Raw genomic sequence first — 70,880 nt, forward strand, 5'->3', positions numbered from 1 at the left:
CCCACTTTGCCTTTACAACTGACTAGGTATCCCCCTTTACAACTGACTAGGTATCCCCCTTTACAACTGACTAGGTATCCCACTTTCCCTTTACAACTGACTAGGCACCACCCTTTACAGCTGACTAGGTATCCCACTTTACAACTGAGTAGGTATCCCTTTACAACTGACTAGGTATCCACCTTTACAACTGACTAGGTATCCCACTTTACAACTGACTAGGTATCCCACTTTACAACTGACTAGGTATCCCCCTTTCCAAATGACTAGGTATCCCCCTTTACAACTGACTAGTTATCCCCCTTTCCCAACTGACTAGGTATCCCACTTTACAACTGACTAGGTATCCCTTTACAACTGACTAGGTATCCACCTTTACAACTGACCAGGTGTCCCACTTTACAACTGACTAGGTATCCCACTTTACAACTGACTAGGTATCCCACTTTACAACTGACTAGGTACCCCCTTTACAACTGACTAGGTATCCCACTTTACAACTGACTAGGTATCCCCTTTAACAACTGACTAGGTTTCCCCCTTTACAAAGGACTAGGTGTCCCCCTTTACAACAGACTAGGTATCCTTTTACAACTGACTAGGTATCCCCATTCACCCTTTTCAACTGACTAGGTATCCCCCTTCCCCCTTTCCAACTGACTAGGTATCCCCATTTCCCAACTGACTAGATATCCCTCTTTCCAACTGACTAGGTATCCCCATTCCGTCTTTCCAACTGACTAGTTATCCCCCTTCCCCATTTCCAACTGACTAGGTATCCCCATTTCACCTTTCCAAATGACTAGGTATCCCCCTTTACAACTGACTAGGTATCCACCTTTCCAACTGACTAGGTATCCCTCTTTACAACTGACTAGGTATCCCACTTTACCTCTGACTAGGTATCCCCCTTTACAAATGACTAGGTATCCCCCTTTACAACTGACTAGGTATCCCCCTTTACAACTGACTAGGTATTCCCCTTTACAACTGACTAGGTATCCCTTTACAACTGACTAGGTATCCCACTTTACTACTGACTAGGTATCCCCCTTTACAACTGACTAGGTATCCCCCTTTACAACTGAATAGGTATCCCCCTTTCCCAACTGACTAGGTATCCCCCTTTACAACTGACTAGGTATCCCCCTTTACAACTGACTAGGTATCCCCCTTTACAACTGACTAGGTACCCCCTTTACAACTGACTAGGTATCCCTTTACAACTGACTAGGTATCCCCTTTTACAACTGACTAGGTATCCCCCTTTACAAAGGACTAGGTGTCCCCCTTTACAACAGACTAGGTATCCTTTTACAACTGACTAGGTATCCCCATTCACCCTTTTCAACTGACTAGGTATCCCCCTTCCCCCTTTCCAACTGACTAGGTATCCCCATTTCCCAACTGACTAGATATCCCTCTTTCCAACTGACTAGGTATCCCCATTCCGTCTTTCCAACTGACTAGTTATCCCCCTTCCCCCTTTCCCAACTGACTAGGTATCCCCCTTTACAACTGACTAGGTATCCCCCTTTACAACAGACTAGGTATCCCCTTTACAACGGACTAGGTATCCCCCTTTACAACTGACTAGGTATCCCCCTTTACAACTGACTAGGTATCCCCCTTTACAACTGACTAGGTATCCCCCTTTACAACTGACTAGGTATCCCCCTTTACAACTGACTAGGTATCCCTTTACAACAGACTAGGTATCCCTTTACAACAGACTAGGTATACCATATTACAACTGACTACGTATCCCCCTTTACAAAGGACTAGGTATCCCCCTTTACAACAGACTAGGTATCCCTTTCCAACTGACTAGGTATCCCCATTTCCCCTTTCCAACTGACTAGGTATCCCTCTTCCCCCTTTCCAACTGACTAGGTATCCCCCTTTCCAACTGACTAGGTATCCCCCTTTCCAACTGACTAGGTATCCACCTTTCCAACTTACTAGGTATCCCTTTACAACTGACTAGGTATCCCACTTTACAACTGACTAGGTATCCCACTTTACAACTGACTAGGTATCCCCCTTTACAACTGACTAGGTATCCCCTTTTACAACTGACTAGGTATCCCCCTTTACAAATGACTAGGTATCCACCTTTCCAACTTACTAGGTATCCCTTTACAACTGACTAGGTATCCCCTTTTCCAACTGACTAGGTATCCCCCTTTCCAACTGACTAGGTATCCCCCTTTACAACTGACTAGGTATCCCCCTTTACAACTGACTAGGTATCCCTTTACAACAGACTAGGTATCCCTTTACAACAGACTAGGTATACCATATTACAACTGACTACGTATCCCCCTTTACAAAGGACTAGGTATCCCCCTTTACAACAGACTGGGTATCCCTTTACAACTGACTAGGTATCCCCATTCCCCTTTTCCAACTGACTAGGTATCCCTCTTCCCCCTTTCCAACTGACTAGGTATCCCCCTTTCCGAACTGACTAGGTATCCCCATTTCCCAACTGACTAGGTATCCCCCTTTCCAACTGACTAGGTATCCCCCTTTCCAACTGACTAGGTATCCCACTTTACAACTGACTAGGTATCCCACTTTACAACTGACTAGGTATCCCCCTTTACAACTGACTAGGTATCCCCTTTTACAACTGACTAGGTATCCCCCTTTACAAATGACTAGGCATCCACCTTTCCAACTTACTAGGTATCCCTTTACAACTGACTAGGTATCCCCTTTTCCAACTGACTAGGTATCCCCCTTTCCAACTGACTAGGTATCCCCCTTTCCAACTGACTAGGTATCCACCTTTCCAACTTACTAGGTATCCCTTTACAACTGACTAGATATCCCACTTTACAACTGACTAGGTATCCCACTTTACAACTGACTAGGTATCCCACTTTACAACTGACTAGGTATCCCCCTTTCCAACTGACTAGGTATCCACCTTTCCAACTGACTAGGTATCCCCTTTTCCAACTGACTAGGTATCCCCCTTTCCAACTGACTAGGTATCCACCTTTCCAACTTACCAGGTATCCCTTTACAACTGACTAGGTATCCCACTTTCCAACTGACTAGGTATCCCCCTTTCCAACTGACTAGGTATCCCCCTTTCCAACTGACTAGGTATCCCTCTTTACAACTGACTAGGTATCCCCCTTTCCCAACTGACTAGGTATCCCCCTTTACAACTTACTAGGTATCCCCCTTTCCCAACTGACTAGGTATCCCCCTTTCCAACTGACTAGGTATCCCCCTTTCCAAATGACTAGGTATCCCCCTTTACAACTGACTAGGTATCCCCCTTTCCCAACTGGCTAGGTATCCCCCTTTCCAACTGACTAGGTATCCCCCTTTCCAACTAACTAGGTATCCACCTTTCCAACTGACTAGGTATCCACCTTTCCAACTTACTAGGTATCCCTTTACAACTGACTAGATATCCCACTTTACAACTGACTAGGTATCCCACTTTACAACTGACTAGGTATCCCACTTTACAACTGACTAGGTATCCCCCTTTCCAACTGACTAGGTATCCACCTTTCCAACTGACTAGGTATCCCCTTTTCCAACTGACTAGGTATCCCCCTTTCCAACTGACTAGGTATCCACCTTTCCAACTTACCAGGTATCCCTTTACAACTGACTAGGTATCCCACTTTCCAACTGACTAGGTATCCCCCTTTCCAACTGACTAGGTATCCCCCTTTCCAACTGACTAGGTATCCCTCTTTACAACTGACTAGGTATCCCCCTTTCCCAACTGACTAGGTATCCCCCTTTACAACTTACTAGGTATCCCCCTTTCCCAACTGACTAGGTATCCCCCTTTCCAACTGACTAGGTATCCCCCTTTCCAAATGACTAGGTATCCCCCTTTACAACTGACTAGGTATCCCCCTTTCCCAACTGGCTAGGTATCCCCCTTTCCAACTGACTAGGTATCCCCCTTTCCAACTAACTAGGTATCCACCTTTCCAACTGACTAGGTATCCCTTTCCAACTGACTAGGTATCCCACTTTACAACTGACTAGGTATCCCACTTTCCAACTGACTAGGTATCCACCTTTCCAACTTACTAGGTATCCCCCTTTACAACTGACTAGGTATCCCCCTTTCCAACTGACTAGGTATCCCCCTTTCCAACTGACTAGGTATTCACCTTTCCAACTGACTAGGTATCCCCATTCCGTCTTTCCAACTGACTAGGTATCCCCCTTCCCCCTTTCCAACTGACTAGGTATCCCCATTTCACCTTTCCAAATGACTAGGTATCCCCCTTTACAACTGACTTGGCATCCCCTTTTACAATTGACTAGGTATCCCCCTTTACAACTGACTAGGTATCCCACTTTGCCTTTACAACTGACTAGGTATCGCCCTTTACAAATGACTAGGTATCCCCCTTTACAACTGACTAGGTATCCCCCTTTACAACTGACTAGGTATCCCACTTTCCCTTTACAACTGACTAGGCACCACCCTTTACAGCTGACTAGGTATCCCACTTTACAACTGACTAGGTATCCCTTTACAACTGACTAGGTATCCACCTTTACAACTGACTAGGTATCCCACTTTACAACTGACTAGGTATCCCCCTTTACAACTGACTAGGTATCCCCTTTTACAACTGACTAGGTATCCCACTTTACAAATGACTAGGCATCCACCTTTCCAACTTACTAGGTATCCCTTTACAACTGACTAGGTATCCCCTTTTCCAACTGACTAGGTATCCCCCTTTCCAACTGACTAGGTATCCCCCTTTCCAACTGACTAGGTATCCACCTTTCCAACTTACTAGGTATCCCTTTACAACTGACTAGGTATCCCACTTTACAACTGACTAGGTATCCCACTTTACAACTGACTAGGTATCCCACTTTACAACTGACTAGGTATCCCCCTTTCCAACTGACTAGGTATCCACCTTTCCAACTGACTAGGTATCCCCTTTTCCAACTGACTAGGTATCCCCCTTTCCAACTTACTAGGTATCCCCCTTCCCTCTTTCCAACTGACTAGGTATCCCCATTCCGTCTTTCCAACTGACTAGGTATCCCCCTTCCCCCTTTCCAACTGACTAGGTATCCCCATTTCACCTTTCCAAATGACTAGGTATCCCCCTTTACAACTGACTAGGTATCCCACTTTGCCTTTACAACTGACTAGGTATCCCCCTTTACAAATGACTAGGTATCCCCCTTTACAACTGACTAGGTATCCCACTTTCCCTTTACAACTGACTAGGCACCACCCTTTACAGCTGACTAGGTATCCCACTTTACAACTGACTAGGTATCCCTTTACAACTGACTAGGTATCCACCTTTACAACTGACTAGGTATCCCACTTTACAACTGACTAGGTATCCCACTTTACAACTGACTAGGTATCCCCCTTTCCAAATGACTAGGTATCCCCCTTTACAACTGACTAGTTATCCCCCTTTCCCAACTGACTAGGTATCCCACTTTACAACTGACAAGGTATCCCTTTACAACTGACTAGGTATCCACCTTTACAACTGACCAGGTGTCCCACTTTACAACTGACTAGGTATCCCACTTTACAACTGACTAGGTATCCCACTTTACAACTGACTAGGGACCCCCTTTACAACTGACTAGGTATCCCACTTTACAACTGACTAGGTATCCCCTTTTACAACTGACTAGGTATCCCCCTTTACAAAGGACTAGGTGTCCCCCTTTACAACAGACTAGGTATCCTTTTACAACTGACTAGGTATCCCCATTCACCCTTTTCAACTGACTAGGTATCCCCCTTCCCCCTTTCCAACTGACTAGGTATCCCCCTTTCCCAACTGACTAGATATCCCTCTTTCCAACTGACTAGGTATCCCCATTCCGTCTTTCCAACTGACTAGTTATCCTCCTTCCCCATTTCCAACTGACTAGGTATCCCCATTTCACCTTTCCAAATGACTAAGTATCCCCCTTTACAACTGACTAGGTATCCACCTTTCCAACTGACTAGGTATCCCTCTTTACAACTGACTAGGTATCCCACTTTACCTCTGACTAGGTATCCCCCTTTACAAATGACTAGGTATCCCCCTTTACAACTGACTAGGTATCCCCCTTTACAACTGACTAGGTATTCCCCTTTACAACTGACTAGGTATCCCTTTACAACTGACTAGGTATCCCACTTTACAACTGACTAGGTATCCCCCTTTACAACTGACTAGGTATCCCCCTTTACAACTGAATAGGTATCCCCCTTTCCCAACTGACTAGGTATCCCCCTTTACAACTGACTAGGTATCCCACTTTCCAACTGACTAGGTATCCCACTTTCCAACTGACTAGGTATCCACCTTTCCAACTTACTAGGTATCCCCCTTTACAACTGCCTAGGTATCCCCCTTTCCAACTGACTAGGTATCCCCCTTTCCAACTGACTAGGTATTCACCTTTCCAACTTACTAGGTATCCCCCTTCCCTCTTTCCAACTGACTAGGTATCCCCATTCCGTCTTTCCAACTGACTAGGTATCCCCCTTCCCCCTTTCCAACTGACTAGGTATCCCCATTTCACCTTTCCAAATGACTAGGTATCCCCCTTTACAACTGACTAGGTATCCCACTTTGCCTTTACAACTGACTAGGTATCCCCCTTTACAAATGACTAGGTATCCCCCTTTACAACTGACTAGGTATCCCACTTTCCCTTTACAACTGACTAGGCACCACCCTTTACAGCTGACTAGGTATCCCACTTTACAACTGACTAGGTATCCCTTTACAACTGACTAGGTATCCACCTTTACAACTGACTAGGTATCCCCCTTTACAACTGACTAGGTATCCCCCTTTACAACTGAATAGGTATCCCCCTTTCCCAACTGACTAGGTATCCCCCTTTACAACTGACTAGGTATCCCATTACAACTGACTAGGTATCCCCCTTTACAACTGACTAGGTATCCCCCTTTACAACTGACTAGGTATCCCCCTTTACAACAGACTAGGTATCCCCTTTACAACGGACTAGGTATCCCCCTTTACAACTGACTAGGTATCGCCCTTTACAACTGACTAGGTATCCCCCTTTACAACTGACTAGGTATCCCTTTACAACAGACTAGGTATCCCTTTACAACAGACTAGGTATACCATATTACAACTGACTACGTATCCCCCTTTACAAAGGACTAGGTATCCCCCTTTACAACAGACTAGGTATCCCTTTACAACTGACTAGGTATCCCCATTCCCCCTTTCCAACTGACTAGGTATCCCTCTTCCCCCTTTCCAACTGACTAGGTATCCCCCTTTCCGAACTGACTAGGTATCCCCATTTCCCAACTGACTAGGTATCCCCCTTTCCAACTGACTAGGTATCCCCCTTTCCAACTGACTAGGTATCCCACTTTACAACTGACTAGGTATCCCACTTTACAACTGACTAGGTATCCCCCTTTACAACTGACTAGGTATCCCCTTTTACAACTGACTAGGTATCCCCCTTTACAAATGACTAGGTATCCACCTTTCCAACTTACTAGGTATCCCTTTACAACTGACTAGGTATCCCCTTTTCCAACTGACTAGGTATCCCCCTTTCCAACTGACTAGGTATCCCCCTTTCCAACTGACTAGGTATCCACCTTTCCAACTTACTAGGTATCCCTTTACAACTGACTAGGTATCCCACTTTACAACTGACTAGGTATCCCACTTTACAACTGACTAGGTATCCCACTTTACAACTTGCTAGGTATCCCCCTTTCCAACTGACTAGGTATCCACCTTTACAACTTACTAGGTATCCCCCTTTACAACTGACTAGGTATCCACCTTTCCAACTGACTAGGTATCCCCTTTTCCAACTGACTAGGTATCCCCCTTTCCAACTGACTAGGTATCCACCTTTCCAACTTACCAGGTATCCCTTTACAACTGACTAGGTATCCCACTTTCCAACTGACTAGGTATCCCCCTTTCCAACTGACTAGGTATCCCCCTTTCCAACTGACTAGGTATCCCTCTTTACAACTGACTAGGTATCCCCCTTTCCCAACTGACTAGGTATCCCCCTTTACAACTTACTAGGTATCCCCCTTTCCCAACTGACTAGGTATCCCCCTTTCCAACTGACTAGGTATCCCCCTTTCCAAATGACTAGGTATCCCCCTTTCCAACTGACTAGGTATCCTCCTTTCCCAACTGGCTAGGTATCCCCCTTTCCAACTGACTAGGTATCCCCCTTTCCAACTAACTAGGTATCCACCTTTCCAACTGACTAGGTATCCCTTTACAACTGACTAGGTATCCCACTTTACAACTGACTAGGTATCCCACTTTACAACTGACTAGGTATCCCCCTTTCCAACTGACTAGGTATTCACCTTTCCAACTTACTAGGTATCCCCCTTCCCTCTTTCCAACTGACTAGGTATCCCCATTCCGTCTTTCCAACTGACTAGGTATCCCCCTTCCCCCTTTCCAACTGACTAGGTATCCCCATTTCACCTTTCCAAATGACTAGGTATCCCCCTTTACAACTGACTAGGTATCCCACTTTGCCTTTACAACTGACTAGGTATCCCCCTTTACAACTGACTAGGTATCCCACTTTCCCTTTACAACTGACTAGGCACCACCCTTTACAGCTGACTAGGTATCCCACTTTACAACTGACTAGGTATCCCTTTACAACTGACTAGGTATCCACCTTTACAACTGACTAGGTATCCCACTTTACAACTGACTAACTGACTAGGTATCCCACTTTACAACTGACTAGGTATCCCCCTTTCCAAATGACTAGGTATCCCCCTTTACAACTGACTAGTTATCCCCCTTTCCCAACTGACTAGGTATCCCACTTTACAACTGACTAGGTATCCCTTTACAACTGACTAGGTATCCACCTTTACAACTGACCAGGTGTCCCACTTTACAACTGACTAGGTATCCCACTTTACAACTGACTAGGTATCCCACTTTACAACTGACTAGGTATCCCCCTTTACAACTGACTAGGTATCCCTTTACAACTGACTAGGTATCCCCTTTTACAACTGACTAGGTATCCCCCTTTACAAAGGACTAGGTGTCCCCCTTTACAACAGACTAGGTATCCCTTTACAACTGACTAGGTATCCCCATTCACCCTTTTCAACTGACTAGGTATCCCCCTTCCCCCTTTCCAACTGACTAGGTATCCCCCTTTCCCAACTGACTAGATATCCCTCTTTCCAACTGACTAGGTATCCCCATTCCGTCTTTCCAACTGACTAGTTATCCCCCTTCCCCATTTCCAACTGACTAGGTATCCCCATTTCACCTTTCCAAATGACTAGGTATCCCCCTTTACAACTGACTAGGTATCCACCTTTCCAACTGACTAGGTATCCCTCTTTACAACTGACTAGGTATCCCACTTTACCTCTGACTAGGTATCCCCCTTTACAAATGACTAGGTATCCCCCTTTACAACTGACTAGGTATCCCCCTTTACAACTGACTAGGTATTCCCCTTTACAACTGACTAGGTATCCCTTTACAACTGACTAGGTATCCCACTTTACAACTGACTAGGTATCCCCCTTTACAACTGACTAGGTATCCCCCTTTACAACTGAATAGGTATCCCCCTTTCCCAACTGACTAGGTATCCCCCTTTACAACCGACTAGGTATCCCATTACAACGGACTAGGTATCCCCCTTTACAACTGACTAGGTATCCCCCTTTACAACTGACTAGGTATCCCCCTTTACAACTGACTAGGTATCCCCCTTTACAACTGACTAGGTATCCCTTTACAACAGACTAGGTATCCCTTTACAACAGACTAGGTATACCATATTACAACTGACTACGTATCCCCCTTTACAAAGGACTAGGTATCCCCCTTTACAACAGACTAGGTATCCCTTTACAACTGACTAGGTATCCCCATTCCCCCTTTCCAACTGACTAGGTATCCCTCTTCCCCCTTTCCAACTGACTAGGTATCCCCCTTTCCGAACTGACTAGGTATCCCCATTTCCCAACTGACTAGGTATCCCCCTTTACAACTGACTAGGTATCCCCCTTTCCAACTGACTAGGTATCCCCCTTCCCCCTTTCCAACTGACTAGGTATCCCCCTTTCCCAACTGACTAGATATCCCTCTTTCCAACTGACTAGGTATCCCCATTCCGTCTTTCCAACTGACTAGTTATCCCCCTTCCCCATTTCCAACTGACTAGGTATCCCCATTTCACCTTTCCAAATGACTAGGTATCCCCCTTTACAACTGACTAGGTATCCCCCTTTCCAACTGACTAGGTATCCCTCTTTACAACTGACTAGGTATCCCACTTTACCTCTGACTAGGTATCCCCCTTTACAACTGACTAGGTATCCCCCTTTGCAACTGACTAGGTATCCACCTTTACAACTGACTAGGTATCCCACTTTCCCTTTACAACTGACTAGGTATCACCCTTTACAACTGACTAGGTATCCCCCTTTACAACTGACTAGGTATCCCACTTTACAACTGACTAGGTATCCCTTTACAACTGACTAGGTATCCCCCTTTCCAACTGACTAGGTATCCCACTTTACAACTGACTAGGTATCCCCTCCCCTTTACAACTGACTAGGTATCCCCTTTTACAACTGACTAGGTATCCCCCTTTACAACTGACTAGGTATCCCACTTTACAACTGACTAGGTATCCCTTTACAACTGACTAGGTATCCCCCTTTCCAACTGACTAGGTATCCCACTTTACAACTGACTAGGTATCCCCTCCCCTTTACAACTGACTAGGTATCCCCTTTTACAACTGACTAGGTATCCCCCTTTCCAACTGACTAGGTATCCCCCTTTACAACTGACTAGGTATCCCACTTTACAACTGACTAGGTATCCCCCTTTACAACTGACTAGGTATCCCCCTTTACAACTGACTAGGTATCCCATTTTACAACTGACTAGGTATCCCTTTGCAACGGACTAGGTATCCCCCTTTACAACTGACTAGGTATCCCCCTTTACAACTGACTAGGTATCCCACTTTACCTCTGACTAGGTATCCCCCTTTACAACTGACTAGGTATCCCCCTTTGCAACTGACTAGGTATCCACCTTTACAACTGACTAGGTATCCCACTTTCCCTTTACAACTGACTAGGTATCACCCTTTACAACTGACTAGGTATCCCCCTTTACAACTGACTAGGTATCCCACTTTCCCTTTACAACTGACTAGGTATCCCACTTTACAACTGACTAGGTATCCCTTTACAACTGACTAGGTATCCCCCTTTCCAACTGACTAGGTATCCCACTTTACAACTGACTAGGTATCCCCTTTTACAACTGACTAGGTATCCCCCTTTACAACTGACTAGGTATCCCATTTTACAACTGACTAGGTATCCCTTTGCAACGGACTAGGTATCCCCCTTTACAACTGACTAGGTATCCCCCTTTACAACTGACTAGGTATCCCCCTTTACAACTGACTAGGTATCCCCCTTTACAACTGACTAGGTATCCCTTTACAACTGACTAGGTATCCCCTTTTACAACTGACTAGGTATCCCCCTTTACAACAGACTAGGTATCCCATTTTCCCTTTCTTCCACTATATAATCTCTGTTTATGTCCAAATTGCATTCTGGTCTGCTCTGTTTTTGGATTTCATTCCAATGTGTCACGTTTTCTATGTCTCTCTTTCTTTCTTTCGCTTTCTTTGTGTCTTTGTCTTTCACCATCCCTCTCCTCTGGCTCCTAACTGAATTGCTTTGCAATTAGATACTTGGGTAACAGTTGCTAGCCAGGTTAAACTCGTTTAGATATTGTTACATGTCATGGGAGGAAAACATCAGAGTCCAAATGAGGCAACCAGAAGAGGAATAATGTTTACAGGTAGCAGTGTCCGTTGTCAGGTCATTAGGCCTAGTAATAATATGACTAATAAACGTTTATTTAAACCATACACATCACACTCACATTACATCAAACCACCTCTATTTCACATCGGGTATTTCTACAAAGACATAGTTCCTTTTTTCGTTGTTTTAAAGAGATGTTGAAGCAACCTTGAAACTGTAACCTTACACAATGTTAGCCATCAGAGACGCAGGAAGTTAAGCCAACTCCTGGTTTGACACTGTGGTGCCCTAAACCAGCACGTTTCAGATATCCAGTATTTGAATTGAGCCTGGTGAGTTTCCCTGCATTTCAACACTGTGTTCTCTCAACATTTAAACATCCCAATTCAGCTTCTTATCTACTCAAATGGTTGTATTGTTAATAGCCTTGTTAATTCAGTCCAGTGCTTGTGTTATGTTTGTGAGCCAGGTCATGGAGGACAGAGGTCGTGGAGGACAGACAGACAGGTTGTGGAGGACAGAGATATAGGTAGCGGAGGACAGAGAGACAGGTAGCGGAGGACAGAGAGACAGGTAGTGGAGGACAGACAGACAGGTAGCGGAGGACAGACAGACAGGTAGCGGAGGACAGAGAGACAGGTAGCAGAGGACAGAGAGACAGGTAGCGGAGGACAGAGAGACAGGTAGTGGAGGACAGACAGACAGGTCGTGGAGGACAGACAGACAGGTAGCGGAGGACAGAGAGACAGGTAGTGGAGGACAGACAGACAGGTCGTGGAGGACAGACAGACAGGTCGTGGAGGACAGACAGACAGGTCGTGGAGGACAGACAGACAAGTCGTGGAGGACAGAGAGACAGGTAGTGGAGGACAGAGAGACAGGTAGCGGAGGACAGACAGACAGGTTGTGGAGGACAGACAGACAGGTCGTGGAGGACAGAGAGACAGGTAGCGGAGGACAGAGAGACAGGTAGTGGAGGACAGACAGACGGGTCGTGGAGGACAGAGAGACAGGTAGCGGAGGACAGAGAGACAGGTCGTGGAGGACAGACAGACAGGTCGTGGAGGACAGACAGACAGGTAGCGGAGGACAGAGAGACAGGTAGCGGAGGACAGAGAGACAGGTAGTGGAGGACAGACAGACAGGTCGTGGAGGACAGAGAGACAGGTAGCGGAGGACAGAGAGACAGGTAGTGGAGGACAGACAGACAGGTAGCGGAGGACAGACAGACAGGTAGCGGAGGACAGAGAGACAGGTAGCGGAGGACAGAGAGACAGGTAGTGGAGGACAGACAGACAGGTCGTGGAGGACAGACAGACAAGTCGTGGAGGACAGAGAGACAGGTAGCGGAGGACAGAGAGACAGGTAGCGGAGGACAGACAGACAGGTCGTGGAGGACAGACAGACAGGTCGTGGAGGACAGAGAGACAGGTAGCGGAGGACAGAGAGACAGGTAGTGGAGGACAGACAGACAGGTCGTGGAGGACAGACAGACAAGTCGTGGAGGACAGAGAGACAGGTAGCGGAGGACAGAGAGACAGGTAGCGGAGGACAGACAGACAGGTCGTGGAGGACAGACAGACAGGTCGTGGAGGACAGAGAGACAGGTAGCGGAGGACAGAGAGACAGGTAGCGGAGGACAGAGAGACAGGTAGTGGAGGACAGAGAGACAGGTAACGGAGGACAGAGAGACAGGTAGTGGAGGACAGACAGACAGGTAGCGGAGGACAGAGAGACAGGTCGTGGAGGACAGAGAGACAGGTAGCGGAGGACAGAGAGACAGGTAGTGGAGGACAGAGAGACAGGTCATGGAGGACAGACAGACAGGTCGTGGAGGACAGAGAGACAGGTAGCGGAGGACAGAGAGACAGGTCGTGGAGGACAGACAGACGGGTAGTGGATCCCTTTCAGAGACAGCAGAGCTGCCAAGCCAGGCAGCATTTCTGTTATTATGAACACACTCCACCAATGGCTGTGTTTTGATACACAGTTCATTAAGAAGCTGCCCTACATTTCAGCCTGAGAACTGTTTTTTTATGGTGTGATATTGCTGTTGTGTAAAGGTGTTGATTCTGGCCCACAATGTTTTCACTTTGAATCTGGGTCATCTTATATATCAGGGCTTGGCAGGATGGCCCAGTGGTTAACACGTTGGACTAGTAACCGGTAGGTTGCTGGATCAAATCCCGGAGCTGACAAGGTAAAAATCTGTTGTTCTGCTCCTGAACAAGGCAGTTACCCTACTGTTCCCCAGTAGGCTGTCATTGTAAATAAGAATTTGTTCTTAACTGACATGCCTAGTTAAATGAAGGTCTGTGTCAATTACATATATTCTGGGCTTCATTAGCATTGAGTAAACTCTCTCCCTAGAAACAGGCTTCTTGGTCAGTATCACCAATATAGAACATGGTGGAAAACCTAGTCAGGGCTGTGTCTCCTGTACTTCAGTTATATACTGTCAGAATAAGGCCTTGGTAATTGCTGTGTCTCCTGTTCTTCAGCTATATACTGTCAGAATAAGGCCTTGGTAATTGCCTACTCCCCAGGGCTGTGTCTCCTGTTCTTCAGCTATATACTGTCAGAATAAGGCCTTGGTAATTGCCTACTCCCCAGGGCTGTGTCTCCTGTTCTTCAGCTATATACTGTCAGAATAAGGCATTGGTAATTGCCTACTCCCCAGGGCTGTGTCTCCTGTTCTTCAGCTATATACTGTCAGAATAAGGCATTGGTAATTGCCTACTCCCCAGGGCTGTGTCTCCTGTTCTTCAGCTATATACTGTCAGAATAAGGCCTTGGTAATTGCCTACTCCCCAGGGCTGTGTCTCCTGTTCTTCAGCTATATACTGTCAGAATAAGGCCTTGGTAATTGTCTACGCCCCAGAGTCAGGGCTGTGTCTCCTGTTCTTCAGCTATAAACTGTCAGAATAAGGCCCTGGTAATTGCCTACTCCCCAGAGACAGAGCTGTGTCTCTCCTTGTTCAGTGTATAGGCCTGCATGCGGTAAGGGTCTGGATGGACTCGCTGGTGTTCGCTGGGCGCGGCCTTCCTCCCCTTTAAGGGTCTGGATGGACTCGCTGGTGTTTCCTCCGGAGGGCGCGGCCCTCCTCCCCTTTAAGGGTCTGGATGGACTCACAGGCGCCCGCCAGCAGCATGGGGGGCAGAGACGTGGTGAATATGAAGCCTGCAGCGTAACTACGCACCGTGTCCACCAGAGCGGCGGTACTGGCGATGTAACCTCCAACACAGCCAAACGCCTTGCCTGGAAGAAAATAGCAATAACACTAATTAGGACAAAATAACGAATTAAACACTCTTTTGGGGGGGGGGGGCGTTATTGGATGTTAAAGGAGACTTTCTGTCACGCCCCGACCATAGAGAGCCCTCTGGGTTCTCTATGGTGTTTTAGGTCAGGGGGGGTCGTGACTGGGGGGGGTTTCTAGGTATTGTATTTCTATTTTGGTGTGTGTGTGTGTATGGTTCCCAATTAGAGACAGCTGAATGTCGTGACCTCTAATTGGGGATCATGCTTAGTGTGTCTTTTTTCCCACCTGCTATGTGGGATATTGTTGCGTATTAGTGCCTATGTGTGCTACGTGTTTCAGGATCGTTACGTCTTTGTTGTTTTGGAAGTTTCACCTTCATTAAAATGTGGAACTCTACTCAGGCTGCGCCTCGGTCCAATTATTCATACGACAGTCGTGACAGACTATCCCACATAAACAGGACCAAGCAGCGTGCCCAAGAGGTGAAGGAGAGTTGGTCATGGGAAGAGAAACTAGGTGGATGCGAGACCCTTCCTTGGCGGGATTCACCGAGGAGTAAAGGAGGACAGCGACAACGCCGGGATCCACGGTCACAAGGGGTGGTCGGGCCGAGCCGAGGAGAGCCAGAGACCGTCTGGGAGTCGATGGAGCAGTTTGAGGAGGGATGTCGGAGAGAGATGTTGGCTAAGAGTATGGAGTATGCTGTAGCGCAGGCGATTTGATTTGATTTGAGGAGCGTGTCATCAGTCCGGTGCAACCTGTGCCGGCTCCTCATCCACCAGTGTGTGTGTACAGCCCGGAACCTCCAGTGACGGTCCACGGCCCGGAGCTTCCAATAATGGTCCACGGCCCGGAGCTTCCTGCACCGGTGCCATGGCCGGAGCCCAGTCCAGGCACGGTGTCCAGTCCCGCTCCATGGCCGGAGCCTTCCTCTGCGACGGTGCCCAGCCCGGGCACGGCCGGATCCGCGTTCTGAGCGGGTCCTACGTCCTGCATCGGAGCCGCCACCGACGCTAGTTGCCCACCCTAACCCTCCCCATCTAGTTTCAGGTTTTGTGGTCGGAGTCTGCACCTTTGGGGGGAGGGGGGGGGGTACTGTCACGCCCTGACTATAGAGAGCCCTCGGGTATTGTTATGTATGAGTGCCTATGTGCATTACGTATTTCACGATCATTATATCTTTGTTGTTTTGGAAGTTTTTTCCACATTACAATGTGGAACTCTACTCACGCTGCGCCTTGGTCCAATTATTTATATGACGGTCGTGACACTTTCTAGTCCTTTAGAAAGCCCCCAGCGTGGTGTTCACCAGCTCTTCTGTCTGGTCATCTTGACTTGCTTCTATTCCAACAGACAAAGCACCTCTCCAGATTGTCCCAGTGTGTGTGATGATTGGTCTCTCAGCAGTCCCCAGGCTTAAAGGAAATTTAAGAAGCACCGTGGTCTCCTAGCAACAGGTCGTGAACAGATCCTAGTTCCTGTTTCTCCAGTGCCCCAAGGAGGGTTAAGCAACAACAAAGACTGGTTCAGCGATGTGAATGGAACATAGACAAATCTGGAAGTTGTCTAGGAGACGGGGCAGTTTTCAACTAGAACTGAATGGAGGATAAAGCAGGAATTCCTCATTTTTCAGGACAAATCACATCCCTGATTTGTAAAGCCAAGTCAATGGACTTGAAGGTTTAAACATAATTCCCTGGGGCCATTTTGCTTGTTATTTGAGTACTGACCCAGTGTTCCAGAGATGATGTCCATCTTGTGCATGATGCCGTCTCGGTCCCCGATACCTCCTCCCCTAGCGCCGTACAGCCCCACCGCATGGACCTCGTCTACAAACATGATGGCTCCAAACTCATGGGCCACATCACACAACTCATCCAGAGGACACACCGCACCTTTAAGACAAGATACACAGTATTATATTTCAACAGGAGGCATTTTAAACAAGATTACAGTAGGACACAACGCACCTTTAAGAAACAAACGATTAATATCATATAATCTGTTCCATAGAGGTTGGAAAGTATAGAACAACATTATCTAAACAGGGCAGTGTTAATTTTGGAACCTATTTGAGGGAAAGTTTTAGTCTTGAAATATATAAACTCAGCAAAAAAAGAAACGTCCCTTTTTCAGGACTCTGTCTTTCAGAGATAATTAGTAAAAACCCAAATAATTTCACAGATCTTCATTGTAAAGGGTTTAAACACTGTTTCCCATGCTTGTTCAATGAACCATAAACAATTAATGAACATGCACCTGTGGAACGGTCATTAACACACTAACAACTAACAGACGGTAGGCAATTAAGGTCACAGTTATGAAAACTTAGGACACTAAAGAGCCCTTTCTACCGACTCTGAAAAACACCAAAAGAAAGATGCCCAGGGTCCCTGCTCATCTGCGTGAATGTGCATTAGGCATGCTGCAAGGAGGCATGAGGACTGCAGATGTGGCCAGGGCAATAAATTGCAATGTCCGTACTGTGAGACGCCTCGCAGTGGCAGACCACATGTAACAACACCTGCACAGGATCGGTACATCTGAACATCACACCTGCGGGACAGGTACAGGATGGCAACAACAACAGCCCGAGTTACACCAGGAACACACAATCCCTCCATCAGTGCTCAGACTGTCCACAATAGGCTGAGAGAGGCTGGACTGAGGGCTTGTAGGCCTGTTGTAAGGCAGGTCCTCACCAGACATCACTGGCAACAACGTCGCCTATGGGCACAAACCCACCGTCGCTGGACCAGACAGGACTGGCAAAAAGTGCTCTTCACTGATGAATCGCGGTTTTGTCTCACCAGGGGTGATGGTCGGATTCACGTTTATCGTCGAAAGGAATGAGCATTACACCAAAGCCTGTACTCTGGAGCGGGATCGATTTGGAGGTGGAGGGTCCATTATGGTCTGGGGCGGTGTGTCACAGCATCATCGGACTGAGCTTGTTGTCACTGCAGGCAATCTCAACGCGGTGCATTACAGGGAAGACATCCTCCTCCCTCATGTGGTACACTTCCTGCAGGCTCATCCTGACATGACCCTCCAGCATGACAATGCCACAAGCCATACTGCTCGTTCTGAGTGTGATTTCCTGCAAGACAGGAATGTCAGTGTTCTACCATGGCCAGTGAAGAGCCCGGATCTCAATCCCATTGAGCACGTCTGGGACCTGTTGGATCGGAGGGTGAGGGCTAGGGCCATTCAGAAATATCCGGGAACTTGCAGGTGCCTTGGTGGAAGAGTGGGGTAACATCTCATAGCAAGATCTGGCAAATCTGGTGCAGTCCATGAGGAGGAGATGCACTGCAGTACTTAATGCAGCTGGTGGCCACACCAGATATGGACTGTTACTTTTGATGTTGATCCCCCCTTTGCTCAGTGACACATTATTCAATTTCTGTTAGTCACATGTCTGTGGATCTTGTTCAGTTTATGTCTGTTGAATCTTAAGTTCATACAAATGTTTACACATGTTAAGTTTGCTGAGTTTATATATAGACTGCTCAAAAAAATGAAGGGCACACTTAAACAACACAATGTAACTCCAAGTCAATCACACTTCTGTGAAATCAAACTGTCCACTTAAGAAGCAACACTGATTGACAATAGGCAACAGGTGGAAAATATAGGCAATTAGCAAGACACCCCCAATAAAGGAGTGGTTCTGCAGGGGGTGACCACAGACCACTTCTCAGTTCCTATGCTTCCTGGCTGATGTTTTGGTCACTTTTGAATGCTGGCGGTGCTTTCACTCTAGTGGTAGCATGAGACGGAGTCTACAACCCACACAAGTGGCTCAGGTAGTGCAGCTCATCCAGGATGTCACATCAATGCGAGAAGGTTTGCTGTGTCTGTCAGCGTAGTGTCCAGAGCATGGAGGCGCTACCAGGAGACAGGCCAGTACATCAGGAAATGTGGAGGATGCCGTAGGAGGGCAACAACCCAGCAGCAGGACCGCGACCTCAGCCTTTGTGCAAGGAGGAGCAGGAGGAGCACTGCCAGAGCCCTGCAAAATGACCTCCAGCAGGCCACAAATGTGCATGTGTCTGCTCAAACGGTCAGAAACAGACTCCATGAGGGTGGTATGAGGGCCCGACGTCCACAGGTGGGGGTTGTGCTTACAGCCCAACACCGTGCAGGACGTTTGGCATTTGCTAGAGAACACCAAGATTGGCAAATTCGCCACTGGCGCCCTGTGCTCTTCACAAATGAAAGCAGGATCACACTGAGCACATGTGATAGACGTGACAGAGTCTGGAGACGCCGTGGAGAACGTTCTGCTGCCTGCAACATCCTCCCGCATGACCGGTTTGGCGGTGGGTCAGTCATGGTGTGGGGTGGCATTTCTTTGGGGGGCCGCACAGCCCTCCATGTGCTCGCCAGAGGTAGCCTGACTGCCATAAAGTACCGAGATGAGATCCTCAGACCCCTTGTGAGACCATATGCTGGTGCGGTTGGCCCTGGGTTCCTCCTAATGCAAGACAATGCTAGACCTCATGTAGCTGGAGTGTGTCAGCAGTTCCTGCAAGAGGAAGGAATTGCCCGCACGTTCCCCAGACCTGAATCCAATTGAGCACATCTGGGACATCATGTCTCGCTCCATCCACCAACGCCACGTTGCACCACAGACTGTCCAGGAGTTGGCGGATGCTTTAGTCCAGGTCTGGGAGGAGATCCCTCAGGAGACCATCCGCCACCTCATCAGGAGCATGCCCAGGCGTTGTAGGGAGGTCATACGGCACGTGGAGGCCACACACACTACTGAGCCTCATTTGGACTTGTTTTAAGGACATCACATCAAAGTTGGATCAGCCTGTAGTGTGGTTTTCCACTTTAATTTTGAGTGTGACTCCAAATCCAGACCTCCATGGGTTGATAAATTTGATTTCCATTGATAATTTTTGTGTGATTTTGTTGTCAGCACATTCAACTATGTAAAGAAAAAAGTATTTAATAAGAATATTTCATTCATTCAGATCTAGGATGTGTTATTTTAGTGTTCCCTTAATTTTTTGGAGCAGTGCATATATATACACACCGTTCAAAAGTTTGGGGTCACTTAGAAATGTCCTTGTTTTGGAAAGAACGATTTTGAAAGAAATGACTGTTGTAGCTGGAAACAGCAGATTTTTTTAATGGAATGTCTATATAGGCGAACAGAGGCCCATTATCAGCATCCATCACTCCTGTGTTCCAATGGCACGTTGTGTTAGCTAATCCAAGTTGATCATTTTTAAATGCTAATTGATCATTAGAAAACCCTTTTGCAATTATGTTAGCACAGCTGAAAACAGTTGTTCTGATTAAAGAAGCAATAAAACTGGCCTTTTTTAGACTAGTTGAGTATCTGGAGCATCAGCATTTGTGGGTTCGATTACAGGCTCAAAATGGACAGAAACAAAGACCTTTCTTCTGAAACTCGTCAGTCTATTCTTGTTCTGAGAAATGAAGGCTATTGCATGCGAGAAATTGCCAAGAAACTGAAGATCTGGTACAATGCTGTGTACTACTCCTTCACAGTACAGAGCAAACTGGCCCTAACCAGAATAAAAAAGATGAGTGGGAGAACCCAGTGCACAACTGAGCAAGAGGACAAATGCATTAAAAGGTGTCAAGTTTGAGACACAAACGCATCACAAGTCCTCAACTGGCAGCTTCATTAAATAGTACCCGCAAAACACCAGTCTCAACGTCAACAGTGAAGAGGCGACTCTGAGATGCTGGACTTCTAGGCAGAGTTCCTCTGTCCAGTGTCTGTGTTCTTTTGCCCATCTTAATCTTTTCTTTTTATTGGCCAGTCTGAGATATGGCTTTTTCTTTGCAACTCTGCCTAGACAGTCAGCATCCCAGTCTCCTTTTGACTGTCTTTGTCGTTCATTCTGTTTGAAATTCACTTCTCGACTGAAGGACCTTCCAGATAATTGTATGTATGCGGTACAGAGATGAGGTAATCATTAACATAATTATTTTAATCACCATTATTGCACACACAGTGAGTTCATTTATCAAACTTGATAAGCAAATGTTTACTGCTGAACTTATTTAGGCTTTTCATAACAAAGGGGTTGAATACTTGACAAGACATTTCAGCTTTCTGTTATAAATAAAAAATAAATACACTGACATTATGGGTTATTGTGTGTAGATCAGTGACACAAAATCTCAAATTTAGGCTGTAACATCAAAATATGGAAACAGGCGTGTGAATACTTGGAAGGCTCTGTAATACACAGAGTTTATGGACAAGGAAACACTAACCACCCCAACAGCTGTCAAGGGGTGACAACATCTGTAATACACAGAGTTTATGGACAAGGAAACACCAACCACACCAACAGCTGTGAAGAGGTGACAACGTCTGTAATACACAGAGTTTATAGACAAGGAAACACCAACCACACCAACAGCTGTGAAGAGGTGACAACGTCTGTAATACACTGAGTTTATGGACAAGGAAACACCAACCACCCCAACAGCTGTGAAGAGGAGACAAAGTATGTAATACACTGAGTTTATAGACAAGGAAACACCAACCACACCAACAGCCGTGAAGAGGAGACAACGTCTGTAATACACCGAGTTTATAGACAAGGAAACACCAACCACACCAACAGCCGTGAAGAGGAGACAACGTCTCTTGGCAGGGCCCTCAGATCCAACATTTCCTACCTCTGCGCCATTGAGAGCATCTTGACAGGCTGCATCACCGCCTGGTATGACAACGGCTTGGCTTCGCTACAGAGCGTAATGCGGATGACCCAGAACATCACTGGGACTGAGTTCCCTGCCATCCGTGATGACTATACCAGGTGGTGTCAGAGGACTAACAAATGTCAGACTCTCCCAAGTCAGACGGTTCACTCTGCTAGGAACCTCAGTTTCTACTCCCAGCCATAATACTACTAGTTACCGGGACTATCTGCATTGACCCTTTTATTTAACCTTTAACTAGGCTAGTCAGTTAAGAACAAATTCTTATTTACAATGATGGCCTAGGAACAGTAGGTTAACTGCTTTGTTCGATCTAGGAACCCAACTCAGTACTGCTATCCCTTTCATATAGCAGAGTTGTTACACAATGTGTATGTATTATTACGTGGTTTAATTGATTATTTCTCTATTTTCTCTCTGCATTGTTGGGAAGGTCTCGTAAGTAAGCATTTCACTGTTAATCTACACCAGTTTAAAGCATGTGACTAACAATTAGTTTTTCATTCATTGGCTGCATTTAGACAGGCAGTCCAATTCATATTTTCTCACTAAAGTAGTCTTTTGACCAATGCATTGGAGTTGGCACTAAAAGTACCAAGACTGGTACGCTGGTTAACCATCATGAATAATAAGTATATAGGACACTATTGGTTATAGCCTCCTCATTGGGGTGGACTTCATGTTCAAACCAAACAGCCTTAAAAATGTGACCAAGTGAACGTGACAATAACACGACAGGAAAACATTAAAGTTATATTTATTTAGACAATCTAGTGCCCATGGAACACTCAATAAGTTATGACACTTATAAAATACAAATATACATTCTATGACGTCACAAACGGTACCCTCTTCCCTTGCTAGTGTGCTACTTTTGACCAGAGCCCTACAGCCCCGTGGTGGAAAAAGTAGCGCACTGGCAAGGTAATAAAAAGGTGACGGTGACGGAGGAATGGGGTTTCGTGTCGTCCCAGGTGTCATCATGCGTGAGCTGAGATGGGGTGGGTCAGGCCTCTGAAGTAAGACTCTTCTCCCTCAGTCATCAGCTCAAAGTGCAGTGGCTGCCGGCAGAAGTTACACCCTGCTGAAGAATGGGACTTCAGAGGTAGACCGGACTCCTTCCACGTCTGAACCAACTTCTCTGAAAGAGGGGGGGACAAATATTGTTTTTAAAGGAGGATGTACGTGGCTACTTCAGTAGGTTTCATGCCTACTGAAAACCACCAAGGGGTTTTACAAAACATCAAGTTCATATTTTACTACCGGGGTCTTCACGGGATCAAACAAATATTATTTGTCCAGCCACAGAAGTATAGTTTAGTTGTATATCTGGATAAACATGATGTTAAAAGTGGGAGTTAATCCATTGACCCCCCCCCCAAAAAAAAAACATTCTTCAGTTTTATGCCTAGTACTGAACACGACTAGAGGTTCACAGCAAAAACAACATTTGAGAAACCATTGACCGCAGTCACTTCCTGTTTACTTGCCAGCTAGACCGAACATGTCTCTTACCGACAAAGTACATCATCATCTGAGGGGTGTGGTGTGGCGTGGGGGCGATGCGAAGAAGCTCCTCCCCCCTGGCGACCGTGGGATAGTTGATGGCCTGGACATAAATGTTGTAACGACTCATCATGATGTCAGAGATCTCCGTGTTCTTCTCCGCGTCGGACACCTGCAATAAATCAATCCATCCATGTGAGACCACGTTGAGTACTTCCACATTGACAATGTTGAGGTCTATCAACAATAATAATAATAATAATAATAATAATAATAATAATAATGTTGTTTTAGGTCAAAGTGTCGTAACGCTGAGGTTGTCAATAAACAGTGACAAGGCTGATGGAGAACACTATGCTCTCTAGGTGTGAGAATATGCAGGGCCAGGAGTCCTAGTCGGGGATAACCCTGGGCTACAGTCGGGGATAACCCTGGGCTACAGTCGGGGATAACCCTGGGCTCCAGTCGGGGATAACCCTGGGCTCCAGTCGGGGATAACCCTGGGCTCCAGTCGGGGATAACCCTGGGCTCCAGTCGGGGATAACCCTGGGCTCCAGTCGGGGATAACCCTGGGCTCCAGTCGGGGATAACCCTGGGCTCCAGTCGGGGATAACCCTGGGCTCTAGTCGGGGATAACCCTGGGCTCTAGTCGGGGATAACCCTGGGCTCTAGTCGGGGATAACCCTGGGCTCTAGTCGGGGATAACCCTGGGCTCTAGTCGGGGATAACCCTGGGCTCTAGTCGGGGATAACCCTGGGCTCTAGTCGGGGATAACCCTGGGCTCTAGTCGGGGATAACCCTGGGCTCTAGTCGGGGATAACCCTGGGCTATAGATCATGTAATGTGCAGCATCCTGCCGGTCCGGTAGACTGAGTGGACAAAACATTAAGAACACCTTTTGAATATTGAGTTGTGCCCCAGCAACGGTACAGTTCTCTACACAAACCAGGGCACCTACTACCATACCCGGTTCAAAGGCACCTACTACCATACCCGGTTCAAAGGCACCTACTACCATACCCGGTTCAAAGGCACCTACTACCATACCCGGTTCAAAGGCACCTACTACCATACCCGGTTCAAAGGTACCTACTACCATACCCCGTTCAAAGACACCTACTACCATACCCCCGTTCAAAGGCACCTACTACCCATACCCCTGTTCAAAGGTACCTACTACCATACCCCTGTTCAAAGGCACCTACTACCATACCCGGTTCAAAGGCGCCTACTACCATACCCCTGTTCAAAGGCACCTACTACCATACCCGGTTCAAAGGCACCTACTACCATACCCGGTTCAAAGGTACCTACTACCATACCCCGTTCAAAGACACCTACTACCATACCCCCGTTCAAAAGGCACCTACTACCCATACCCCTGTTCAAAGGTACCTACTACCATACCCCTGTTCAAAGGCACCTACTACCATACCCGGTTCAAAGGCGCCTACTACCATACCCCTGTTCAAAGGCACCTACTACCATAATTTCTGATTGAGCTGACATAAGCAGAGTTTACCGTGAGTGCAGTCTCAATGAAAGCGGAAACATTGCCTTTAAAATGTCATTGACGCTATAGTGCTGAACCCTTAAGATGTAGTGATTCTCACCCTGACAGGGATGATGTGAGAGGGACAGTGGACGACGGGCAGTCCAGAGTCCATGAGCATCTGTCTCAGCAGCTTGACGTTGCGCTGGTGTTTCCTCCGGAGGGCGCGGCCCTCCTCCCCTTTAAGGGTCTGGATGGACTCGCGGGCGCCCGCCAGCAGCATGGGGGGCAGAGACGTGGTGAATATGAAGCCTGCAGCGTAACTACGCACCGTGTCCACCAGGGCGGCGGTACTGGCGATGTAACCTCCAACACAGCCAAACGCCTTGCCTGGAAGAAAATAGCAATAACACTAATTAGGACAAAATAACGAATTAAACACTATTTTGGGGGGCGTTAAAGGAGACTTTCTAGTCCTTTAGAAAGCCCCCAGCGTGGTGTTCACCAGCTGTTCTGTCTGGTCATCTTGACTTACTTCTATTCCAACAGACAAAGCACCTCTCCAGATTGTCCCAGTGTGTGTTATGATTGGTCTCAGCAGTCCCCAGGCTTAGAGGAAATTTAAGAAGCACCGTGGTCTCCTAGCAACAGGTCGTGAACAGATCCTAGTTCCTGTTTCTCTAGTGCCCCAAGGAGTGTTAAGCAACAACCTCAACCACCTGTATTCGAGCCCAGACATCTGCTTCGTCTCAGGGTTTCAGATAAACAAAGACTGGTTCAGCGATGTGAATGGAACACAGACAAATCTGGAAGTTGTCTAGGAGACGGGGCAGTTTTCAACTAGAACTGAATGGAGGATAAAGCAGGAATTCCTCATTTTTCAGGACAAATCACATCCCTGATTTGTAAAGCCAAGTCAATGGACTTGACTTAAACATAATTCCCTGGGGCCATTTTGCTTGTTATTTGAGTACTGACCCAGTGTTCCAGAGATGATGTCCATCTTGTGCATGATGCCGTCTCGGTCCCCGATACCTCCTCCCCTAGCGCCGTACAGCCCCACCGCATGGACCTCGTCAACAAACGTGATGGCTCCAAACGCATGGGCCACGTCACACAACTCATCCAGAGGACACACCGCCCCTTTAAGACAAGATACACAGTATTATATTTCAACAGGAGGCATTTTAAACAAGATTACAGTAGGACACAACGCACCTTTAAGAAACAAACGATAAATATCATATAATCTGTTCCATAGAGGTTGGAAAGTATAGAACATTATATACATAGGGCAGTGTTCATTTTGGAACCTATTTTAGAGGTACTTTAAAAAAATATATATATATATATATAGCAAAAAATACACAAATATACAAAAATATTGTATTTTCAGCTGGTGAACAATAGATTAAAAATAAATGTTTACAGGAAGCATAGAATAGTGCACATAAAACAGGTCTACCACTTCTTAGACTTGCTTTCAATTAGAAAGAGATCTACATAACCCATTCCTATGTTTGGTCAGGTCCAGAGACCTATGGGGGCAGAAGTAGGGCACTATATAGGGAATAGGGTACCCTTTGGGACGCATTACAAGAACTACACTCACCATCCATGGAGTGGACTGTCTCGAAGGCTACGATCTTTGGAGAGGAGGGGTCTGATTTCAGCAGCAGCTCTCTCAAGTGGTCGGGGTCATTGTGACGGAAGATGAACTTCTTGGCTCCACTGTTCCGGATGCCTTGGATCATGGAGGCGTGATTCCCTGCATCAGAGTAGATCTCACAGCCTGGAGAGAGAGGAGAATAAACAGGCTGTTCGGTACCATGACCCAGATTAACGCGCAAATGTACAAACTCTGCACACCTGGGCGACACAAAAAACATTAACTAGCCCATTGTTATTTGGAAGTACAGTTTATGGTGTAAGAGCAGGTGAGTAATGGGGTTACCTGGCATCATCTTGGCCAGGGTGAACAAGGTGGAGTCATTGGCTACGAAGCAGGAAGTGAAAAGGAGCGCAGCGTCCTTCCTGTGGAGGTCTGCTAGTTCCTGTTCCAGTTCCACGTGGAACTTACTGGTCCCAGAGATGTTCCTGGTTCCTCCAGCCCCACTGCCGTGCTTATGCAACGTCTCCCTGGAAACAACATAGCGTAAAGTCAACAGCTGCCCCGGAACCATGATCACCCCGACGTCTGGCAACACCACCAGTCAGGTAAACAAGCCAATTAACAAGCTCACACCTTCACGGAGTCATTAACAGACCGCCCCTTTGAGGGTATCTACATATAACCCAAGAGATATTTGATTGGTCCTCAGGGGGAACAGTGAAACACCGTCTGTTCTGTCATCTCCCCTCAGGGATCAATTAAGCTTCTGGTTGTTTCCATGGTTGTGTTCAGTAGGTAGCATGAGAAAAAAAAATGAAACGTTCTATAATTGAATGAAATGAATGCCAACTACTAATCTGGGGGAAAGAAAAATGCAATTTGTGTGTTTCAAATGGGTTTTCCTACTGTGTGTTGTACTAAACACAACCCATCAAACCACCGGTCTGTTCACCTCATTTATCGATTCATCCAACTAGCCAGTTGTCCGGCTACTTACGTGATGGAGTTGACGACCCGCGGGTGTCTGCTCATGCCCAGGTAGTCGTTGGAGCACCACACAGATACGTCTCTCCTGTCGCTAAGGGAATCGGTGTAGTCGTCACCCATGGGGAAGTCCGTGGCTCGCCGGTTAACCGTCTTAAAGACTCGGTACGTGTGGTCACTCTTCTTCTCCTCAATCTTCCTCTCAAAGAACTCATCGTAGCGGAAGTTAGAGACTGCAGGGAGAGGAAGGAAACATGATTACAAGGTAAAAGATAGTTTCCTGTTTTAGTAAAAAAAAATGGAACATTTCGAAACAACTCAAGTATCCCGTCAACTTTATATCTGCAAGGTATGGCCGACGACAAAGGCTCTGGTTTCATTTCCGCCAACCAACCTGGCCATGATTGGGGTAATTTAAAAGTCCTGCCAACCCCTCAGTATAATGCCTCCCCTTTTAACTTCCCAGCTTTGGCTCTAATTAGATGAACATATAGTCATTATGAAAAAGTATGAACACAAAAACAGCAGTCCGTATTAACATGTCATCAGCCTGGTCCAAAATCAAAACATTACAAAAAGTCAATCTTTAAAATGTATTTAGGATTTATGTCAATCTAGCAAGCCAGGCAACTAAAAGCACCTTTTCAGAGACAAAGATGTGGTTTGTTTTAAGCCAACAGGCTCATAATAACTAGAACAAATCTAAACATTTTGTTCAACCATTGCAAACTTTTTTTTTAAATGACCATAAATGGAAAACACATTAATGGTAATGATTACATCTATGGTGAGCTGCTGACTTGGTGAACGTGAAAAAATGAACGCAATGTCACATCGCCATGACAGCGATCGCAACCCCGTTCAAAGTGTAACGCCACTTGGGACGAGCGAGGCGATATAAAAAAAAAAGACTAATGCTGACAAGAATGGTTAACAGGTCGTTTGAAAAGGAACCATACACATTAACCAATTATTTTCTTCAGGACACGCAATACAAATTCTACGAAAAACAGCCTTATATGCTTCAGGCTGCACAATTAACTTCCCTACGGGGACAATAACAGTTTGAACGGTCTGATCTTGGTGACTCACAGCTGGGCATGTTCTCCTGCAGCAGTTGGGACATCCTGGTTGGACGTTGCTTCAGCAGCTTCTTCATCAGATCGGAGGTGTTGACCGCACCAGAAGAGCTGGCCAGGACCTGGGCTGGGCTCACATCTGGAGAAACACCGTGATTAGCGATGACTGAATAAAGACAAAGTTTAATATTGCTATGGGCTGGATCTGACAGACAGGTCATGGCTAGACCATAGATGTACCCTACATGACCAAAAGTATGTGGACACCGTCCAAAAGTCTATGCTAGTCAGACATCTCATTCTAAAATCATGAGCATTAACATAGAGTTGTGTCGTCGTCCCCCCCCCCCCCCTCCCTTTTGGTGCTACAACAGCCTCCAGTCTCCTGGGAAGGCTTTAATATGGAGTTGGTCCCCCCCTCCCTTGGTGCTACAACAGCCTCCAGGGAAGGCTTTAATATGGAGTTGGTGTCTCCCCCCCCCGTATTAAAGGTTATTAGGACTGTCCTGTACCTCTGAATAATAAAGTAGCCTTAGCCTGTATTAAAGCCTATGATCCATCTGTATTAGTAGCAAAAGGGAATATGACTCCAGGTGGTTTAACCCCTTGTTTACCTTTCTGGATGGTGCGGACCTCCTGCACATCCTCCTGCAGCTGGAGGCTGGCCTGGCGCACCACACCGCTGTTCTGGCCCATCTCAGCCGCCAGGAAGGGGCACTTGGAGGCCCCCGAGGCCTGGCCAGAGGGGGGCATGGGGTGGCTCTGAGGCAACTTGGTGGTAGTGCCCCCATTGGCTCCTAAAAAAAGAACAAAAGACACTAGGGTAAGGAGATGAAGAGCAACACACAGCGGATTTAAATAATTACAGCTTTTTACGAGTTGGTTATTGGAATCAAGAGTTTGCCATGATGTAACTGTACTCCTATAGACTGTTGTAACGCCACAGAAGACAAAAACCCATGTCCCTCCCGGGCAAGAGTTTTCCCTGATCGTGTGATCTGACCACCATGAAAACTCCTGCCTCTACACAACCCAGCAAGGTTCAGTGTTAGATTGATATCCACGCCCCTCACCTGGTGTCTGGGCTGAAGTCACGGTGTCCTCAGCCTTCTGGAAGCTAGCTGAGGAGGAGCAGAGAGAGCGGGCCAGAGGCTTGGAGGCCAGGTTCATCATCACAGGACATTTCTGGGCATAGACCACCAGGGATTTCCGGGCCTGCTGGAGGAAGGTCTGGGGCACGCGGGACAGGAACGGGCAGCGGCGAATTAAAGTCTCCATCCTTACAGTGATTGTCAAAGCCTTGAGGGGAAACAAAAAGGTGCCGATTAGGATTGACGACATTTCTTTTAGAGCCCAACCGATATAGCCATTCACCCGTGTATCAGCAGATATTGGCCTTTTAACGCTATGCATTTTATCGGCCGATAACGGATACTCAATAAATAGGATGAAAAGGGGAATGTCATGGTGATCTGAACACTAGTGGCCAGTCTCATAATGTCATGGTGATCTGAACACTCGTGGCCAGTCTCATAATGTCCTTGTCACAAGCTATGAAATCAACAATTGAAGCTTACTGGACAGTTACTCTTCTGGATTGCAATTTATGAGAATTCAGGGTGGACACTAATTTCCCCGCTGTAAAACAGTATCAGCAGATGTATCGGTGTCAGAACCAAATTAAACATACCGTTGGGGCTTTAATCTCCATTGAATCAGACTTTACAAGTAAAAAATGTAAATAAATTAGAAATTGTGCTACTAATGCACAAACACATCAACTCTCATAGAAAGTAATGTTTTTGTTTGGTTAGCTTTTGGCTAATAAAAAAAAAATGTATTTCTTTAGAAGTTCCAGCTAGGCAGGCTAACATTAACCAATTTATTTTCTAGCTATCATACAGTAGGTGTATATTAATAATTATATATTTAATGTAAGTAGACATGCAATCACAAGTGACTTTAGCGCAAATAAACCCACAAACTACCGGTGGCTGAAAACACAATCATTGCGGGACAAACGAGTGACGAATTTCCAGACAAGGGCGGTCCATTTACAATTCCTCCCTTCCTCGCCCTGCAAGTGTGTACTCATCAAATGTCATCAGAAGTGGCCACCTAATTTGCGGGTGTGGCTTTTATGTGTTTGGAATGCAGCCCACGTTTTCCTAGACAGCCTCCCTTTCTTGGAAACACTGTTGGTACAGTTGGAAGGAGGGAGAAGGAAACCTTGAAAAAGCAGTCTCGTCTAGGACCGTGTTCCAGTAGGGACGGTAAATATTCAGGTAGCTCACAGACACTAATGAAGCTCTGTAAACAGCCTCCAGCTAAATTGTGTTTGAGATATTTTAACCAGTTAATTACATCTTTACTCATTTTTCAAATTGGGATTGTGTAACATATACCAGCATCCAAAATGGACATGTTGAATTATTTTACCGTATGAAATTTTAGCGATAATTTCCCCTAATGTAATCGGGACAGTTTGCATTTCTACCTTAGGACAAGCTCTCATTTTCACCTCATACAAGCGAGTGAAATTACACAATTTGTACCTCAGATTGTCAATATCAAAGTAAGCTTAACATCTGTTATTTGGTACTGTTGATTTTATTTATACACGCCCGTCCGTCACAGGAAACACCTGTCCATGTCAGACTCAAACGGCTAAGGACATTTATGGCGCCCTCTTTAAAAAAAAAAGAGCTGCCCACAAACGAATACACGTATTTGACAGTCAAGTCAGCACTCAAATGAGATCCAATCCCTGTCTATGTAGAACTTTCTGTGGAGATGAAGCTATCCAGTCAAAAATAAAAAAGTGTTGTTTCATTGTTCGTGTCGGCCGTCTACCGTAAACACTGTCCAACAGGTAGCCTGAAGGGTCAGAGCGTTGAGCCAGTCAGTACTAGTGACAGAAAAGTCGCTGGTTTTTGAATTCCTGAACCGTTTAGGTTTGTGGGGGGGGGGGGAATATTAAGTTATATAAGTTTATTGTGGTTAGTCTTTTAGTGGAGCGCAAAGGGCTCATGTAGCTGAATTGTCCCAGTTTCAGTGATTTCCATACACTATCGATGTGATTAATTGAACAAATTTGTTAACATCCTAAATTACTTATTTCAATTGACCGATTTCCTTATAAGAAATAAAAAACTCTAAAATCGTTGCACACACACCATGACCCAAAGCATGTGGACACTTGCTTGTCAAACATCTCATTCCAAAACTATACACATTAATATGGAGTTGGTCTCCCCTTTGCTGCTATAACAGCATCCATTCTTCAGGGAAGGCTTTCTACTAGATGTTGGAACACTGCTGCTATAACAGCCTCCACTCTTCTGGGAAGGCTTTCCACTAGATGTTGGAACATTTATAGCTGAATGGAACTAGAGCATTAGTGAGGTAAGGCACAGATGTTGGGCAATTAGGCCTGGCTTGCAGTCATTCAAATAAGTGTTGCAACCAAGGACAGACTTTTACACGCTTCAGCACTCGGCACTCCCATTGCGTGAGCTTGCGTGTCCTTTGTGGTTGTGCCATTATTGATGCTTGTCAATGCCACTTCACAATAACAGCACTTACAGTTGACCCGGGGCAGCTCTAGCAGGGCAGAAATTTGACAAACTGACTTGTTGGACAGGTGTATAATTTGTTTGAATCTAGTTGATAAAACCCTTGTTTTTAAAGTACTAATTTAGCAAAATAAAAGTAATATGAACAAGTGTGACACATGTAATTGAAAATAATATCTTTACACTCAAAAAATATTGTATTTTCAGCTGGTGTACAAAACCTAATGTAAGAGACCAACGAAACAGAAAGAATAGAAATAGCACACAGAACACATCTACCACTTCTTAGACTCAATGATAATGATCTATGTGAATTTCGCCTGGTCGCCCAAGAAGTTACATATTGCAGATTTTATTGATTTATTTTGTAAGTCTAAACTATCGACTGAGCCAAAAAACGTGCTGATTTAGTTTGATTTTAACGAGTGAAAAAGTGAAAATGAGTTCGTCCTGCCTTCCAGTCCATATAATTTAAAACGTATTTAGAATACAGTTAAATTACATTGCGGTGTAATCTGACATGCCAAATTAAGTGAGCCTAAAATACCAGCAGTTAGTTGTAAATCAAGTCGAGAGAAACATTTAATATCTACCGGGTTAAGTAGTTACACTTACATTTTAGATGTCATAACTCGCAAGCTGACCACACCGTTTTATTTTGCGTTACAAAATACATTTACATGTTATTTAATCACTGCACCCACACTTCAAAGAGCGTCCGCGTAGCTAGCTAAATGACCATACTCGTGTAATAGTTTTCGACCTGTCCGCCCAAATGAAGAGTTGGTTCAGAGTTGGTTTTGATACACCTGCGTGTCCTGATCGCGTCTGGTGTGGAGACAAAATACAACACGAGCGCGATGGACGCACACGCCCGGTCCAGTCAGCATGTTACCCAATGAATCACATTAGCAAAAATATTGGTTTTTACATTATAAAATAATAAAAGATTATTAAAATATATTTTCGCATTAGCTAAATGAACTAGCAAGCTAAGCATGGTCCGGAAGGGTTATGGTCGTCCGAAGAATCCCGGATAACACGGACAACCTAATCATCGGCCCCGGTTAGCCCTTACATGACCGCTGGAACTGAATTATTCCGCTGCTCTATACATTCATTCGCTACATACTTCCTTGTGGATAAAAAAAACGTACATCCGTGAGCGTGATGTAAGGTTACCATTTGACCGGAGCAAAGATTCCGGGTAGCCATGCAAGGTTAACCCCACTAACTAGCATACCGGATAAATTAAAGACGAATGGCTTGTTTTCGTTTGCTTACCTCGCTCAGTGTGTTTCGGGTCACCCTCTCACGAATGAATAAAGAAATTAAAATATACCGTGGCAAGATCTTAACGCTGTTTCAGTGTAAATATATTACGATAATGCTTCGTTATCCTACACTGAGGACGAACGACAGGACCGGGATACGCAACCGGCTTATAAAATCTACTGCGACGATTAAGTATCGCGAGAAGATGAGTGTGTACGTCATAGCACCCATCCCAGATAGTCCTGGCTACCGTCACTAGTTACCACAGCCACAAAGGGTTTCAAACGTAACCTTCATTTAACTAGGCAAGTCAGTTAAGAACAAATTCTTATTTACAATGACGGCCAACCGGGGAACAGTAGGTTAACTAACTGCCTTTTTAAATGTTTTACCTTGTCAGCAAAGGGATTTGATCCGACAACCTTTCGGTTACTGGCCCAACGCTCTAACCTGCCCCAACGCTACCTGCCATCCCAAATGTGATTGTAAACCTACCCTTAAACCACAAAGCTAACCTTAAATTATGACCAAAAAGCTCATTTCAGTTTTCATGATTTTTTTAAAACAATATGGAAACCGCAGTCCCCCTTGCCCTCAGATAATGTTCCATTATTTAAAAATCAACATGTATGACTCACTCATATCCTCTTGTCATCTTTTTCTATAAACAATTAGCCTACATGTAGCTAAACATTAATTTATGAAGTTTGCATTTAGAGTTTGTAATTTAGTTTTTTTGTAATTGTTGTCTTGGGAAATACAATAACTTTATTGAAAGAGAATGGTCATATGCTGTATTTGGTAATACAGTTTAAATTGAATTGAATACACACACTTTTGACCTTCCATTGTTGGTAAGATTCAGAGACCGTCAACTGTGTTACTGAAGATGTGGAAGTGCTGAAACAAAAAGCTTGACTATGATTTGTTGTGTGAGTGCTCCCTTTAGTGTCAGAGCTGCAATATAGCAACACTGCGTCACGTCCTTATTTCAACTTGATCAAATCAAATCAAATCAAAGCGAATGACATTCTGGATTAAGTGAAGCGTCTTTCCGTTCAACAATGTTCTGTAAATGATGTCTGTAATTTGAAGGTTGCAGAGAACTTGTGTGTTGAATGTGAAGAATGTTTAAATGCCCCCTGGGACAACCCCTGCAGTCAGCAGAGCTGTTTTTTTGTTGAATCATTTTGCACGCCCAATTTTTCAGTTTTTGATTTGTTAAAAAAGTTTGAAATATCCAATAAATGTCGTTCCACTTCATGATTGTGTCCCACTTGTTGTTGATTCTTCACAAAAAAATACAGTTTTATATCTTTATGTTTGAAGCCTGAAATGTGGCAAAAGGTCGCAAAGTTCAAGGGGGTCGAATACTTTCGCAAGGCACTGTATTTGTGTTTACAGCCATTATATTTGTGTGAAATATTCAAAAGCAATACGCTCAGATCAACTACTTACAGATGGAATTAATGACAAGACCACCACTTACAGCTGCCACTTCTTCTTTATGGCAGTTGGCAACCAACTTTAAGGTGCATTACCACCACCAACTGGCCTGGAGTGTGGACCAGAGACAGGGACGGTATAAATCCTACCCAATAATCTCGTAACATCCACTGAAGATTTCCCCAGTAGTTCGCTTAATCTTGTCTCTACAACTCCATTACACCTCAAATCTAATAACAATCGTTCCCTTTTCTCTCACATATTTCTGGCACTGAAATAGAACATGTTCCACTGTCTTCATCTTCTCCTGACAATGATCACACCTCTCAGTCGGATGTTTCACCACCAATTTCAATGTACTGTTGAGCCTTGTGTGTCTCAGTCTCAGCCTTGTGATTACACTTTCCTCCCTTCTCTCTCAGCCTGAGGACCTTCCTGCCCCCCACCTTTTCCTGGATCTTATACAGGTCTTTTCCCTTCCTGCCCCCACCATTTCCTGGATCTTATACAGGTCTCTTCCTTTTCCCTTCCTGCCCCCACCATTTCCTGGATCTTATACAGGTCTCTTCCCTTTTCCCTTCCTGCCCCCACCATTTCCTGGATCTTATACAGGTCTTTTCCCTTCCTGCCCCCACCATTTCCTGGATCTTATACAGGTCTCTTCCTTTCCCTTCCTGCCCCCACCATTTCCTGGATCTTATACAGGTCTTTTCCCTTCCTATCCCCACCATTTCCTGGATCTTATACAGGTATTTTCCCTTCCTGCCCCCACCATTTCCTGGATCTTATACAGGTCTCTTCCTTTTTCCCTTCCTGCCCCCACCATTTCCTGGATCTTATACAGGTCTTTTCCCTTCCTGCCCCCACCATTTCCTGGATCTTATACAGGTCTTTTCCCTTCCTGCCCCCACCATTTCCTGGATCTTATACAGGGCTCTTCCCTTTTCCCTTCCTGCCCCCCACCTTTACCTGGATCTTATACAGGGCTCTTCTCTTTTCCCTTCCTGCCCCCCACCTTTTCCTGTATCTTATACAGGGCTCTTCCATTTTCCCTTCCTGCCCCCCACTTTTCCTGGATCTTATACAGGGCTCTTCCCTTTTCCCTTCCCTTTTCCCTTCCTGCCCCCCACCTTTTCCTGGATCTTATACAGGGCTCTTCTCTTTTCCCTTCCTGCCCCCACCATTTCCTGGATCTTATACAGGGCTCTTCCCTTTTCCCTTCCTGCCCCCCACCTTTTCCTGGATCTTATACAGGTATTTTCCCTTCCTGCCCCCACCATTTCCTGGATCTAATACAGGGCTCTTCCCTGTATAAGAACAAACAAAAGGTTCTCAATTTGGGTTTATGATTAATCCCCTCCACCCATTGTTTTCCCCCATATTGCATCAACAGTTGTTTTAAATCATATTTATGTCTCCCTTCATTTGGTTTTCGTACAGATGTTCACAGTCAGACTGTTGAAAAAGGTCAGGCATTTCAGTTGCCCAGGCTCCCCCTATGGGATAGATCCCATTGAAAAACTGTACTAGCTAGTCTGGCTGTTGGCATATCCAACAGTCTGAGTGTGAAGAAGGTTGATTTTATGGTATTTATCACACATGTGATTAATTGTACTGCACAAACAAACAACAAGTCCAAGAAACTGGACATGATAGTGTCTGTTGCTGAAAGGTTTTTGGGTTTCCAGGAATTCACTACCAAAAGATTGCAAAGAATACTGTCCAAAGATGCTCTTCATTCTCAGGTCCCAGAGCCTGTAGGGATGGGCGTTGGCAGTTGAATCTGAATAATGAATACTTTGAATTTGGTTTTTGTTTATTTTTATTGTGTTAAATGTTTGGGCTGATATACAGCCAAAACAGTAAATGGAGGCATGGACATATACCATTTGTTTGCTGAGCACCATAATAATCAAAGTAGACCCTGTACACTAGGTGGCGTTAGAACACCAAAAGGTGTAGTCTGACATAAAACTTTAAGGAAGAAGAAGGATAGAGTGGGGGGGAGCTAGACAGCCTGCGGTGCCGCTTTGTGGACAACAACTCCCATTGTTGGGCGGAGAGAGACAAGTAATCTTGTTGGTATATCTATTATCTTCGTTTGAAAAGCGCATCTGTACATTGTATCGGATTAGTATGCGTTGAATACTGCATCAATTTCCCATCACTAGTTGGTTTGTCATTTTGGTAGGGACTTAGGAAGTAGCTATCGTACCGGGGTTCGTGTTAAGCATCGGAATTAACGGAGCCATGGCGAAAAGTCTGTCCCTTGTTACTGTCATTTTGTGTGGGACTCTGATCCCCTTCGTGACAGGTGAGTTTGGCAATCTTTACAACAACTTTCTATCAGTCTGATATTTGTTTCCAGGAGCTAGCCTAGCTAACTAAGTGAAATGACATCATCTTCCGTTTGCATTGCTCAATGTCTGAGGTGGGGCCGAGTGTGTCTGTCTTAATAACTAACACGCCGACTACATAAATTATGACTAGTTATGGCATGACTTTGCCTTTGGAAATGTTTGAACTAAAGTGCTTTTCAGACGTCCAGTGAAATATCGCCTAGTACCCCGCCAAGTGCAGCACGGCTGGTGTCCCAAAAGGCGCTCCATGGTAAATCTGAGGTCTGCATTGGCCGTGCAGTATTTACGGTGATACGGCCTCTGCAGAAGTCAGGACATGCACACTTCCTGTGCTTCCCTGGGCATGGCGGAGTTGTTGCCAAGGATGGAAGTTTGTTTTTATACAGGACCTCCAGCTTTCACCTAATATCACCTCCTAGATATTGAGCTGGTCGGAAACTTTTCTACTCAGCTGTGTCCAACTCCCAACCTATAATGTATTTTTCTACCCAGCTGTGTCCAACTCCCAACCTATAATGTATTTTCTACCCAGCTGTGTCCAACTCCCAACCTATAATGTATTTTTCTACCCAGCTGTGTCCAACTCCCAACCTATAATGTATTTTCTACTCAGCTGTGTCCAACTCCCAACCTATAATGTATTTTCTACCCAGCTGTGTCCAACTCCCAACCTATAATGTATTTTCTACCCAGCTGTGTCCAACTCCCAACCTATAATGTATTTTCTACTCAGCTGTGTCCAACTCCCAACCTATAATGTATTTTCTACTCAGCTGTGTCCAACTCCCAACCTATAATGTATTTTCTACTCAGCTGTGTCCAACTCCCAACCTATAATGTATTTCTCTTTTCTACCCAGCTGGAGAGGACTGTGAAGCCTACCTAAATGCCTTCAGCCATTACAAAGCCAAACTGGACTGCAGTACATTTCAGTGGTGCTGTGGAACGTGTGAGAATAGATATTGCTGCAGCAGCCCATCTCTCAGGCTGACTGAGTCTGAACAGGAAAACTGCATATACAGGTAGGAGGACAAAAAACGATGTCCCAAATCAAATGGCACCCTATGCCCCATAGGGCTCTGGTTAAAAGTAGTGCACTATGTAGGAATCGGGTGCCATTTGGGACTTACTCAAGATAAAAACCACTGACCAGGTAGTTCAGTGTACTGGGTTTATGTGATTACTAACCTTGTCTGAGACCTGAAGAACGTTGACAGTCTCTGTATTGCACTAAAGCAGAAACCCCCGAGCCACCAACACATTAGCATGGTTGTGTTTTGACATTCTGTTATGGTGTCAATCTCAACATCCTGGATGGCAGAGAGCTCGGGCCCCAGTGGTGTACTGGGCTGTAGACTGTTCTCTCTGCTTCCACACGGTAGGCGGTACCAGAGCATCAAGTCTGACACCAACAGGCTCCTGAACTGCTTCTATCCCCAATCTGTAAGACTGTTAAATACAGTATATCACTAAAGTGAGTACACCCCTCACATTTTTGTAAATATTTGAGTATATACAGTGCCTTGCGAAAGTATTCGGCCCCCTTGAACTTTGCGACCTTTTGCCACATTTCAGGCTTCAAACATAAAGATATAAAACTGTATTTTTTTGTGAAGAATCAACAACAAGTGGGACACAATCATGAAGTGGAACGACATTTATTGGATATTTCAAACTTTTTTAACAAATCAAAAACTGAAAAATTGGGCGTGCAAAATTATTCAGCCCCCTTAAGTTAATACTTTGTAGCGCCACCTTTTGCTGCGATTACAGCTGTAAGTCGCTTGGGGTATGTCTCTATCAGTTTTGCACATCGAGAGACTGACATTTTTTCCCATTCCTCCTTGCAAAACAGCTCGAGCTCAGTGAGGTTGGATGGAGAGCATTTGTGAACAGCAGTTTTCAGTTCTTTCCACAGATTCTCGATTGGATTCAGGTCTGGACTTTGACTTGGCCATTCTAACACCTGGATATGTTTATTTTTGAACCATTCCATTGTAGATTTTGCTTTATGTTTTGGATCATTGTCTTGTTGGAAGACAAATCTCTTTCCCAGTCTCAGGTCTAAACTGCTAGATAGCAAGCTAAAATATGACTGAGGAGAAAAACAATCTACAAACCTAATAATGACAAAGCAAAAACGTTTTTTTTTTGTCAACTGAAATATCACTTATGTATTTTTTTTTTCACCTTTATTTAACCAGGCAAGTCGGTTAAGAACAAATTCTTATTGTCAATGACGGCCTAGGAACAGTGGGCTAACTGCCTGTTCAGGGGCAGAACGACAAATTTGTACCTTGTCAGCTCGGGGATTTGAATTTGCAACCTTTCAGTTACTAGTCCAACGCTCTAACCACTAGGCTACCCTGCCGCCCCTCCACTCTAACCACTAGGCTACCCTGCCGCCCCTCCACTCTAACCACTAGGCTACCCTGCCGCCCCTCCACTCTAACCACTAGGCTACCCTGCCGTCCCATGTATTAAGGCCCTTCAGTCAGTACTTTTTTGTTGTTGAATTTTACCCCTTTTTCTCCCCAATTTCGTGGTATCCAATTGTTTTTAGTAGCTACTATCTCGGGAGAGAGGAAGGTTGAAAGTCATGCATCCTCCGATACCCAACCAAGCTGCACTGCTTCTTAACACAGCGCCATCCAACCCGGAAGCCAGCCGCACCAATGTGTCGGAGGAAACACCGTGCACCTGGCAACCTTGGTTAGCGCGCACTGCGCCCAGCCCGCCACAGGAGTCGCTGGTGCGCGATGACACAAGGATTTCCCTACCGGCCAAACCCTCCCTAACCCGGACGACGCTAGGCCAATTGTGCGTGGCCCCACGGACCTCCCGGTCGTGGCCAGTTACGACAGAGCCTGGGCGCGAACCCAGAGTCTCTGGTGGCGCAGCTGGCGCTGCAGTACAGCGCCCCCAGTCAGTACTTTTTTGAAGCACCTTTGGTAGTGATTACAGCCTCAAGTCTTCTTGGGTATAATGACGCTACAAGCTTGGCACACCTGTACTTGGGGAGTTTCTCCCATTTTCTGCTGATCCTCTGTCAGGTTGGATGGGGAGCATTGCTGCACAGCTAATTTCAGGTCTCTCCTAAGATGTTAGATCGGGGTCGGGCTCTGGCTGGGATATTAGTTTTTAATGTCCCCTTGGTAGGAAATACGTGCTTTCTTTCGGCGCATTTATTTTCCAGCGATTGAACGTTAGCTAGCATGACGGAAGGCAAAGGCAGATTTTCCACTCGTTGGTCCTCAGAAGGCACACTGATCTTATTCTGCAAAATCTCTGTGTCCTTCTCTGATATCTGGGCCTGGTCAGGTGTCTGTAGTATCTCCCTCCCGTCCGACTCATTGAAGAAAACTCTTAGTCTAATTGGAGGTGAGTAATCGCAGTTCTGATGTCCAGAACTCTTTTCAGTCATAAGAGATGGTATCAGCAACATTATGTACAAAACAAGTTACGAGCAATGTGAAAAAACAAACAAAATAGCATGGTTGGTTAGACGGCAGCCATCTTCATCTTGATCCTCATGATGACAGGAGTGAGTGCTATGGGGCGATTAGTAATTTAGTTCAGTTAACTTTTGCTTTCTTGTGTACAGGAACAATTGTGGACATCTAGAAGCATGTGGGGACAGCAGAGAGGGATAGGGAGAGATTGAATATGTCCTTAAACACACCAGCCAGCTGGCCTGCGCATGCTCTGTGGGCGTGGCTTGGGATGCTGTCTGGGCCACGGAGAAGGAGAGCCCACAGTCCTTGGTAGCTGGCCGTGTCGGTGGCACTGCGTTATCCTCAAAGCGGGCGAAGAAGGTGTTTAGCTTGTCTGGAAGCAAGATGTCTGTGTCTGCAATGTGGCTGGTTTTCCTTTTGAAGTCTATGATTGTCTGTAGACCCTGCCACATACGTCTCTAGTCTGTGCCGTTGAATTGCGACTCCACTTTGTCTCTATACTGATGTTTTACCTGTTTGATTGCCTTGCGGAGTGAATGACTACTCTGTTTGTATTCTGCCATATTCCCAGTCCCCTTGCCATGGTTAAATGCAGTGCTTTGTGCTTTCAGTTTTGCGCGAATGCCATCTATCCACGGTTTCTGGTTAGGGTAGGTTTTAATAGTCACAGTGGGTACCACTTATCCTATACACTTATTGATGAAATCAGTAATCGTCTCCGTGTACACGTCAATATTATTCTCAGAAGGTACCCGGAACATATCCCAGTCTGCATGATCAAAACTATCTTGATGCGTAGATTCCGATTGGTCAGACCAGCGTTGAATAGTCCTTAGAATGGGTGCTTCCTGTTTGAGTTTCTGCCTATAGGAAGGGAGGAGCAAAATGGAGTCGTGGTCAGATTTGCCGAAATGAGGGCGGTGGAGGGCCTTGTATGCATTTCGGACGTTGGAGTAGAAGAGTGTTTTAGCAGTGCGAGTGCTACAGTCAATATGCTGATCGAATTTCCTTTTCCACAAATTTGCTTTCTTAAAATCCCCAGCTGCAATAAATGCAGCCTCCGGATATATGGTTTGCATGAAGTCCAGGGAAGTTCCTTGAGGGCCGTCGTGGTCTCGGCTTGAGGAGGGATATACACGGCTGTGACAATAACCAAAGAGAATTCTCTTGGGAGATCATGCTGTCGGCATTAGATTGTGAGGAATTCTAGGTCAGGTGAACAAAAGGACTTGAGTTTCTGTATGTTGTTACAATTACACCATGAGTCGTTCATAATGAAACATACACCCCCGCCCTTCTTTCCGGAGAGATGTTTATTCCTGTCGGTGTGATGTACTGAGAATCCAGGTGGCTGTACCGACTCCAAGTATCGAGTATCCCGATTGAGCCATGTTTCCTTGAAACATAATATTTTACAATCCCTGATGTCTCTCTGGAAAGCAACCCTTGCCCTGATCTCATCAACTTTGTTATCTAGGGACTGGACATTAGCGACGAATATATACTCTGAAGCGGTCGGTGGTGTGCGTGCCTCTGACTAGGAGACTGCCCCGACTCCCTTTTCTCCGGCGGTGTTGTTTTGGGTCTCTGGAATCAGTTAAAATGCCCTCGGTGGTGCGGACACCGGATCCGCTTCGGGAAAGCCGTATTCCTGGTCATAGTGCTGGTGAGTTACCGCCACTCTGATATCCAATAGTTCTACCCGGCTGTATGTATTAACACTTAAGATCATCTGGGCTAACAATGTAAGAAATAATTCATAAAAATAAAAAATAAACTATAAAAGTTTCCTACGGGCTAGAAGCGAGGCAGCCCTCTTTCGGCGCCATTTTTCACTTCCCTTACCAAGGCCCTTCTTCCCGATTGCTCAGTTTGGCCAGGCAGTCAGCTCTGGGAAGAGTCTTGGTGGTACCGAACGTCTTCCATTTAACAATGATGGAGGCCACTGTGTTCTTGGGGACCTTCAATGCTGCAGAAATGTTTTGGTACCCTTCCCCAGATCTGTGTCTCAGGGCTCTTCGGACAATTCCTTCCGACCTCATGGCTTGGTTTTTTTCTCTGACATGCACTGTCAACTGTGGGACCTTTTTTATATAGCCAGGTGTGTGCCTTTACAAACATATCCAATCAATTGAATTTACTACAGGTGGACTCCAATCAAGTTCTAGAACAATCTCTAGGATGATCAATGGAAACAGGATGCACCTGAGCTCAATTTCGAGTCTCATAGTAAAAGGTCTGAAAATACTTATGTAAATAATAGGTTAACATTTCCAAAACCTGTTTTTGTTTTGTCATTATGGGGTATTGTGTGTGGATTGAGGCTTTAAAAAAAAATGTAAATAGATTTTAGAATAAAGATGTAACGTAACAAAATGTGGAAAAGGGGCATGGGTTTGAATACTTTCCGAATGCTCTGTATTTTTCACTGCTTGATGTTATGTCTCTCTCTGTTCCAGTGGCAATATGAGCACTTTGACCATCTCGTCATTCGTAGCGACAGCTGTCATCTTCACCATCAGTTTAGTCTGTTGCTGTGTGTGTCCCTGCTGTTGCCTGTACAAAATGTGCCGGAAGCCCAGACGTAAGTCTCCTTGCACCGTCACAACATGAATACTAACATGTTAACTCCAAGACTGATTTACATGTAAAAAAAAGTATATGCTTTAATTGTTTTTCTCCAGTGTGTGTGTGTGTCCTCTCCACGTCTCCTGTAGTAGTCTAGTGGTCAGTTCAGACTAGTATCTGTGTGTAGTCTGGGGGTCAGTTCTGACTAGTATCTGTGTGTAGTCTAGGGGTCAGTTCAGACTGTGGTATCTGTGTGTAGTCTAGGGGTCAGTTCTGACTGTAGTATCTGTGTGTAGTCTAGGGGTCAGTTCTGACTGTAGTATCTGTGTGTAGTCTGGTGGTCAGTTCTGACTGTAGTATCTGTGTGTAGTCTGGGGGTCAGTTCAGTCTGTAGTATCTGTGTGTAGTCTAGGGGTCAGTTCTGACTGTAGTATCTGTGTGTAGTCTAGGGGTCAGTTCTGACTGTAGTATCTGTGTGTAGTCTGGGGGTCAGTTCTGACTGTAGTGTCTGTGTGTAGTCTAGGGGTCAGTTCAGACTGTAGTGTCTGTGTGTAGTCTAGGGGTCAGTTCAGACTGTAGTGTCTGTGTGTAGTCTGGGGGTCAGTTCTGACTGTAGTATCTGTGTGTAGTCTGGGGGTCAGTTCTGACTGTAGTGTCTGTGTGTAGTCTAGGGGTCAGTTCAGACTAGTAGTATCTGTGACCCTGTGTTATAAGCACTTTGTGACTACATAAGCACATCTGCTGATGTGAAAAGGGCTTCAATTAGATGTGATGATACAGGAAGTGGTTTGACCACTCCCACTTTGATCCCGGCCAGCAGGCCGTGCGTCCCAACTGTCAACCTATTCCTTTTGTAGTGCACTACCCTGATCAAAACTAGGGCACTACCCTGATCAAAACTAGGGCACTACCCTGATCAAAACTAGGGCACTACCCTGATCAAAACTAGGGCACTACCCTGATCAACACTAGGGCACTACCCTGATCAACACTAGTGCACTACCCTGATCAACACTAGTGCACTACCCTGATCAAAACTAGGGCACTACCCTGATCAAAACTAGGGCACTACCCTGATCAAAACTAGGGCACTACCCTGATCAAAACTAGGGCACTACCCTGATCAAAACTAGGGCACTACCCTGATCAACACTAGGGCACTACCCTGATCAAAACTAGGGCACTACCCTGATCAACACTAGTGCACAACCTTGATCAAACCTAAGGCACTATATAGGGAATAGTGACATTTGGGACGGACAGGCCCAGTTTAACTCTCCATGGAGTGGGTTGGGACATAAGGGTTGATTTTCAAACAACACCCAATTGTGTAAACCACTTCCTCTTTACAATAGAACAGAAATCCACTGTCAGTAACCAAACCTTAGTGGAACAAAACAGCTCTTCCTCATTTTTGAGTTCTGGAAAAAACTCAAAATGATGTTGTTTTTTCCATTCCGAACTCTGTTTGCTCAACGATGCAAAAACACAGATTTATACACTTCCTAAACATTTCTGATTCATCCAACCGAATGATTCAACAAGACATCACCAGAATGTATTAATTTAACCTTTTATTTTGAAATGAAACACAAAGATTGGCGTAGGTACATTTGGAAACTGGCAGCATTGAGTAAGAGGGTAATGTTACCAGGTTGTTTGGCAACATTTTTTAAAAATAAATGAAACCCGCTCTATAAATGTGTGTAAGCCTGTGGCATTATGGCACAGATATCCTTCTGAAAACCGATGCTGTTCTGACAAGTTTCTCACCTCTCTTTGTGATCGTCAGGCTGTGTTGCTGCTGCCTACGTATTGCCCCTGTGTACACACACACACACACACACACACCCTCTCTCTACTGCTAGCTCCTGTCTCTTGAGTATGACATGTATCTGTCAGACATCCCCTCTGCTTCCACCTACACACTACGGTTAACACGGAGGTGTTCCAAACACACTGGGACTCTTCTCGTCCCGCTCGCCTCCACCAGTGAACCATAAACAAAGGAGACGTGAACTGTCTTGAGGGCGAAGGTCTGCGTAGTGGATTTAAACCAAGGTCTCTTAATAGCCTGCTTGGCTGAAACGTATTCCTATACAAGCCCAGCCCTACAGGGTACCCTATACAAGCCCAGCCCTACAGGGTACCCTATACAAGCCCAGCCCTACAGGGTACCCTATACAAGCCCAGCCCTACAGGGTACCCTATACAAGCCCAGCCCTACAGGGTACCCTATACAAGCCCAGCCCTACAGGGTACCCTATACAAGCCCAGCCCTACAGGGTACCCTATACAAGCCCAGCCCTACAGGGTACCCTATACAAGCCCAGCCCTACAGGGTACCCTATACAAGCCCAGCCCTACAGGGTACCCTATACAAGCCCAGCCCTACAGGGTACCCTATACAAGCCCAGCCCTACAGGGTACCCTATACAAGCCCAGCCCTACAGGGTACCCTATACAAGCCCAGCCCTACAGGGTACCCTATACAAGCCCAGCCCTACAGGGTACCCTATACAAGCCCAGCCCTACAGGGTACCCTATACAAGCCCAGCCCTACAGGGTACCCTATACAAGCCCAGCCCTACAGGGTACCCTATACAAGCCCAGCCCTACAGGGTACCCTATACAAGCCCAGCCCTACAGGGTACCCTATACACGCCCAGCCCTACAGGGTACCATATACACTCCCTACAGGGTACCCTATACACGCCCTACAGGGTACCCTATACACGCCCTACAGGGTACCCTATACACGCCCTACAGGGTACCCTACACAAGCCCAGCCCTACAGGGTACCCTATACAAGCCCAGCCCTACAGGGTACCCTATACAAGCCCAGCCCTACAGGGTACCCTATACAAGCCCAGCCCTACAGGGTACCCTATACAAGCCCAGCCCTACAGGGTACCCTATACAAGCCCAGCCCTACAGGGTACCCTATACAAGCCCAGCCCTACAGGGTACCCTATACAAGCCCAGCCCTACAGGGTACCCTATACAAGCCCAGCCCAACAGGGTACCCTATACAAGCCCAGCCCTACAGGGTACCCTATACAAGCCCAGCCCTACAGGGTACCCTATACACGCCCAGCCCTACAGGGTACCATATACACTCCCTACAGGGTACCCTATACACGCCCTACAGGGTACCCTATACACGCCCTACAGGGTACCCTATACACGCCCTACAGGGTACCCTACACAAGCCCGGCCCTACAGGGTACCCTACACAAGCCCGGCCCTACAGGGTACCCTACACAAGCCCGGCCCTACAGGGTACCCTACACACGCCCGGCCCTACAGTGTACACTACACACGCCCGGCCCTACAGGGTACCCTACACACGCCCGGCTCTACAGGGTACCCTATACACGCCCGGCTCTACAGGGTACCCTATACACGCCCGGCTCTACAGGGTACCCTATACACGCCCGGCTCTACAGGGTACCCTATACACGCCCGGCTCTACAGGGTACCCTATACACGCCCGGCTCTACAGGGTACCCTATACACGCCCGGCCCTACTTGGTACCCTATACACGCCCGGCCCTACTTGGTACCCTATACACGCCCGGCCCTACTTGGTACCCTATACACGCCCGGCCCTACAGGGTACCCTATACACGACCGGCACTACAGGGTACCCTATACACGCCCGGCACTACAGGGTACCCTATACACGCCCGGCACTACAGGGTACCCTATACACGCCCGGCACTACAGGGTACCCTATACACGCCCGGCACTACAGGGTACCCTATACACATACACGCCCAGCCCTACAGGGTACCCTATACACATACACGCCCAGCCCTACAGGGTACCCTATACACATACACGCCCAGCCCTACAGGGTACCCTATACACATACACGCCCAGCCCTACAGGGTACCCTATACACGCCCGGCCCTACAGGGTACCCTATACACATACACGCCCAGCCCTACAGGGTACCCTATACACATACACGCCCAGCCCTACAGGGTACCCTATACACATACACGCCCAGCCCTACAGGGTACCCTATACACGCCCGGCACTACAGGGTACCCTATACACATACACGCCCAGCCCTACAGGGTACCCTATACACATACACACCCAGCCCTACAGGGTACCCTATACACATACACGCCCAGCCCTACAGGGTACCCTATACACATACACGCCCAGCCCTACAGGGTACCCTATACACATACACGCCCAGCCCTACAGGGTACCCTATACACGCCCAGCCCTACAGGGTACCCTATACACGCCCAGCCCTACAGGGTACCCTATACACATACACGCCCAGCCCTACAGGGTACCCTATACACATACACGCCCGGCCCTACAGGGTACCCTATACACGCCCGGCCCTACAGGGTACCCTATACACGCCCAGCCCTACAGGGTAGCCTATACACGCCCGGCCCTACAGGGTACCCTATACACGCCCGGCACTACATGCATGTATGTGATGTGTATGTGCTGTGGTGTATGATTTTAATGTCTGTCAGAATAGGGAACCGTGTGAGGTTTACTCATTGCACTTCTATTTACCAGTCAACTAAGTGTATCTCTCCTCCCCAGCGGTGATAGCCACGACCGCCCACACAACGGTGGTGAATACTCACTACCCCCAGCAGCCCGTCCAGCCCTACCAGGGGGCCCCCCAGTACCCTGCCTACCAGACCATGCCGGTCCAGCCTGGGTATGGGGTTCAGCCTCAACCCGGCTATGGAGGTGGCCAGCCCATACCCACAGCACCAGGCTACCAGGGACAGCCTTTCCAGCCAGGACCACCCCCTCCTTACCAAGAGACTGGTAAGTGTCAGGAGAGTCTGTCGTCAGGATCGTGTTTAGTGGGGCACACCGAAGCAAAACATTTTACAACAGAAAATGGCATGTTATGACCATGATAGTATTAGATGTATTACTTAGTTGTGAGGTATTACTTAGTTGTGAGGTATTAGTTAGTTCTGAGGTATTAGTTAGTTGTGAGGTATTAGTTAGTTGTGAGGTATTACTTAGTTGTGTGGTATTACTTAGTTGTGAGGTATTACTTAGTTGTGTGGTATTAGTTAGTTGTGAGGTATTAGTTAGTTGTGAGGTATTACTTAGTTGTGAGGTATTACTTAGTTGTGTGGTATTAGTTAGTTGTGAGGTATTACTTAGTTGTGTGGTATTAGTTAGTTGTGAGGTATTAGTTAGTTGTGAGGTATTACTTAGTTGTGTGGTATTACTTAGTTGTGAGGTATTACTTAGTTGTGTGGTATTAGTTAGTTGTGAGGTATTAGTTAGTTGTGAGGTATTACTTAGTTGTGTGGTATTACTTAGTTGTGAGGTATTACTTAGTTGTGTGGTATTAGTTAGTTGTGAGGTATTAGTTAGTTGTGAGTTATTCCTTAGTTGTGTGGTATTACTTAGTTGTGAGGTATTACTTAGTTGTGTGGTATTACTTAGTTGTGTAGTAATGTATTACTTAGTTGTGTGGTATTACTTAGTTGTGTAGTAATGTATTACTTAGTTGTGTGGTATTACTTAGTTGTGAGGTATTACTTAGTTGTGTGGTATTACTTAGTTGTGAGGTATTACTTAGTTGTGTGGTATTAGTTAGTTGTGTGGTATTACTTAGTTGTGAGGTATTAGTTAGTTGTGAGGTATTAGTTAGTTGTGAGGTATTACTTAGTTGTGAGGTATTAGTTAGTTGTGTGGTATTACTTAGTTGTGTGGTATTACTTAGTTGAGAGGTATTACTTAGTTGTGTGGTATTACTTAGTTGTGAGGTATTAGTTAGTTGTGTGGTATTACTTAGTTGTGAGGTATTACTTAGTTGTGTGGTATTACTTAGTTGTGAGGTATTACTTAGTTGTGTAGTAATGTATTACTTAGATGTGTGGTATTACTTAGTTCTGAGGTATTACTTAGTTGTGTGGTATTAGTTAGTTGTGTGGTATTAGTTAGTTGTGTAGTAATGTATTACTTAGTTGTGTGGTATTACTTAGTTGTGAGGTATTACTTAGTTCTGAGGTATTACTTAGTTGTGAGGTATTACTTAGTTGTGAGGTATTACTTAGTTGTGTGGTATTAGTTAGTTGTGTGGTATTAGTTAGTTGTGAGGTATTAGTTAGTTGTGAGGTATTACTTAGTTGTGTAGTAATGTATTAGTTAGTTGTGAGGTATTAGTTAGTTGTGAGGTATTACTTAGTTGTGAGGTATTACTTAGTTGTGAGGTATTAGTTAGTTGTGAGGTATTACTTAGTTGTGAGGTATTAGTTAGTTGTGAGGTATTACTTAGTTGTGAGGTATTAGTTAGTTGTGAGGTATTACTTAGTTGTGAGGTATTACTTAGTTGTGAGGTATTACTTAGTTGTGTGGTATTACTTAGTTGTGAGGTATTACTTAGTTGTGAGGTATTAGTTAGTTGTGTGGTATTACTTAGTTGTGAGGTATTACTTAGTTGTGAGGTATTACTTAGTTGTGTGGTATTACTTAGTTGTGAGGTATTACTTAGTTGTGTGGTATTACTTAGTTGTGAGGTATTACTTAGTTGTGAGGTATTACTTAGTTGTGAGGTATTACTTAGTTGTGAGGTATTACTTAGTTGTGTGGTATTACTTAGTTGTGAGGTATTACTTAGTTGTGAGGTATTACTTAGTTGTGAGGTATTAGTTAGTTGTGAGGTATTACTTAGTTGTGAGGTATTACTTAGTTGTGTGGTATTACTTAGTTGTGAGGTATTACTTAGTTGTGAGGTATTACTTAGTTGTGAGGTATTACTTAGTTGTGAGGTATTACTTAGTTGTGAGGTATTAGTTAGTTGTGAGGTATTACTTAGTTGTGTAGTAATGTATTAGTTAGTTGTGAGGTATTACTTAGTTGTGAGGTATTACTTAGTTGTGTGGTATTACTTAGTTGTGAGGTATTACTTAGTTGTGAGGTATTACTTAGTTGTGAGGTATTAGTTAGTTGTGAGGTATTAGTTAGTTGTGAGGTATTCCTTAGTTGTGAGGTATTACTTAGTTGTGAGGTATTACTTAGTTGTGAGGTATTACTTAGTTGTGTGGTATTACTTAGTTGTGAGGTATTACTTAGTTGTGTAGTAATGTATTAGTTAGTTGTGAGGTATTAGTAAGTTGTGTGGTATTAGTTAGTTGTGTGGTATTAGTTAGTTGTGTGGTATTAGTTAGTTGTGTGGTATTAGTTAGTTGTGTAGTGTGGTATTACTTAGTTGTGAGGTATTACTTAGTTGTGAGGTATTACTTAGTTGTGAGGTATTACTTAGTTGTGAGGTATTACTTAGTTGTGAGGTATTACTTAGTTGTGAGGTATTACTTAGTTCTGAGGTATTACTTAGTTGTGAGGTATTACTTAGTTGTGAGGTATTACTTAGTTGTGAGGTATTACTTAGTTGTGAGGTATTACTTAGTTGTGAGGTATTACTTAGTTGTGAGGTATTACTTAGTTGTGAGGTATTACTTAGTTGTGAGGTATTACTTAGTTGTGAGGTATTACTTAGTTGTGAGGTATTACTTAGTTCTGAGGTATTACTTAGTTGTGAGGTATTACTTAGTTGTGAGGTATTACTTAGTTGTGAGGTATTACTTAGTTGTGAGGTATTACTTAGTTGTGAGGTATTACTTAGTTGTGAGGTATTACTTAGTTGTGAGGTATTAGTTAGTTGTGAGGTATTACTTAGTTGTGAGGTATTAGTTAGTTGTGAGGTATTACTTAGTTGTGAGGTATTAGTTAGTTGTGAGGTATTAGTTAGTTGTGAGGTATTAGTTAGTTGTGAGGTATTACTTAGTTGTGAGGTATTAGTTAGTTGTGAGGTATTACTTAGTTGTGAGGTATTACTTAGTTGTGAGGTATTAGTTAGTTGTGTGGTATTACTTAGTTGTGAGGTATTACTTAGTTGTGAGGTATTAGTTAGTTGTGAGGTATTACTTAGTTGTGAGGTATTACTTAGTTGTGAGGTATTACTTAGTTGTGAGGTATTACTTAGTTGTGAGGTATTACTTAGTTGTGAGGTATTACTTAGTTGTGAGGTATTACTTAGTTGAGTGGTATTACTTAGTTGTGAGGTATTACTTAGTTCTGAGGTATTACTTAGTTGTGAGGTATTACTTAGTTGTGAGGTATTACTTAGTTGAGTGGTATTACTTAGTTGTGTGGTATTAGTTAGTTGTGTGGTATTAGTTAGTTGTGAGGTATTACTTAGTTGTGAGGTATTACTTAGTTGTGAGGTATTACTTAGTTGTGAGGTATTACTTAGTTGTGTGGTATTACTTAGTTGTGAGGTATTACTTAGTTGTGAGGTATTACTTAGTTGTGAGGTATTACTTAGTTCTGAGGTATTACTTAGTTGTGTAGTATTACTTAGTTGTGAGGTATTACTTAGTTGTGAGGTATTACTTAGTTCTGAGGTATTACTTAGTTGTGAGGTATTACTTAGTTGTGTAGTAATGTATTACTTAGTTGTGTAGTAATGTATTACTTAGTTGTGTAGTGAGGTATTACTTAGTTGTGAGGTATTACTTAGTTGTGAGGTATTACTTAGTTGAGTGGTATTACTTAGTTGTGTGGTATTAGTTAGTTGTGGTATTAGTTAGTTGTGTGGTATTACTTAGTTGTGTAGTAATGTATTAGTTAGTTGTGAGGTATTAGTTAGTTGTGAGGTATTACTTAGTTGTGAGGTATTACTTAGTTGTGAGGTATTACTTAGTTGTGTGGTATTAGTTAGTTGTGTAGTAATGTATTACTTAGTTGTGAGGTATTACTTAGTTGTGAAGTATTACTTAGTTCTGAGGTATTAGTTAGTTCTGAGGTATTAGTTAGTTCTGAGGTATTAGTTAGTTCTGAGGTATTAGTTAGTTCTGAGGTATTAGTTAGTTCTGAGGTATTAGTTAGTTCTGAGGTATTAGTTAGTTCTGAGGTATTAGTTAGTTGTGTGGTATTAGTTAGTTGTGTGGTATTAGTTAGTTCTGAGGTATTAGTTAGTTGTGTGGTATTAGTTAGTTGTGTGGTATTAGTTAGTTGTGTGGTATTAGTTAGTTCTGAGGTATTAGTTAGTTGTGTGGTATTACTTAGTTGTGAAGTATTACTTAGTTCTGAGGTATTAGTTAGTTCTGAGGTATTAGTTAGTTGTGTGGTATTAGTTAGTTGTGTGGTATTAGTTAGTTGTGTGGTATTAGTTAGTTGTGTGGTATTAGTTAGTTGTGTGGTATTAGTTAGTTGTGTGGTATTAGTTAGTTGTGTGGTATTAGTTAGTTGTGAGGTATTACTTAGTTGTGTGGTATTAGTTAGTTGTGTGGTATTTGTTAGTTGTGTGGTATTACTTAGTTGTGAGGTATTACTTAGTTGTGAGGTATTACTTAGTTGTGAGGTATTAGTTAGTTGTGTGGTATTTGTTAGTTGTGTGGTATTAGTTAGTTGTGTGGTATTAGTTAGTTGTGAGGTATTACTTAGTTGTGTAGTGAGGTATTACTTAGTTGTGTAGTGAGGTATTACTTAGTTGTGTAGTGAGGTATTACTTAGTTGTGTAGTGAGGTATTACTTAGTTGTGTAGTAATGTATTACTTAGTTGTGTAGTAATGTATTAATTGTAGTTGAAAACAAACAGAGGAGGTGGAAAGTGAAGCTTATTTGTAAGTGAAAAGAGGAGGAGCCTGACGGCAGGAACCGTCTGGTCTGGTGTGTTCTCGGTGTCTCTGGTGTGGTGTGTTTTAATGTCCTCTCTCTCTCTCTCTCTACCAGGTCCAGCCTATCCTCCTGCTATCCCAGTGTCTTATAGTCAGGCTGGGTTCAGTCCAGGACAGCTATCTTACCCCCTCCAGGCTCCAGCGCAGCCCAGCTACCCAGCCCAGCCTCAGCCAGCCTATCCCTGTGCACCTCCCGCCCAGCCCGACTTCCTTTCTGCCCAGCCTGCTTACAATCCTGCCTTCATGGAGCCCCAGCCTCCCAAGACTGGCAACTGAAGCAACTCCTCCCCTCCCATTCTCCATCCACCCGCTCTCATGGGAGACGGACGGACGGACGGGTGGGATAGAAACAGACAGACTGACTGACTGGTGGGATAGAAACAGACAGACTGACTGACTGGTGGGATAGAAACAGACAGACTGACTGACTGGTGGGATAGAAACTGACTGACTGACTGGTGGGATAGAAACAGACTGACAGACTGACGGACTGGTGGGATAGAAACAGACAGACTGACTGGTGGGATAGAAACAGACAGACTGACTGACTGGTGGGATAGAAACAGACTGACTGACTGGTGGGATAGAAACCGACAGACTGACTGACTGACTGGTGGGATAGAAACCGACAGACTGACTGACTGACTGGTGGGATAGAAACCGACAGACTGACTGACTGACTGGTGGGATAGAAACCGACAGACTGACTGACTGACTGGTGGGATAGAAACCGACAGACTGACTGACTGACTGGTGGGATAGAAACCGACAGACTGACTGACTGACTGGTGGGATAGAAACCGACAGACTGACTGACTGACTGGTGGGATAGAAACCGACAGACTGACTGACTGACTGGTGGGATAGAAACAGACTGACTGACTGACTGGTTGGATAGAAACAGACAGACTGACTGACTGACTGACTGGTGGGATAGAAACAGACAGACTGACTGACTGACTGGTGGGATTGAAACAGACGGACTGACTGACTGACTGACTGGTGGGATAGAAACAGACAGACAGACTGACTGACTGACTGGTGGGATAGAGACAGACTGACTGACTGACTGGTGGGATAGAGACAGACAGACTGACTGACTGACTGGTGGGATAGAGACAGACAGACAGACAGACTGACTGGTGGGATAGAAACAGACAGACTGACAGACTGACTGGTGGAATAGAAACAGACAGACAGACTGACTGACTGGTGGGATAGAAACTGACTGACTGACTGACTGACTGACTGGTGGGATAGAAACAGACAGACTGACTGGTGGGATAGAAACAGACTGACTGACTGACTGACTGACTGACTGGTGGGATAGAAACAGACAGACTGACTGACTGGTGGGATAGAAACCGACAGGCTGACTGACTGACTGGTGGGATAGAAACAGACAGACTGACTGACTGGTGGGATAGAAACTGACTGACTGACTGGTGGGATAGAAACTGACTGACTGACTGGTGGGATAGAAACAGACTGACTGACTGGTGGGATAGAAACAGACTGACTGACTGGTGGGATAGAAACAGACAGACAGACTGACTGGTGGGATAGAAACCGACAGACTGACTGACTGACTGGTGGGATAGAAACCGACAGACTGACTGACTGACTGGTGGGATAGAAACCGACAGACTGACTGACTTACTGGTGGGATAGAAACCGACAGACTGACTGACTGACTGACTGGTGGGATAGAAACAGACAGACTGACTGACTGACTGGTGGGATAGAAACAGACAGACTGACTGACTGACTGACTGGTGGGATAGAAACAGACAGACTGACTGACTGACTGGTGGGATAGAAACAGACAGACTGACTGACTGACTGGTGGGATAGAAACAGACAGACTGACTGACTGACTGACTGGTGGGATAGAAACAGACAGACTGACTGACTGGTGGGATAGAAACAGACAGACTGACTGACTGACTGGTGGGATAGAGACAGACAGACAGACTGACTGGTGGGATAGAAACAGACAGACTGACAGACTGACTGGTGGAATAGAAACAGACAGACTGACTGACTGACTGGTGGAATAGAAACAGACAGACAGACTGACTGACTGGTGGGATAGAAACTGACTGACTGACTGACTGACTGACTGGTGGGATAGAAACAGACAGACTGACTGGTGGGATAGAAACAGACTGACTGACTGACTGACTGACTGGTGGGATAGAAACAGACAGACAGACAGACTGGAGCCATACATAGTCATGATCCGGTCAATTCCCTAAGCTGTTCTCACCTTATCAATATGACTCCAACCTGTTCTCACACGTGGGATTGAACTGAACATTGTGTATCCCAAATGGCACCCTATACGGTGCACTACCCTGGTCAAAAGTAGTGCACTACATAGGGAATAAGGTGCAATTTGGGACTTATCCTGTGTGTTCACTTTGTTTTAGGGCCAGGAGTTTTTCTGGTAGCCTCGTAACCTGGCCAGGAGTCTTTGGTCCAGGGTATATTTAGGACCTGGTCAAGCCTTGGGTTTCATCTCAAATGGTACCTTATTCCCTAGATAGGGCACTACTTTTAACCAGGGCCTATGGTTGTGGTCTAAAGTGGTGCACTATATAGGGAATATGGTGCCATTTGGGAATAACTCTGGGCCCCTATGTTAAAGGTAATATCTCATGTTGTTGGTGTTCTTGTTAGAGTATGTTCAGTACAAACCACACGGAAGAAAACTACCTTGGTTTCTGTTGCAAAGCGTTTTTTCCTGATGAACACAACCCAGGATCAAATTAAACCTCTGTCATAAAGCGTTTTTTTCCTGATGAACACAACCCAGGATAAAATTAAACCTCTGTCATTTCCATGAAGTTACTTTTCTTTTTACCAGCGCTTTATTTACCAGAGTAATCATGTTAAAAACTGTTTCACAGGCCGTTGTTGCTTATGTTTGTAACCTGTTGGTGGAAGCACAGCGGTCCCCATCTGCTACCAGTCTTTAGTGTGCAAAACACCGGTGTTGTCAGATAAACAGAAAGTCCTATTCTGATTTATGTTTTTTTTAAACAACAGATTTTGTACTTGTCGATGACAGCCAGAAATGACATGTCTGAATACGGTGTAAATGTAGTTTAGTGGAGAAACGTTCTATCAAAACGTTTCCTATCAAGTTCACAGAGCGGGTGAAGAAACTCAATGCAAGAAACCGTTGCCTTTTTTTTTTTACCACAGATTCTTCACCCGACCAAATATGAGAATTGTTTTTATTTTATAATTAAACGATCAGTCTTTTCTCTCTCTTATCTCTCGTTTCCATGTCGGTTGTATTTGGACGTTAAATCAGTGTTGACCGTTATGGCTGTGTCCCTAAAGGGCACCTTAATCCCTACAAAGGGCACCTTAATCCCTACAAAGGGCACCTTAATCCCTACAAAGGGCACCTTAATCCCTACAAAGGGCACCTTAATCCCAACAAAGGGCACCTTAATCCCTACAAAGGGCACCTTAATCCCTACAAAGGGCACCTTAATCCCTACAAAGGGCACCTTAATCCCTACAAAGGGCACCTTAATCCCTACAAAGGGCACCTTAATCCCAACAAAGGGCACCTTGATCCCTACAAAGGGCACCTTAATCCCTACAAAGGGCACCTTAATCCCTACAAAGGGCACCTTAATCCCTACAAAGGGCACCTTAATCCCTACAAAGGGCACCTTAATCCCTACAAAGGGCACCTTGATCCCTACAAAGGGCACCTTGATCCCTACAAAGGGCACCTTGATCCCTACAAAGGGCACCGTAATCCCTACAAAGGGCACCGTGTCGGGAATGGCATTCTTTACTTAACCAGGAAAGTCCCATTTCAGGCAGTCTCTTTCCCCCTCCCCCCCCCAAGAAGGCAGCAGTAGTCAGGATGAAGGCATCAACGAACATTGTTAAATCTTCACAATAAACAACAAATATGTTCACTGAAATGTTTCAGTGTAGGGTGTAGTATCAGGGTAACGTTTGACACCGTTTTTAGGAATGTTAAATGTCCACTATGATATGCCTTGTGGCTAACACTTCACACCCAGCGTCATAACAGTTGACATGACTTGTCGTAACCTGTCATAACATGTTCATAACACTGTCAGGACATATTTAGACCTGTTGTGACATATATTGTTTATTTTATGGCTGGTTATAACACCTACATAAGAGTCAACCTACAACACAAGGCAAAGCATTCCATTACGCCTACTGGTCAACATTGTTTGTTATATATATATATATATTTTTTTTAAATGACCATATTAAATTGTAATTGCGTACACATTGATTTCAGACATGCACCTACCCCCCCCACCAAAATGCTCTGTTTCTGATGACTGGATGCAGGAGCAGGACAAGACCCCCTCTATGTGACTGATGACTGGGATGAATGCAGGAGCAGGACAAGACCCCCTCTATGTGACTGATGACTGGGATGAATGCAGGAGCAGGACAAGACCCCCTCTATGTGACTGATGACTGGGATGAATGCAGGAGCAGGACAAGACCCCCTCTATGTGACTGATGACTGGGATGAATGCAGGAGCAGGACAAGACCCCTCTATGTGACTGATGACTGGGATGAATGCAGGAGCAGGACAAGACCCCCTCGATGTGACTGATGACTGGGATGAATGCAGGAGCAGGACAAGACCCCCTCGATGTGACTGATGACTGGGATGAATGCAGGAGCAGGACAAGACCCCCTCGATGTGACTGATGACTGGGATGAATACAGGAGCAGGACAAGACCCCCTCTATGTGACTGATGACTGGGATGAATACAGGAGCAGGACAAGACCCCTCCCTCTATGTGACTGATGACTGACATAAGGTCATGTAGCTGATAGGCCTATCTGGCTGATATGATGATGGTGGTCGTAATGCTTCATACCAGTGTCATAAAGTGTATTTTATACAAGTTATTGAAAATATTAAAAAACATGACATTAAAGGAATTCATTCCAACAACAACAACAACAACAAAAGATTTAAGAAACAAACTTTCAAATGAAATAACTTTCAATAAAAATTTGAATAAATGTGTGTTTTTTGACACTACTATGTAGGTGTTATAACCAGCCATAAAATAACACAATATATGTCACAACGCGTCTAAATATGTCATGACAGCTGTTATGAACATGTCATGACAGTGTTATAAACATGTCATGACAGCTGTTATAAACATGTCATGACAGCTGTTATGAACATGTCATGACAGTGTTATAAACATGTCATGACAGCTGTTATAAACATGTCATGAAAGCTGTTATAAACATGTCATGACAGCTGTTATGAACATGTCATGACAGCTGTTATAAACATGTCATGACAGCTGTTATAAACATGTCATGACAGCTGTTATAAACATGTCATGACAGCTGTTATGAACATGTCATGACAGCTGTTATGAACATGTCATGACAGCTGTTATGAACATGTCATGACAGCTGTTATGAACATGTCATGACAGCTGTTATGAACATGTCATGACAGCTGTTATGAACATGTCATGACAGCTGTTATGAACATGTCATGACAGTGTTATGAACATGTCATGACAGTGTTATGAACATGTCATGACAGCTGTTATAAACATGTCATGACAGCTGTTATAAACATGTCATGACAGCTGTTATGAACATGTCATGACAGCTGTTATGAACATGTCATGACAGCTGTTATGAACATGTCATGACAGTTGTTATAAACATGTCATGACAGCTGTTATAAACATGTCATGACAGCTGTTATGAACATGTCATGACAGTGTTATGAACATGTTATGACAGTGTTATGAACATGTCATGACAGCTGTTATGAACATGTTATGACAGCTGTTAGGACATATGACATGGTCATGATGTATAATGACACTGGGTGTCGAATGAAGAGCCAGCGCCTTGTGTTTCCACTGATGCTGTGAGATCATTCGACAGCTTTCTGCTCCAAGCCTTTACAGCTGAACCAAGCTAAATGACATGCCTTCAAATCTATTTCTAAAAGGGACCTCTTCTCTTTGGCTTCTTTCTCGGTGTAGCCGCAGTCAGTTTTCATGTCCCGAATGGAAACCTATCCCCTATATAGTGCACTACTTTTGACCAGGGTCCTAGTAGTGCTCTAAATGGGGAATAGGGTGCCAGTGACAAGTCAGGGTTTCTGTCCAGGAAGGAACAGTCAGATAGGGACAAGTCAGGGGTTCTGTCCAGGAAGGAACAGTCAGGGGTTCTGTCCAGGAAGGAACAGTCAGATAGGGACAAGTCAGGGGTTCTGTCCAGGAAGGAACAGTCAGATAGACAAGTCAGGGGTTCTGTCCAGGAAGGAACAGTCAGATAGGGACAAGTCAGGGGTTCTGTCCAGGAAGGAACAGTCAGATAGGGACAAGTCAGGGGTTCTGTCCAGGAAGGAACAGTCAGATAGGGACAAGTCAGGGGTTCTGTCCAGGAAGGAACAGTCAGATAGGGACAAGTCAGGGGTTCTGTCCAGGAAGGAACAGTCAGATAGGGACAAGTCAGGGGTTCTGTCCAGGAAGGAACAGTCAGATAGGGACAAGTCAGGGGTTCTGTCCAGGAAGGAACAGTCAGATAGGGACAAGTCAGGGGTTCTGTCCAGGAAGGAACAGTCAGATAGGGACAAGTCAGGGGTTCTGTCCAGGAAGGAACAGTCAGATAGGGACAAGTCAGGGGTTCTGTCCAGGAAGGAACAGTCAGATAGTGACAAGTCAGGGGTTCTGTCCAGGAAGGAACAGTCAGATAGGGACAAGTCAGGGGTTCTGTCCAGGAAGGAACAGTCAGATAGGGACAAGTCAGGGGTTCTGTCCAGGAAGGAACAGTCAGATAGGGACAAGTCAGGGGTTCTGTCCAGGAAGGAACAGTCAGATAGGGACAAGTCAGGGGTTCTGTCCAGGAAGGAACAGTCAGATAGGGACAAGTCAGGGGTTCTGTCCAGGAAGGAACAGTCAGATAGACAAGTCAGGGGTTCTGTCCAGGAAGGAACAGTCAGATAGGGACAAGTCAGGGGTTCTGTCCAGGAAGGAAAGTTGAATAGAAATACGGTGTATAGAACAGACATGTTGAGGAAAGAATCGTGTCATCTCCAATTGATTGCATTTCTATCTGCGTTCAATATGTTGCACTTTTTTGAACACAACCCTCTTGTTGTTGGAACTTGTTGCCCAGGGTTGTTTTTGGCTGCATGTTAAATGGCCCCTATTCCTATGGAGTGGTAGTAGTCCAGTACTGTCCTCTGGTTAAATGTAGTAGCATTATACAGGGAATGGTTTGTCTATCTCAGGCCTCTGGTTAAATGTAGTAGCATTATGCAGGGAATGGTTTATCTATCTCGGGCCTCGTTTTGTTTTTTTTGCCTTGACACCACACAGCTGATTTCAAAGCTTGATGATTTAGTTGATTCTTTGAATCAGCTGAGTGGGCGTCAGGGCAGAGAACCAAAAGGTCCACCTCCAAACCCCTGCTGTTGGGAACAAGGTGCCGTTTGGCTTGTAGCCTTTGTCTGTTCACGTGACTTCAGGGTGTGAGCACCTTGTCAGCCATATTACATTTGTGTCTGTTTGTTTGACTATGAAATGACTACATGCCGTACTGTATGTAGTTGAAAAGTTATTTTTATCAGGAATAAATACCAGTCTGTTCTAATGTCAAATACATACTCCCCCCCCTCCCCCCCAAGCCTGTCATGATGGTACTTTATGTAGCCTGGTCCTAGATCTGTTGGTGCTCTTGTCAACTCGATCTCATTGTCAAGCCAATGGCAAGACAAGGAGTTGGCATGATGGCACGAACAGACTGGCATTCAGGCTAGTATAATGAGAATTGTTGTTTGCTCCAAGAGGTTGTTGTTGGGTTGTTTTTTTGGAATATATTGATGTTAATGTGAGAATGTAATTTAATGGGTTGGACACATTCAAGTAAAAACTCACTGAGAGAAATGTAATCATAGGAAAACAACTGTTGAAAAATCACTTGTTTTTTTACAGAATATTCCAACATCAAGAAAGGTTTTCCTTTGTCAACATTCACAGAAAGTATAAAAAGAGATGATTCCCAAATGGGACCCTATTCCTCATTTAGGACATCTTTGACCAGGGCTCTTTAGTGCCTTAAATATATGAATATGTTGAAATTTGGAACACAAACATTAGCTGTACATATAGTATAACCCCTGGCCCCAACTCTCCTGACATATGACCCCTGACCCCAACTCTCCTGACGTACGACCCCTGACCCCAACTCTCCTGACGTACGACCCTGACCCCAACTCTCCTGACGTACGACCCCTGACCCCAACTCTCCTGACGTACGACCCCTGACCCCAACTCTCCTGACGTACGACCCCTGACCCCAACTCTCCTGACGTACGACCCCTGACCCCAACTATTGTGACATACGACCCCTGACCCCAACTCTCCTGACATACGACCCCTGACCCCAACTCTCCTGACGTACGACCCCTAACCCCAACTCTCCTGACATTCAGTAAATCCTGAAAGTATCCAGACCCCTTGACTTCATCCACGTTTTGTTACGTTACAGCCTCATTCTAAAATTACAGAAATTGTTCATTTTCCTCATCAATACCCCATAATGACAAAGCAAAAATTGATGTATTTATTTTCTTGCAAATGTATTAAACATAAAAAACTGATATCATATTTACATAAGTTTTCAGACCCTTTACTTTGTTAAAGCAGCGTTTACAGCCTCCAGTCTTCTTGGGTATGACGCTACAAGCTTGGCACACCTGTATTTGGGGAGTTTCTCCCATTCATCTCTGCAGATCCTCTCAAGCTCTGTCAGATTGGATGGGGAGGCGTCACTGCACAGCTATGTTCAGATCTCTCCAGAGATGTTCGATCGGGTTCAAGACCGGGCTCTGGCTGGGCCACTCAAGGACATTCAGAGAGCCACTCCTACATTTGTCTTGGCTACTCTCCCAGTCCCTGCCGACTGAAAAACACCCCCAAAGCATGATGCTGCCACCACCATGCTTCACCGTAGCGATGGTGCCAGGTTTCCTCCAGACGTGACGCTTGGCATTCAGGCCAAAGAGTTCAGTCTTTGTTTCATCAGACCAGAGAATCTTGTTTCTCATGGTCAGAGTCCTTTCGGTGCCTTTTGGCAAACTCTAAGCGGGCTGTCATGTGCCTTTTACTAAGGAGTGGTTTCTGTCTGGCCACTCTACCATAAAGGCCTGATTGGTGGAGTGCTGCAGAGATGCTTGTCCTTCTGGAAGGTTCTCCCATCTCCACAGAGGAGCTCTGTCAGTGACCATCTTGGTCACCTCCCTGACCAAGGACCTTCTCCGCCGATTGCTCAGCTTGGCCGAGTCTTGAACCATGGCTGGTAACCAGTATGCCCAAACCATGACTGACCTCTTCAGCAAATGGGCGATTTGCTGAACCCTTGGAGTACAAATCGGGAACTGAGATCGCTTTAATAGTGACCAACAAACTTCTTGATTTTGGACAACGTCACTGACCGGGGAGATGAACTTGCAAACGATGTACGTCGTCTTACTGTCACTGATGTCAAACATTGGTCATAAAAACACTTTTTCAAATCATAACCATGCAAGTCTGTCACTTACTTTTCAGCTCAACAGATCCATATTTATATACACAAGGTTTGCCCAGCTGGAAACCGAAACTGAGCTAGTAGCAGAAATGGAGACCAAAGATGTGAATAAACAAATATATTAGAAGTGTAGTAATGTCTGTAATGCAAACATCTCTCGTACACCACTGTAACATTTTCTCTCAATAAGTGAAAACACTTCCTGTGTATGCGTTCATATCCTGGTTACCCAGTTGGACTAACAGCGGACATGTCCTGGTTACCCAGTTGGACTAACAGCGTTCATATCCTGGTTACCCAGTTGGACTAACAGCGGACATGTCCTGGTTACCCAGTTGGACTAACAGCGGACATGTCCTGGTTACCCAGTTGGACTAACAGCATTCATATCCTGGTTACCCAGTTGGACTAACAGCGGACATGTCCTGGTTACCCAGTTGGACTAACAGCGGACATGTCCTGGTTACCCAGTTGGACTAACAGCGGACATGTCCTGGTTACCCAGTTGGACTAACAGCGGACATGTCCTGGTTACCCAGTTGGACTAACAGCGGACATGTCCTGGTTACCCAGTTGGACTAACAGCGGACATATCCTGGTTACCCAGTTGGACTAACAGCGGACATGTCCTGGTTACCCAGTTGGACTAACAGCGGACATGTCCTGGTTACCCAGTTGGACTAACAGCGGACATGTCCTGGTTACCCAGTTGGACTAACAGCGGACATGTCCTGGTTACCCAGTTGGACTAACAGCGGACATGTCCTGGTTACCCAGTTGGACTAACAGCGGACATGTCCTGGTTACCCAGTTGGACTAACAGCGGACATGTCCTGGTTACCCAGTTGGACTAACAGCGGACATGTCCTGGTTACCCAGTTGGACTAACAGCGGACATGTCCTGGTTACCCAGTTGGACTAACAGCGGACATGTTCATGAACGTGTCCTGTCTTGTTACCTGAAGGAATGAAATAAAGATTGACTGAACTGAATGACTACTGTCCTCTCCTGATTTTATATTTTGTAATTTATTTGTGAAGGTACTTAAATCCTTATCAACTTATCAACCCAAACAGGATGTTCAGAGAGACAGTTAATCTCCCTTGCTGTGTGAGCTGATTCTGAGAAAGGGAACTATCCTTTAGGTGCGTGTCCACGTAATGATATACAGTGGGGAGAACAAGAATTACTTACAAAGCATGTAGAGGTCTGTAATTTGTATCATAGGTACACTTCAACTGTGAGAGACGGAATCTAAAACAAAAATCACATTGTATGATTTTTAAGTAATTAATATGCATCATACCTGCTCCGGCAGGTATATCTCAATGGTCACCCCCAAAGCCAATTGCTCCTTTGGTCGTCTTTCCTTCCAGTTCTCTGCTGCCAATGACTGGAACGAACTACAAAAATCTCTGAAGCTGGAGACTCATATCTCCCTCACTAACTTTAAGCACCAGCTGTCAGAGCAGCTCACAGATCACTGCACCTGTACATAGCCCATCTGTAAACAGCCCATCTATCTATCTCATCCCCATACTGTATTTATTTATTTATATTGCTCCTTTGCACACCAGTATCTCTACCTGCACATTCATCTTCTGCACATCTACCATTCCAGTGTTTAATTGCTATATTGTAATTACTTTGCCACCATGGCCTATTTATTTCCTTAACGTACCTCATTTGCACTCACTGTATATAGACTTAACCCTGGCCAAGATAAAGCATAGCAGTGTGACACAAACAACAGTTACACATGGAATAAACAAAACATAGTCAATAATACAATAGAAAAATCTATATACAGTGTGTGCAAATGGAGTGAGATTAGGGAGGTAAATAAAGGTGAAATAAAATAAATAAATCAAAGTAAGGCAATAAATAAGCCATAGTGGCGAAATAATTACAATTTAGCAATTTAACACTGGAGTGATAGATGTGCAGAAGATGCATGTGCAAGGAGGCCAACATTCCATGAGACCTTTGGGAAACAAATCCTGCCGGGCTTGACATTAATAACCTGTTTATCCACGTGTCCTTCAGACAAGGAGGTGACTGAACCTCCTGTTGTTTGGTGAAAGAAAATACTATACAAAATACAATACATTATTATTCCCTTAGCATTATTACAGAGAATCAGACATGATGCTAAGACCTACTGACAATGCATTATTATTCCCTTAGCATTATTACAGAGAATCAGACATGATGCTAAGACCTACTGACAATGCATTATTACAGAGAATCAGACATGATGCTAAGACCTACTGACAATGCATTATTATTCCTTTAGCATTATTACAGAGAATCAGACATGATGCTAAGACCTACTGACAATGCATTATTATTCCCTTAGCATTATTACAGAGAATCAGACATGATGCTAAGACCTACTGACAATGCATTATTATTCCCTTAGCATTATTACAGAGGATCAGACATGATGCTAAGACCTACTGACAATGCATTATTACAGAGAATCAGACATGATGCTAAGACCTACTGACAATGCATTATTATTCCCTTAGCATTATTACAGAGAATCAGACATGATGCTAAGACCTACTGACAATGCATTATTATTCCCTTAGCATTATTACAGAGAATCAGACATGATGCTAAGACCTACTGACAATGCATTATTATTCCCTTAGCATTATTACAGAGGATCAGACATGATGCTAAGACCTACTGATAATGCATTATTATTCCCTTAGCATTATTACAGAGGATCAGACATGATGCTAAGACCTACTGACAATGCATTATTATTCCCTTAGCATCATGTCTGATTCTCTGTAATAATGCTAAGGGAATAATAATGCATTGTCAGTAGGTCTTAGCATCATGTCTGATTCTCTGTAATAATGCTAAGACCAACTGACAATGCATTATTATTCCCTTAGCATTATTACAGAGAATCAGACATGATGCTAAGACCTACTGACAATGCATTATTATTCCCTTAGCATTATTACAGAGGATCAGACATGATGCTAAGACCTACTGATAATGCATTATTATTCCCTTAGCATTATTACAGAGAATCAGACATGATGCTAAGACCTACTGACAATGCATTATTATTCCCTTAGCATTATTACAGAGAATCAGACATGATGCTAAGACCTACTGACAATGCATTATTATTCCCTTAGCATTATTACAGAGGATCAGACATGATGCTAAGACCTACTGACAAAATGCATTATTACAGAGGATCAGACATGATGCTAAGACCTACTGACAATGCATTATTATTCCAATACCATTATTATCAGAGGAAACTCCAGAAAGTTGAGTGAAGTTGAGTCTCGTGCTTCTCTGCACACGCTAAAAAGTCTTCTGGATGGCAGTCGTGCAGTTTACAGGGAACATGTTCTGTGTGTTGCAGGTTCTGAACTAAGATGTTCAACTCCATCATATTGTTTCGGATGTATTAGAGATGTTCAACTCCATCATATTGTTGCTGATGCATTAGAGATGTTCAACTCCATCATATTGTTTCGGATGTATTAGAGATGTTCAACTCCATCATATTGTTGCTGATGTATTAGAGATGTTCAACTCCATCATATTGTTGCTGATGTATTAGAGATGTTCAACTCCATCATATTGTTGCTGATGTATTAGAGATGTTCAACTCCATCATATTGTTGCTGATGTATTAGAGATGTTCAACTCCATCATATTGTTGCTGATGTATTAGAGATGTTCAACTCCATCATATTGTTGCTGATGTATTAGAGATGGCAGAACTGGAGGTTCACAGCCTTGTGGTGGAGACACAGCAACAGCATTGTGGCATCTTCGTCGATACCATGCCGCGTTTCTGGCAGGGTATGTGGTGACGAAGATGACATGACCGGTATGTAATTGGAGTCCAACTCATAGTTGATGCAATTGGAATACGTTTGATTATAAAAAAAACATATTTTTTAATTTTTTTATTGTCACAGAACACTTGCTCTCCACCGCCACCTCGTTGTTGATGCCCTCACTGACGAAGGCATTGAGGTCATTTTCTTGTCTAAAGAAATTGATTGTCTTGACGTGTCTCTCAACTTCAATTAGCTTACAATTCACATGACTAATAATAACCTTCCACTTAACTATTCAATTGCATTTATGAAAGCTTTTCACCGGCACGTCGCAAACGACCGGATGAGCCGAGAGGCTGGATCCTTCAGGAACGTCCAGGGTGAGACCAGAAGGCTTCAGTTTGCTCCTCCTGCAGCCAACTTCCACTTTATCGCAGCGATGATGTTCTGTGAAGTAATGAACTGGGGTATTGATTGTTTTTGTGCGTTTTATAGGAGTATACATTTATCAGTCAACACACCATCATCCAGGTTAGTGTGGATTGTTCAGACGCATGAGGGGATCAGTTGGGCCAAGCTGTACTTTGGTTATCCTCACACACAGAACTTTGTTCTATTTCACTCTTTGGTCTGCATCTGCATGTTCATTTGAGAGGCATAGTCTAAGGGGTTAAACGGGTCATATCTGCGCTAGCCGACATTCTTTGCCTTGTCAGATGGACATTGTGTTCCAGGCTGTGTCACATCCGGCACTCATCCTCAGTGTGGTCAGTTAGGTTCAACCGAAGACATCTTGTTTCTGTATTACATGGAAGTCCATGTATCTAGTATTGAATCATCTTGAAAGATACTGTCACGTCCTGACCTCTGTTTTCTTTATGTTTTGGTTAGGTCAGGGTGTGACTAGGGTGGGTGTAACAGTATAACTTTAGACCGTCCCCTCGCCCATACCCGGGCGCGAACCAGGGACCCTCTGCACACATCAACAGCAGTCACCCACGAAGCATCGTTACCCATCGCTCCACAAAAGCCACGGCCCTTGCAGAGCAAGGATTTCAAGGTCTCAGAGCAAGTGACGTCACCGATTGAAACGCTATTTAGCGCGCACCGCTAACTAAGCTAGCCGTTTCACATCCGTTACATGGGCACCATAGTTTTTGTATTGTCTAGGGTTTTTGTAGGTCTAGGTAATATGTAGGTCTATGGTGGCCTGATATGGTTCCCAATCAGAGGCAGCTGTTTATCGTTGTCTCTGATTGGGGATCATATTTAGGTTGTCATTTCCCTTTGGTGTTTTGTGGGATCTTGTCTAGGTGTAGTTGCCTGTCAGCACTCGTTTGTATAGCTTCACGTTTCGTTAGTTTGTTCAGTGTTTCGTTCTTTAAATAAATAAGAATGTGCGCATACCACGCTGCGCCTTGGTCCGATCCTTATGACAGAAAGTTGTTCCTCCCTATTAACACGTATGCCATTTGTTTTGTATGTATGCAAATGTCGCCATCGTATTGTATCACTAGCACACCGTTCTGCACACCGTCGCTCATCATGTCAACTAAATCTCATCTGTGTGTTATTGTTGCACATAGGATTTATAACTTTGTTTCTCTTCATTAGTCTACATTTCTTATTGTTTTCTTATTGGGGTCTGCTTCTACTGAACAAAATATAAACGCAACACGTGCGCCTCTCAAATGTTGTAACAGTGCGGAGGGCTCCTTATCGACATGATTGGTTAACGGTGGGTGAGCAGGACGTCTTGTGTAAACAAACACAAGCTCACTTCCTTGACAACTTCCTTCACAACACCTCTGCGCTGCTCGGCGAACCGCAAGAAGCATGCATTTCCTGACTTCTGCAGGAATTATTATTTCATTTTTTTAACCAGATAAGTTGACTGAGAACCCATTCTCATTTACAGCAACGACCTGGAACACAGTTACAGTGGAGTTGAACGAGCAAATTGGAAGCTAGTAGGAGGACTTAGGCACTCTTCATATAATTGATTAAAATGCCTTTATTACTGCTACTTTATTACTAATAAATGCATTTTAATTAATTATATGAAGAGTGCATTGGTCCTCTTTTCTTTTTAATAACCAATTCACCCCTTTTACCAAAGAGCACCTTCTGTCTACCAGAATGTACTAGTGTGTCCCTTAGTAGCGCTTCCCTTCCTCCTCTTTCTACTAGTATGAGAACTATTTGTGTTTTAGTAATGTCACGTGTATACTACAGTCACGTTAACATGGAATGCCCCACAATGCAACCATAGTACATACACAAGGTGCAGTACACATGAAGGCCAATAGGTGGGGATGTTGTCCCACTAACAGGTAAAATATTCCCTGTAACAAGGATCCGAATGGGAATTGAGCCGGAACACCAGGGTTAACACCCCTACTCTTACAATAAGTGCCATAGAATCTTTAGTGATTTATCTGAAGACAACACCCTACACAGAGCAATGTGCCTGGGGATTTTTTATTTTAGACCAGAGGGGAGAGTGCCTCCCTACTGGCCCTCCAACACAACTTCCAGCAGCATCTGGTCTCCCATCCAGAGTCTGGCAAGGACCAACCCTGCTTAGCTTCAGAGGCAAGCCAGTAGTGTGATGCAGGGTGGTATGTTTCTGGCCAAGGGACACTGGAGCAGGCGAGGAAGAGAGAGGATCGGGGGCAGACAGTCAGAACCGTGCGCATAGGCTATAAATTGGTCATATGTATCGAGCAATGTCTTGACTAGCAATGCCTCGTAAATTCACCAAAAGTATAATAAAGTTTTTATTAGGCGATCAATGAGTATGGCTAAGCTTTTCTTCATTGTGCCAATGAATTGAAGTTGAATATTGACAATTGCATCAGTTTAATTTGGCCTAAATGTGCAATAAAAAGCATTGCCTATAGTTTATTTAATAAAACCTTGGCTGGCTGTTGGTGTCCTATGTCAGGGCTCTCCAACCCTGTTCCTGGAGAGCTACCATCCTGTAGGTTTTCACTCCAACCCTGTTCCTGGAGAGCTACCATCCTGTAGGTTTTCACTCCAACCCTGTTCGTGGAGAGCTACCATCCTGTAGGTTTTCACTCCAACCCTGTTCGTGGAGAGCTACCATCCTGTAGGTTTTCACTCCAACCCTGTTCCTGGAGAGCTTCCTACCTGTCGGTTTTTGCACCAACCCCAGTTGTAATTAACCTTATTAATTAACCTGAATCGGATGCGCTAGATTAGGGTTGGAGTGAAAACCTACAGTATGGTAGCTCTCCACGAACAGGGTTGGAGTGAAAACCTACAGGATGGTAGCTCTCCACGAACAGGGTTGGAGTGAAAACCTACAGGATGGTAGCTCTCCACGAACAGGGTTGGAGTGAAAACCTACAGGATGGTAGCTCTCCACGAACAGGGTTGGAGTGAAAACCTACAGGATGGTAGCTCTCCACGAACAGGGTTGGAGTGAAAACCTACAGGATGGTAGCTCTCCACGAACAGGGTTGGAGTGAAAACCTACAGGATGGTGGCTCTCCACGAACAGGGTTGGAGTGAAAACCTACAGGATGGTAGCTCTCCACGAACAGGGTTGGAGTGAAAACCTACAGGATGGTGGCTCTCCACGAACAGGGTTGGAGTGAAAACCTACATGATGGTAGCTCTCCACGAACAGGGTTGGAGTGAAAACCTACAGGATGGTAGCTCTCCACGAACAGGGTTGGAGTGAAAACCTACAGGATGGTAGCTCTCCACGAACAGGGTTGGAGTGAAAACCTACAGGATGGTAGCTCTCCACGAACAGGGTTGGAGTGAAAACCTACAGGATGGTAGCTCTCCACGAACAGGGTTGGAGTGAAAACCTACAGGATGGTAGCCCTCCACGAACAGGGTCGGAGTGAAAACCTACAGGATGGTAGCTCTCCACGAACAGGGTCGGAGTGAAAACCTACAGGATGGTAGCTCTCCACAAACAGGGTTGGAGAGAACCTACAGGATGGTAGCTCTCCACGAACAGGGTTGGAGTGAAAACCTACAGGATGGTAGCTCTCCACGAACAGGGTTGGAGTGAAAACCTACAGGATGGTGGCTCTCCACGAACAGGGTTGGAGTGAAAACCTACAGGATGGTAGCTCTCCACGAACAGGGTTGGAGTGAAAACCTACAGGATGGTAGCTCTCCACGAACAGGGTTGGAGTGAAAACCTACAGGATGGTAGCTCTCCACGAACAGGGTTGGAGTGAAAACCTACAGGATGGTAGCTCTCCACGAACAGGGTTGGAGTGAAAACCTACAGGATGGTAGCTCTCCACGAACAGGGTTGGAGTGAAAACCTACAGGATGGTAGCTCTCCACGAACAGGGTTGGAGTGAAAACCTACAGGATGGTAACTCTCCACGAACAGGGTTGGAGTGAAAACCTACATGATGGTAGCTCTCCACGAACAGGGTTGGAGAGCCCTGTCCTAGGCAATAGATCTCAAAGCACAATCCCTGCTAAACTTATTGGAAATGGTTATTTTTCTCATCCATAAACACAGTCCAGTGTAAATATGGTTCAGTAGCTCAAATCAGCTGG

At 44.9% G+C, this 70,880-nt stretch overlaps 2 protein-coding genes across 4 annotated transcripts; one reads left to right on the top strand and one right to left on the bottom strand.

Moving 5' to 3' along the window:
- Positions 1-16,714: 16,714 nt before the first annotated feature.
- LOC110494837 (5-aminolevulinate synthase, non-specific, mitochondrial) lies at positions 16,715-33,721 on the bottom strand. Of its 2 annotated transcripts, XM_021570161.3 has the most exons (11): positions 33,379-33,721; positions 29,593-29,818; positions 29,134-29,316; positions 28,533-28,658; positions 27,454-27,673; positions 26,799-26,983; positions 26,457-26,636; positions 25,823-25,987; positions 24,966-25,234; positions 23,362-23,524; positions 22,588-22,987 (listed from the first exon to the last, which is right to left on the bottom strand). In XM_021570161.3, the coding sequence occupies exons 2-11, from the start codon at positions 29,795-29,797 to the stop codon at positions 22,827-22,829; spliced, it is 1,857 nt and encodes a 618-aa protein (XP_021425836.3). In that variant the 5' UTR covers positions 29,798-29,818; positions 33,379-33,721; the 3' UTR covers positions 22,588-22,826. The 2 variants fall into 2 exon arrangements, with proteins under 2 accessions (XP_090062638.1, XP_021425836.3); XM_090206512.1 differs by lacking the exons at positions 22,588-22,987; positions 23,362-23,524; positions 24,966-25,234; positions 25,823-25,987 and adding an exon at positions 16,715-17,021 and having other exon boundaries at positions 33,379-33,566.
- A 3,037-nt stretch (positions 33,722-36,758) lies between these two features.
- On the top strand, positions 36,759-56,171 carry LOC118940514 (protein shisa-4). 2 transcript variants are annotated; one of them, XM_036950971.2, is made up of 5 exons: positions 36,759-37,129; positions 38,035-38,197; positions 43,090-43,214; positions 47,780-48,013; positions 52,946-56,171. In XM_036950971.2, exons 1-5 carry the CDS (start codon positions 37,066-37,068, stop codon positions 53,164-53,166), a joined length of 807 nt encoding a protein of 268 aa, XP_036806866.1. In that variant the 5' UTR covers positions 36,759-37,065; the 3' UTR covers positions 53,167-56,171. The 2 variants fall into 2 exon arrangements, with proteins under 2 accessions (XP_036806866.1, XP_090062639.1); XM_090206513.1 differs by having other exon boundaries at positions 36,774-37,129; positions 43,153-43,214.
- Positions 56,172-70,880: the final 14,709 nt, after the last annotated feature.

This window comes from Oncorhynchus mykiss, chromosome 17, assembly GCF_057628025.1.
Source record: "Oncorhynchus mykiss isolate SJ-2025 chromosome 17, ASM5762802v1, whole genome shotgun sequence".
Taxonomy (NCBI): domain Eukaryota; kingdom Metazoa; phylum Chordata; class Actinopteri; order Salmoniformes; family Salmonidae; genus Oncorhynchus; species Oncorhynchus mykiss.

Coding starts and splice junctions, on each gene's coding strand:
- LOC110494837 (XM_021570161.3), bottom strand. CDS start 29,797: ATGGAGACTTTAATTCGCCGCTGCCCGTTCCTGTCCCGCGTGCCCCAG. Junction 28,659..29,133: donor GGTCCGCACCATCCAGAAAG/GTAAACAAGGGG, acceptor GTGTTTCTCCAG/ATGTGAGCCCAGCCCAGGTC. Junction 27,674..28,532: donor GCAGGAGAACATGCCCAGCT/GTGAGTCACCAA, acceptor CTCTCCCTGCAG/TCTCTAACTTCCGCTACGAT.
- LOC118940514 (XM_036950971.2), top strand. CDS start 37,066: ATGGCGAAAAGTCTGTCCCTTGTTACTGTCATTTTGTGTGGGACTCTG. Junction 37,130..38,034: donor TCTGATCCCCTTCGTGACAG/GTGAGTTTGGCA, acceptor TTTTCTACCCAG/CTGGAGAGGACTGTGAAGCC. Junction 43,215..47,779: donor AATGTGCCGGAAGCCCAGAC/GTAAGTCTCCTT, acceptor TCTCCTCCCCAG/CGGTGATAGCCACGACCGCC.